Raw genomic sequence first — 71,678 nt, forward strand, 5'->3', positions numbered from 1 at the left:
TTCCTATAATAAAAATAATAAGAAGTAAATTAATTAAGTACTAACTCATTGTTTGATAAGTGGCGAGCTAATATTAAAATACATAGAACATTCAGTAGTTACTTTCAAGTTTTAAAAAATCTCATATAAATTATCGACTCGATCTTTTTAAAGTTAGACGTGCCATATTTTTTTAAAAAAAACTGGAGTTTGGAAAATCAATTAGTTTATAAATTTTAAAAGCCTCACATTAATATTTTAAAACTTTTATTATTATACCCATTTTTTCATCCCAACTAAATTATTTCTTAAAATATTAACAGTGCGATTTTTTAAAAAGTTATAAAATATATTCACTTATTATTCAAATTTTTTAATAGTTTAATTTGATTTGATGGAAAATAAGATAGAGTTTAATCAAAATATAAAATAGTTTTATATATTATATTCTAATAGAAATAACTAACCTATAGGATGACATAGGAATGTAAGATAATGGTGCAATGTTGTGTTAACATGTGAAATATTATTTATTTAATGAGGAATTTGTGTTTAATTGTTTTTAATCAATAACAATCATACATCACTAAGATTAATCTCAAATCGAATTTCAGAGACACTTGTAATGAAAAAAAATAAAAAATTACTGCTTAATATATTTTTTTAAATAATTATTATAAAAATAAATAAATTTATCATACTTGATAGTTTATGATTAAATAACATATAAAATTATTTTATTCTATCAATATATAATATGTTTGCTCAACAAGGTTATATTTCATAAAATTAATTAAAAAGTTAATTAAAAATTAACTTATTAAATTATAAATATAATGTAAAATTAGTTTTTTAAGTATACATACCTATTTTTTTTTCTCTTTTTACTAAATAATATAAGAAAATAATCTTACTTTTTTTTCTTTCCTTCACAATTTATTTCTTAAACCAAAATACCATAAAAATGATATATATTTACAATTAAAACCACTACTCGTGATACGCTTAATATCTTTCCATTTAATTACTTCGAAAAATTATACTTTCCCTTATCATAAGTTGTCATTCTAAAAAGTAAAATTAATAAACTTTTATTTTATATAAATTTAATAAAGAAATAAAAATTTAAAATAATCGTACCAGTGGCACTGGTACTGGTCACTATACTGTTAACGCCGGGTTTACCAAATTTTAAGTTTTAACCATAGCACACGGCAGTACAGCACACACGGTAAAATTGAACACCGGTTCGATCAATTTTCCCACGCACTGTTACTCGAAGGTAAGTTTCTAGTTCTACCAAATCCAAAAGAATTTTTAATTTTTTAATTTTTAAAAAATTGTTTCACCATGTTCATTACAACTGTTAACTTTCCCCTTTGAAATCCTTTCTCAGTTCTGCGCCAACTGAAACGCAGATCGAACTCCGCCGTAGCCATCATCACCGATCGAACTTCGCAAGACAGAGATCAAATTCTGATTCCGACACAGTAACAGTATGAGCGTCATCGACATTCTAACCCGAGTCGATTCCATTTGCAAGAAGTACGACAAATACGACGTCGATAAGCACCGCGATGCTAATGTCTCTGGCGACGATGCCTTTGCCAGACTCTACGCCTCCGTCGACGCCGACATCGAGGCCCTACTTCAGGTACGCCCCGGCAGAATTTTGCACAACTCAATTTGTGCCCTAATTGGTCAATTTCTCTTCAAAATCACGGAATTAGGGTATTCTCTCACGGTGTATGGAGGGCAGAAATCTGATATATGTTTTTTAATTTTTGTGTAGAAAGCAGAAAGTGCTTCCAAGGAGAAAGGTAAGGCATCAGCTGTAGCGATCAATGCAGAGATTCGTCGTACTAAGGCTCGGTTGCTGGAGGAGGTTCCCAAGTTGCAGAGATTAGCTGTGAAAAAGGTTTTATTTTATTGTTTAATGTTTAGGCTGTGAAAATGATTAATTGAATCTGTGAGATGTTTTAACTGTGAATTCTCATCAATCTTGTAGCTGGAGCTTTTCGGATGTAATGAAGAGTAATTTGGTTTGCTGAATTAATCTAACTAATAACTTGTTAGGAGCTTTAATAATTTATTTAATCTAATTGAAGAGTTCTGTTTTAAATTTTGAACACTGAGAAAGAGTAGAGAAATAAATCCAACTTCTCCATTGTTTGGTGTCTGCTATCTGCTTTTACTAGTGTAAGTGTAACTGTCCAGCTTAAGGGGTATTCTTGTTTCTGTCTGTAGTTCTGACTGTTTTAATCCTCTATTGAGTTATTCCATTTGGTGTACTTATTTCCATTGAAGCTTGATTTTTTATTTTTTTTAAGTTTATTTTGCACTTTGTAACTTATTAGAATGTGAAGTTTCAAAGTTAATGAATGATTCAGTTTATCCACAGGTAAAGGGGCTTTCATCACAAGAATTTGCTGCCCGTAATGATTTGGTTCTTGCATTGCCGGATAGAATCCAAGCAATACCAGATGGGGCTCCTCCTGTGCCAAAACAAACTGGAGGCTGGGCAGCTTCTGCTTCACGTCCTGAAATTAAGTTTGATTCAGGTAATCTAGTTATCCATGTCTCAGGCTGATGCAATTATCGTATTTCATCTGTGAGAGGCCTTTTAAATAACTGACTCTGTTCATGTATGTGAATCACTGAATCATCTCAAATATAGATGGGCGATTTGATGATGAATACTTCCAACAAAGTGAACAATCAAATCAATTTAGGCAGGAATATGAAATGCGTAGAATGAAACAGGCAAGTAACTTAAAGCAGTTGCGAGTGGTTTGCCGTTATCTTTTAGCTTAGGTTTTTGTTGATTATTGGATGTCTCTCCAGGAAATGGTTCACCTTTCAAATCTAACTTAACATAATTTTTTAGGATCAAGGTTTGGATGTGATTGCTGAAGGATTGGATACATTGAAAAACATGGCACATGATATGAATGAGGTCAGTTGCTTTATTTTTTTTTTTGTTAGAGTATAAATTTAATCCCTATATTCAAGATTGTTTTAGTCCCTTAATGTAAAAACTCAACATTTTGGTCCCTGCATGAAAAATTGTTTACAAATTAGTCCCTAGCCTGTACCATTTATTAAAGTTATATTGCTTTTTCCCCCACCTATTGGCACCAAAACTAAATAATGTGTAAGTGTAGGGACCGAATGTAGTTTTTTTTTTTAAAAAAAATTTATGTAGTGACTAGTGACCAAGATAGGGACTAAAATGAAAAAAATGATGTCTGGTGTCGGAACCAAATTTTTAATTTAACCTTGTTTTTATCTTCCCTTGTGCGTGTGTATGTTTTAATCCTTTCTAAGTTTATTATTTATGTGTTGAATACAGGAACTGGATAGACAAGTTCCACTGATGGATGAGATTGACACTAAGGTAAGAACTGAGAATTATCAATTTCTGCCTGTATCCTAAATAAAAATATGGAAATGTTGGCTTTTAGAACTTGAATTATGAAGTTGAAATTAGTATAACACAATTGTTTGTCATCTTTACAGGTGGACAAGGCATCCTCTGACCTTAAGAATACAAATGTTAGACTTAAAGACACAGTGAACCAGGTTAGCTGACTACAATTGTATCTGTATAGATTTCCATCAATTTAAAGTTGTATCTGTGATAGATTTCTTGCTGACTCTTATATGATTTTTTTCATCCAGCTTCGATCCAGTCGAAACTTCTGTATTGATATTGTTTTGTTGATTATAATTTTGGGAATTGCTGCCTACTTATACAAGTAAGGCTCCTATCACTTTTCATGAACTTGAAAACTCAGCACTGCTCTTCTGCTCTTGAATTTCAATCTGAAAGTATTCTTTATAGTCCTGCTCAATTTGCTTATTGATTTGAATACTGGAAATTTTGCTGTATCTACTAACATGATCTTGTGTGGGAAATTTGAGGTACATTTTTAATTTTGTAACCTTGGATCAAATATTTTAAAACTTATATTTCATATGGTAACTTTAAGCTGCATTTTAAGTCTGAAATTGGGCTTGTGGGTTGTTAGTAAAGCATTTGTCTCATTTCCTAGTATGCATATGTAGCCTTTGCTGCAGAACATAATCTTGTTTTGTTCCCTCTGTTGCCCATGTCTCATAGGCTTGGTTTCTGACATGTAATCTCATTATCTATTTTCTTCGTGATTCATATTGGCGTATCCTTTATTGCCTCTTTACAGTAATTAGAATATCTGTCACTAACTTCTGAAACCTGATCTAATTAGGGAAAGTTTAGGTGGAGTGTGATTGAGGCATTCATTTGAAATTTGACGAGAATATAATTATCTAGAAAAAACTTAAATGCTTGCCTAAAATGGTAGTTTGCAAACTGCTCTAGCCAAGTGAATTTCTTGGAAATTTGAAATGATACGGTCATATGAATGAAAGTTTAATAAACTCTGTAGAGACAACAATCATTTTAAGGATTATTATAATGATTTCTTACGATTGGGGGATTGTGCTTGTAATTTCTGTCCCTATTCCCAAATATGTTTTTCTTTGAAATTGAAACATATATAAACTACTTCATAAACCAAATTTCTAGTTCAATGATGTTGAAATAAATTATGCTCTATCTAAAAAATTTAATATTCTATTTGCTCATTAACTGAAGAATAGTAGATTCTTGTCACTTTCTGATGGCGCTGCTGGGATTTGATTTTCAATATATCATAGCATCAGCATGTGTTTTTTTATGAATCTTGCATACTTTATGTTTTTTGAGATACCTTTCTGACTTACCGTGCTCATTTTGCAGCGTACTAAAGAAATGATGTGTACAAAGGCTGATGGATGTTCGAATGGTTTGCCTTGTATTTTGAGGATATCTTCTGATTTTTTTATTTTATTTCTACCATTGTGAAAATTTCCTGCGACTTGAGAGGCGTGCCCTTGTGCTTTATAAGCAGTCCTGTGTAATGTGTATGCAGTCATGTCAGATACCATTAGTATGTGTATGTTAAATAGTTGCTGCTTATTTTATACACTTGTTTTGGTATATGTTATAGTATTATAAATTGACGCTGATGAATTAGGAAGGATGCTTTGATTGAAATTAGGAATTCTAGCTGGAGTTAGCTAGCTACAAGCACGACGAAAAGATAAGTATGGGGACCCGCTTAATAATTGAAAGAAAATTATATTCGACTAATTATTTTGTTGTTTCTTGACTTGCAAATCTGTTTTTAGTTTTAAACATCTCGTGATTTGTGACGAACTCCTTCATTCCTTTAATTATGCTATATGATTACATGTCACATCATTTGTTTATCTGAGTTTAGAGGCATCAACCAAATTTTGTTTGTGGTGGAAATGCGATGTATAAATCCCATTATCTGTAAATGGATTTGTCGTTCATTTGGTTAATCATGTTGTGGTTGTAGTGACGCTATGATTAAACCTACTTCCCTAAAACTAAAAGCACCTCTTGGGAGGCCAAAAAGGCAACGAGTGTGTGGGATTTAAAACCCAGAGAAAGTATCTTGTGATTAGGATTAAGTTGATACTACTATTTGGGAAGAAATTAGTTTCACACTAAAAGATATAGGATTTTTAAAAAAAAAACAAGCAATATCAGTTAATAATACTTTCGTTTATAAGTCTGGGCTCCCATGTTGAGCCTTCCGCTAGGGCCCAAGATGAGCCAAATTACCGGTTAACCTTCTTAGCTAGGGTGTGTAAAGTGGTTCCCGACTTATTAAAAATTCATTGTTTTGAAAACTAAACCAAATTGGCCGGTTAGACCAGAAAATTGATGAACTGGTTAGGTGACCTGTTTAAATAAGTTATAAAACCTGTTGGAAGAAAAACTGGTTAAACAGCTGAAAAAATTGGTTAGAACTTAGGAAAAAGCTGGTCTGAAACCGATTCACAGTGAATCAATAAAAACTATTTAATACAATATCATTTTGGTTTTCATAAAAGAATGAAAATCAATCTAAAATGTTATTTTCTTTTTTATTCTAAATGTAAACTTGTTATTATTGGTAAATGTTGATGTGTATTATTGAAACTTACACTTAAGTATTATAATATATTTAAACCGAATTTTTGTATGTACTTTGAATATTAAGAATTTATAAAATTATTTTTTAATTTTACTTTCAATATTAAGAATTTATATAATTATTTTTTAATTTTACTTTGAATATTAAGAATTTATATAATTTTATTCTTTCTAATTTAATTATGGTTTAATCACAGTTAAATTATTAAACTTTGAACATGCTGTGACTAGTTTAATAATAGGGTTGGTTTGAAAAATATTGATAAAAATAGCTAGATTAGATTCTACTAGTGGAACTACTTAATGAGTGTTAATGTTTTAATTATGTTAAGATTTACGTTAAGTGTAAGTGAATTTTAATTGTAATATTGAATCGAAGCTCAAGTCGTCTCCCAAGAGAATAGTGCAAAGATGGATATTCAAATTAAAACCTTTTAGATAAATATATTTTTTTTGTTTTTATATTTTAAACTACCTAAAACTAAAACCAATCAAAACAAAAAATAAAAGATATATTTTTCTAGAGAGATTAATGTACTGAAAATTTAATAAAAAAATTAAAAGAAAAGGTAAGAAGTTACTTGTTGACGTGATAATAATTATAGATGAAAATAATAACGTTAAGATGTTAAGATTGTACTTGAAATCCCCATATTTGCTGTAATTCCTCACACTTCTACGTCGTTATATTGTTCATCCCCGATTCACTAATGTATTCTATCCCTAATTCCTTAGATGATAGACCCTAAATCATTTGTCTTGATTCCCAATCTCTTGGCAAACACCAACACAAACAATCAACATTATCGTTTGAGAATTAACGAGTCTTAAATAATATTATTTTATTCTTAAAGATAATTCCAATTAAGTATTCGATTCAATTTGAATTTCAATGAGACTCGTCAAAGTACACGTCAAATTCCTAGAATCATCTATGAGGTGTGCAGGCTCACAAAACATTAAGTAAAGAAGACATGAACTCAAATAATATATTAATGTGAGAAAATTACATCAAATAGAGTTCAATCTTTTCCTCTCCTAGCTAAGAAAGAAACTAGCCATTCATGAAATACAAGAAGAGAGAAGAGAATAAGTTTTTTAGTGAAAAATGGTGTGTAGAGGTGTGCTTTTTTGTTGTTGCCTATGTCTCTTTATTTATAGAATCATAGATGAGTTTAATAGAGACAAATAATTTCCTTAATTTACAAAATAATATAATCTATACAAGAAAACTATCTCTTCTATTGATATAATCTATTTTATTTGTTATAATTATCTTCCAAGTGATTTTCTTCATTTATGTTCGAGCTATATCTTCATAATTATCTATGTTTTGAATTAATTTAGTTTTCAGATTTGGCACGCTCCTCATTTAAGCAAGATATTTTTTGTAAAATTTTATCTTCTCTATTTGAACAATGAGCTTCGCATCCGAAGGGTGGAATTCATATGCAGGAGAGTTGGATTTCTAAATTGGAACCTTTGTCCATGTAATGATAAGTTATAATATATGCCTACGAAGGAAGCTAGGGGAAGTATCAAATTGTGTATATCATCCACCAAAAATATTTTTAATCTTAAAACCACTGTGCATCAGTGCATGGGTTATATTTATATATTATATATTATATGCTGCTAGATCATGCAGAGAGTGGCAATTAATTATCAGGTAATATAGTATTAGGCAGATTATATTGTATTAGGCACGTTTTGAGGGAAAGATATATAAGAAAGCAATACCTATTTGTCCCATCTTCTTTTATAAAAGAAAAATGTTAAATGGGACGAAAGTTAAATTGCACGAAAGATACGAATGATTTTGATTGATTCATAATTATATTTATCCATAAATGTTTTTCGTCAAAACACCAACTTAAAATTGAGTTATTCCATGAAACAGCCACAACATGTTTTCGTGCAGTTCGTTCAAAATTACTTCGTACTATATAACAGTTCTCTTTATAAAAACATTGTTAGGGCATACCATATAATTTAATGAGTATGATTACGTTGAAATGTAGACAAAATATCGAATGCTATGGTGAGGTCATAGAGGGGTGTCTTTTTTTCCTTTTATACACAAGAAATCAACTCAGGTATTAAGAAGTTTATTATAACCTATGCACATTATTTAACCAATTAAATTAGATTCTTTTAATATGATAATGGATGTTGACTGATTAGTTTGTTTTTGTGTCATAAGAAAATAAAAACTAAATCAATCAAAATTTTAATTTGGTTTGATTTATTTGTGACAAATTTTTTATCAAATTAAATTCAAACAAATTAACAACATATTATTATTATTTTTATCGTAAGTCAATAATTATTAATGGTTTATATTAGCTAAGCCATTAATTCAGATAAAAAAACTAAACCATTAATTTTATTTATCAAAATTATAAGAAATTACAAGCCCCTCAAATAGCACAAGCAAACTTTTAGAAAGTACCAAGGTTTCTTGAGGATATTACAAATTGCGATCAGGATCTAATGTATGACTTTGTGCTGAAAGGGATTAGCCTCACACTCAAAAATGCAACAAAATCTTCGGAAACCAAATTACTTTTCTAGCTCAAGTTTTTCAACACTGAAATGTATACTATAGCTAGTAGCTAGTGCTTCAGAGCTCAGATAATTGTTAACTGATTCATAATATTAATTGGCTAGGGGAGTTACATAGTGGGATGCCACGAAGTTCATCATGTTGGCAGGATATCTAGGCCATGTAAAGAGGCTTTTATACAGTTCTAAATTTTTAAACAAGTTTTAGTTATTAACTTGTTAGCTACTAGTACAGTTTTATAATTAAGAAGAAACATCTTCCGATGAATTTTTTATAATCAGGTACTTGAATTTTAATATGAGAAAACCATTACAACCAGGGGAATAAAATCATTAATTAAGGAGATATATAAAGTTGACCTAGTGGTAAAGAAAGAAAGGAAGAAAGACAGGTGGTAAATTCAAGTAACATGTCACATTTTCAAATTTTTCTGCTAACAAAAATTAACAAACCAACAATTAACATTTGTTGATAAAATTAAAAAAGAAATACTAAATTAGGGAGCAACGTGTGAGAACCTGTTGCAGAAGGTCCTTGGAAGTAATGCTAACAATTTGAACTTATGGTGATTTTCACCAAAAGAAAATAACAGCTCCTGATTTCGTTTGTAATTTAACTAATTGCAGAAACTTGTATGCCTCTTATGAACCAGTACTAATAAGATAACATTATAAATGTGCATGATGAGCCTAATTCAAGTTTTCTATACAACATTTCATTAAATTGAAGGGCAATAACTGGAGTTTCTTCTAATTATGGGATGCACAATATTGATAGCTTATCACTCTGATATGCAATCTTAGTTTTCACTTTCAAAGAAGAAAAATAAGTAGCCATCTACTGGCTGGATGCATCTATTTTGAATTCAGTACCCAACAAATAAGTTTGTGCCCCACGGATTGTGTAAAAACAATTAGGTGGTACTGTTTTCATAAATTATTCACTTTTGTTTAATAGCTGGTTAAAAAAAATGTTTTAGAATAGATATGGAAACACAAATGTTGGGGTAAAGCAACTAGCTTTTCTCTGACAAGGAATCATGTTCAATTCAAATGTTGAATATTGTACATGGGTTACTTGGCAATTGTCTTTTAATGCATGCATGGATTTCAACAATTGAACTGATTGTACCTTTAAGATCAGAACTCTTTAGGGATTTATCCTAATCCAGGTTCTTTTATGACCAAATCCACCTATTCCAGCAATATTCATTATTATTCATTATTATGTGTGTGTACTTACCTAAATAAAGCCCAAGTTGGCTCAAACTTAAAACTGAATTAAATGTTTGTTTTCCCCAAATTTCTCCTCTTTTTTCTTTTATTAGACGAATTACAAGGTCAGATTTTGAGTTATTGTCATCCGCAAAATAAGACAAATATTGTGAACAAATTTATGAAGCTTGACACAGAATTATACTGGATCCCACCATGTTGATTATATTCTATTTCGGGTCCCAATGCGAACTTTAATTATTGAAAACCGGGTTACTTGTTCTTGGCCAGAGTGCACCACATTCTTCTGATTATCATTTTCACAGTTTACTACAGTATATGTGAGTAGTATTAGGTATGTATGATTAATAATTTGAAAAGAACCTAAAGCATTCCCTGTATTATATGACATTATAATGAAAAAATAGAATAGATTATGTGTGCAAAATAGTTTTATATTATTATTTAATATTAAATTATCATATATAATAAGTTTATTAATTTTTACATTAATTATTTTAAAAGTGAAATTAACGGTAATTTGTGATTTTTTCTAAGTGTACAAATATTTAAGTTTCAAACCCTTACATAATTGGTCTATTTGCATTGAAGTGGATCAGTTTCAAAACTAAAAAGATGTACTACTTTGCTTTCCCCATTTTTAAAGTATTTCTGCAGTGTCTACTGACGTGGAATGTTAACTAATTAATCAGCTGAGAGGTTACTTCATTTATGCAAACCTCGAAACATAAAACTTTAGTTTATACATATACCTCACCATATGTAATTACCAAACGGGAAATTCAGATAAAAATAAATAAATAATCTGGCGATTTGATTTGAAAAGAAAAATGGGCATGGGAGAAGCTTGTATTTGGCGTTATTCCTACCATACCAATACCTTAGTCCCATTGCACAAAACTCCAAGAAGCAGAACATGCATGGAAGCAAGCTGAAGAGACATAATAAGACCAACTTGATTCTGTTATTTGTTCTATTCTTCTTGGAACTATATAATCAGCTCTATAATCAATTTTCTTTATCCCCTTAATAGACAGGCTGTTTTGACATCACTGCCTTACAACTATATGCCTCTACATTTCAATCAGTGAATCATTGGTCAATGAACAAGCCCCACTTCCCACAGCTCTTTGCATCCTTTTTTTCCCTCACAAAATGTCAATTTATTAAAGTCAATACTCAAAGAGTGATGGATAATGAAATTAATTTAGAATTAGGACAATATTTTACCAACAAATATATCCTTTGAGTGTGTTTTCTTATTTGTAAGAATCAAAGATAATAAATCACGTATCATTCTCTCAATTAAATGAGTTAAACTTTCTTGGTATCATTTAAGTATGTGAATGAGTATTTAAAAACATTTCAATTGGAAATAAATAAATAAATTTATTTTGTTTTTCTTAGACTCTTAGCATCATATAAGTTCAAAACCGAGGCTTTGTCTTGTATATATACTTTAATGGTGTCTAATTCGAGGCCAAATTTTAAATTTGTCTTGGAAACAAATTAATGAAATAGTTATACAAATACCAACAAATTACGCAACTTGGTTGGTGTTGTGTATACGTATACCATTTTTTTTATCGGCAGATTGAAATTCGTCTATGATTTTGACATGCGTTTAGCCTTCAAGTCATTTCATGCGTAGTAGAACAGGCCTGAAGTTCAAATTCGTTCAAATGTGAACACATTGAAATTCATCTCAATTAATTTTCAAGCAAAAATGGTTATATACTTTTGTGAGTGGAGCCACACGGAATTATCTTATGATGGAATCGGTTTTTCTTTGCACGTTGAATGTTTTTGAGTATGCTTAAAACGCAACTTTTTTGAAATTGATTCGATTTATCGACGTAATCACGATTTACTCAAATCAATTCTGATTACAAGCTATACTATTATTTTAACCCATTACTTTGCAAAATGATTTGACATCACCATTCACCAATATAGAAACAGAGGTCAAACAAAAAAATGACCAATTTATACTAGTAGAACACAACTAAACGCTCACGGTGAGGCATGAATTGATACATATCTTATCCTTCTTATGTGGCTTGATATATATATAAAAAAAAAAATAGCAATGCAAAAACACACGAGGCCCCAATAGATCAGTCTATGTCGAGAGCACAATTTTTCTTCTTCTTCTCTTTCATGTCCTAACCAATTCAAGCATACAAGCATATTTAATCTTATCAAATTCAGCTGCTGTATCCCAATCATGGATACGAGTCAATTTTTATTCATTATTGTTGTGAAGTATAATGCTTCCATGTATAATCTTTGTCTCGACACTATTAGATTTTGTTAGTTGAACGGACTCTTAATGATTAATCAAACACCTTTAATTAACAACATATCAAACTATAATTTTTTTTCTTTTTTAATCGTCCTAATTAAGGTTTTTGATTCATCGGCGATACCCTTAAGTATCTCACAAAATTAAGTTTTTAAGTTAATTTGAAATTAATATCCTTAGTCGGATCGAGCCAGCCATATTAAAAACTTTTTGTTTCTCCTCAAAAATATTTTATGCAGGTTGAAAATTGATTTCAATTTTTTTTTCAGAAGCATGTGCTATCAATTGAGCCACACATGTTAAGTATACCAAATTACACGCAAGTGGTAGCTTAACTTGTCAAAATTAAACTCCTAATATATAATGACGACACTGATTAAACTGAAAAGCTAGTGAACTAAATGAAGAAATTCAGAATTCATTTAATAACTGAAAGATTAGTACAAGTTTGTTAAGAACATATCTATAACCGGACCATGCCTATTGTATGGTCAATCAAGTGAGAAGAGGGTGCAGCAAAGTGGAACAGGTACTAACAGTCATTCTTTGAATGGGACCGGTTGGTGAAGATTCCACATACTCCTATATGTTTGGTTCTGGAATAAATGTCTAATAATTAATAAAAAAAATCCTCACAAACACATAACACACACGATCATGTGTTTGTGTTTGGAGATTCACACCCCGCGCCCCCTTTTAATTTTTAATTGATTCGGAGATTGCTGAATCAGCATGCAGCTTTTATAATATATGTTTTTGTTGCAATAAGAAATTGTTGATCTGGGTGATATTTATTTTGATTTTTTAAAATAAGGTCTTGGATCTGAATTTTATAAATAAAAAAATTTAATTGAGAAAGAAAACCTCTACTAAAGATGATTAATAAGATTTTTTTAATAAAAATCAATGAATATTTTATACGAATAATATTATTAAAAAAAATGTTTTTGTTGCTGTGCCTATATAGTACGTCTTCCCAGTTATTAGATTGATATTTGAATAGTGCTAGTTTTTGGACTGGTATGCCATGGTTCCGCAGTTTGCGCCGCACACATGAAAATAAACTTATGCAAGAAACCAGTGATGAAAAAGAGATTAGACAGTGATTTGCTGCTGGGTTCAATTTTGGAAAATAATAGATAAAAAGTTTGTGAAAAAAGATGCTTGGATTTTACCAATGAGCAATGTTTTTGTTTCGTCCTATGCAAAATCAGAGTCAAATACACGGCCGAAAAAAGAAAAAGCTAATTGAAAACATTCAGTCTCAATGAATTACGATGAAGCAAAACTGTTGAAGTGATCAGTTAGTTTTTCAAACAAAGCATGCTTTGATGTCCTTTCCTTGCTCTCTCAGCTGGTAATTAAATTTATATTCTTATTATGCTGAATTCAAACTGTTGTGAAAAGTAATGAAAGTAGAAGAAAAATAATTAACACAGGTTAACTGGAAACTTAAAAAGATATTATTGGTTTGAGTAAAATAGTGGTGGTGAAAACGAAATACTTTTATCAATTTTTCATTTTTGGTTTAAAATTTTAATCCCTCTTAAGGGAGCTAAATTATCTTTAACTAATATAATATATAGTTCTATTTGATAATCTTGAATATATAATATAAAATTGTTTGTTAAGTTTATATTAAGTTTGATATAATGGCCCAGCTGGTGCTGTTAGCCTTTGGTTATCAATTATTTACATATCTTAATCTTATGTTAATACTTATGTAAACAGTGGCTCTCTTTTTGGATAATTTTCATATGATCTGTTTATGGTTTGGGCACCCATCTATGTCCTTTATTCAATATATTTAATACTTTGCCAATTAAAAAAATTATTAGTGTAAAATTTTATTTACACAGTCAAGTAAGCAAAATATTATTGAATTAGTTAAAGTTATAATCTTATTATATATATATATATATATATATATATATATATTATTGCATCATGATGTAATTTTTTTTTATACTCTCACTATATTTTCTTTATTTTACCACTCTTCGTCTTGTGAATCTCAAAAAGCAAGGTACCCGTTTCCGTTGGTTGAAATTCCTTTCCTTCTCTCCCTTCTTAATTTTAAAGGAAATTAACAATGCGTTGGTATTTATCAACTTAGTTTGGATGTGACCTTTATTAGGAAGAAATTATTGAAAAAGTTTCTATTAAAATGGTATTTGATAAGTATAGATGCAAAAGTTACTGGATTTACATATCAGTTTGATCTATATATAGATCAAGACGGGTGGCAGAACCAAAGAAAATTTGGAGGGATATATAAATTACGAGTGATCAAATATTTTATACTTTCATAATCTAATCAATTTAATTCATATTTAAATTTAATCAAATTCACTTATATATTTTAAAAAACATAAATAAATGAACTGAATGGATTAAATTTTGTGATTAATGGACGGATTATGGTTCATTTTTCTTCCCTTCAATCTATTAGATTAATTAAATTATTAAAAATTGATCTAGTGGTTCTTCTTTCTATTGCTATGAAAGTCCATTTCTTCATCTTTCTGTTCTCCATCATTACATGATTCACCAACAATAATGTTATAATTATTGAAAATAGATTTCAAAATGTAACATACTTTTAAAAGGAAGGGATGATAAAAAAAAATAAAAATTAACTAATGAGTTATAGCTTCAGTAAAAAAAAAAAAGAGTTATAGATGGTTTTAATTAAATGATGGATTATTTTTTATCCATTAATTATAATTTAACTCAAAATTTATCCTAGTCATTCAATTAACACCCCTAAAACAAACCGTTAAGATTACTTTAAAATAATTTGTTTACCTTTAAATATTTCCACTTATTTTTTTTCTTAATTTCTATTTTGATATAAAATTTCTTTGTTGCTTCACATTCTATTACTTAAGTATATAGAGGAAGAGTTCAATTTAACAAAAGTATGTCTCTTTAAAGTTTGATATTTGAAAGACTTATTCTATTTATTCTGTAGCAGAAAAGGAAGACAAAAATCTTTTCCTGCGCCATTGCTAACCATGAGGCCAATGCCTTGGATTATATAAAAGGGAAAAAACCGGGCCCTAATGAAGTTCTGCGACTGACGACTCATCAGATGCACGTAAAAGGGTTTTTTTTAATATTTATTTATAATTACTTAAACGGGTAATTTAAAAAAAATATAAACACCAAAGTAAAAAAATCGTCCGTGTAACTGTATAATCACTTCAAAAAAACAATCATACTATATATATACCAACATAAAATTATTAACTAGTCATTAAACTTACTCTTATGAATAAAACTTTTTGTCTAATAAATTGATCAACTGAGAGTTTTATATATGCTTCCCTAATTAAGTTAAGTAGTACAATATTGTAATAAATACAAATTGTACAGTTTCATGATAACATTTATCATGATAAACTCATATCAACAACAGTAACTCAGTTTATTATGTAACTAACATTATATATTAAGAATTAAGACATTCAAATAGTCACCATTCACAGCAACTATATTTATAAAAATGAACGAGTTTCTGAGTAATAATCAGGTTTTGTGACATCTAGATGAGTATCCCATCTTTAATCCATTTATACCTTGAAGGAAAAGAAATGGTTTTGTTCCACTTTTACACGTTGAAGCTATTGTGATATTTTACAAATCTTATATTTCTGCTCTTCACAAGTCAAAAGAGGTCCTGCCTATATAAAAAAAAAAAGTCAAAAGAGGTCCCCCCTTCAGTCCCTTGAGTATTCCCACTCTTGATATTGGAGTTTTCTCTCTACTATATAATTAGTTGTTTAAGTTAACCATATATTTTAGCTAAATATATACTTACAACTTTGTGATACGCTGTTTTGCTAGGTCAACTCAGCTTCAATAATTCAAGCTAACAAATTGAAGTACTAACATACTAAAATGTTATTAACTTATAATGTCTTTGGTATCAAATGAAGAGAAATTCTCCATATATAAAAAATAAATTAGCTTTGAAATATTTCATTATTTCTACACAAGAAAGTAGATCTCCACTCGCGAATATATTATTTCTTGTTTATCCATATATATACATTTTTCTACATATAATTAAGGATTTCCAGCAAATACTCGTACGAAATAGACCGAATCATTAGGGTCTTTGAAAATTCTAGCACTAAAACGCGTTTATGGATAACAAAAAATATATAGTATAATTTGGAAATGAACTTTCAGGAGAGCTGTTTAAAATTTGCAATCGAAGACCAAGCATAAACCGAAAGAAATTATAATTTAGAAGCAAGAATAACGGGACCTTCGATCTCTCTATACACTTGCGGGGAAGACGGGGAATCCATGGAATGGATGTATTTGAGGGATAATATATGTATTTTTTTATATAATAACTATGAGTTTCATTCCTTTACCCTGCCCTACCTGCAAATCAAATTAGAGATCTTGTCAATTCATAAAACTAATTAATTTTAAAAAATATTATCACATGAATAAAAACTAAATATTAAAAATAAGATCAACAAACTCATAGGATTGTCAAGGTGATCTTAAGACTCCATTATATTCATATAAAAGAATAATTTATTTAGTAAAAAACTGTTGGAAAAACTCAGACTTTCTCACTTCGTGAAGTTTAAGATAGACACTTAGTAATTAAATGTAATAAAGGAAACACACGATTATAATTCTTCTTCAATATGGAGATTCTTTCACTATACAAAAGAATAGTAGGGTTACAATGATGTGTTTATAAAATTAACTCACTCTACGGTGTCTCAAACTTGAGGATAGAGACTTATGAAGCTATTTATCTTCTCTCTCAAATAGGCTCCCTAACTTTCTCACGTAGATTCACTCTTGTCGTGGATGATTAGGAATGAAAGCTCCTACCCTTATACTACTTCACCTCCACAATGTGGTGAAGATTACTTGTATCTTAGGGTGGAGATTAATTCTTTAGAATGCTTCACAAATTCTAAAAATCTCTATACTCTTCTACTCCCTTTCATATCTTTCCATACTCTTCCATAAGATTTCAGAAGGTTCCACACATCTCCAGAATATTCTAGATTTTCACAAGTTTCTAAAGAGTTATACATTACTCTAGAGTTCTACATGACGTTCTATAGAAAATTTTATACTTTTCTAGAAAATTCTATAATTTTTTAGAACCTCTCCAATTAAAGAGCCTCTCCAACAAAAACAACTTATGTTTAATTATCTTTGGATGCAAAATTTTCTTAACCAATAATGATTACGCACCATGAGCCGATTAATTTTTTATCATTAAGATCAACAAGACGTTATACATTTTTTTTTCATTATGAATGTTTATTCTAAATGAGTAAAAATATTCACTGTGTCTCTCTAATATATTTTCTAATTATTAATTATCACATGGGGCTTTGCATGTCTGTCAGGGCTACTGAGAGGAATTGATCATAGGATACCGAAATGAGGACATCAGGAAACAAATAATATAGATTGGAAGGGAAGCTCCGAAAGCAAGAAGCCAAAAGCAGTTGAGTTGTCTGATATTTTTATAACACAACACATTACGTTTTCCCCAAATTATTATAATTCAATTATTTATATATATTTCCTTTGTTCCCCTCAATTTATTATGTGAAAAATTAATCAAAAGATGTAACCCCTGGGCGCCGATCCTGCTCGTTCAGTTCCTCAATACAATATTGTCAAAACCTTGGTCCCCACATCTTCTACTATAGTCTATTCTCTAATTAATCTATCTAATTCATTACTAATTCTCGGTTTGATTGATAGTCTTCACCTAATTCTGTTCCTTACCAATTCCACTAGCTTGCCCGGGTCTCAAATCTGATGATGCAATCTTAATCACTTTGTAAATCTTTAATACACCAAGTTGAAACTGTGAAAGCTAGCCTTTCTTTATTAACATACTCAATATATTATTCTAATTAAGTTTAGAATTAAAACTAGTGTCAGCTTCAATAATAATAGATACATGAGTCTCTTAAATAAGTTAAATAAGATTTATTTATTTTATTAGTAAGAAATATTTATCGACTTTGTCGATAATTAATCTTTATTAAAAAATTAGGTGAATCATTTTAGTGAAATTATATTTTTTTAATTATATTTTTTTTTCATCTACAGAATTCGAACTCGAGATCTTATTTAAAGGAATTAAATTTACCACTCGGATCAACCACATTTTTTTGCTATATATTTGTATGGAATTTTTTTATTAAGAAAAATATGTTAATTAAGGAATTAACTACTAGTTATATGTGCACACAAAAAGAAATTTTGGACGGAGGAGACGCAATATTGGAGTGCCCCATCTGTTTCTACACCATTAACCACCATATTTAAATGCTAAGACCAAATGAGGCAAGAGCTTAGAAATCTAATTAACGCTAGCTGTTGGATATATCATATATATCATGGCCCCAAAACGATTTTGCCAATCTAAGCACCATGCTTTTAACAGGCTACACCTATATATGTGATCTTATTCTTCCAATATGCTTATGGATTCAAAAAGGAGTATCAATAACGTAGGATGGTCCTCCTAGTAAGTGCATAATTAAATACATAGGAGACGTAAAGGTTCGCCCTCTCCCTCATATCTAACCCTTTTGAAGTGAAAGTCAATAGTCTATGCTTACATGGACCATTATGATGCGTGTGCATAGTCTCTAAACAACCATATACAAAAGAAAATGAACACACTCTCTGTGACAATCGGTGTCCTCTATATGGAATAGTTATCCCTCACATTAACCTCAGTGGTTGTGGTTTAGTTGAGGTGGAAATAAAAAAGGCTAACATTGTTACTTGTGATGGCAAAATTTGTTCCCACACGAGACATGTAGGGTTGTTGGAAATAGACAGAAGGAGTTATGACGAGGAATCAGAATATATATACATAATTTTCAAAGCTCAGTAATCTTTTTTAATAATCACGTGGACTACATATGGTATAGAGCAGGAAATGTTCTAATATTACACATATAACCTGCAGATAGTTATTGTTCATCTAAGATAGAAAAAAGAGTATAATAAATATAGGGATTGTGCAAACTGTGTATGCATGTGCATGCTTGTAATGCATGGTACGATAGTTTAATTCCAAGATGATTTTCTTTATTTTTTTTACCAGAAAAGTTGAAGGTGTAATAATTGTTAGATATAGTGTAATTAGAAATAGGGTATCTATTTATTTTGAGTTGGATCAATTATAAGAATTTTATCCAACAAAAGAAAGAGATTGTTAAATGATTGTCTTGGCTCGGTCATCATCAAGTAATTATCTCATTAATTGTGGTAGTGTGACTGTAAGGTGAGTTGTCTTTGTCACACAAGTAATCCTCAGATCTGTCCTTAAGTTCGCGTTGGGTTAGGAATATTACTTTGTTCAATATTTTCTTTGTTTTCCAATATAATTATATTCTTTAAGCCGTAATTATTAAGTATAGATTAGATCGCGTTTGGTTATATCTCTTGTTGTTATTAATCTGTGGCACACTTGTGCTAGATCAATTGGTTTACAAGTCAGTAATAAATTCTTTTAGCTTATGAAAAAACAACGCTGTGTTCAACCATTGACCCAAAGTTTGAAACGAAAAATAACAAGAAAAATAATTAATTACATAAAGAAATGGATATATTTCAAATTTATTTAATGAAACATTAGAAACTCAAATTTGACACAACTGGACATAATTAAATTTATTTAAATTATATAATGTAAATAATAATAATAATAATAATAATAATAATTAAGACCTTTGAAGTATATTAATTATTGAGTAGTGTTTTGTTTATTTTAACAAAATTTTTATAAAAATTAAATCATGATCAACATATTTAAAAAGATCTAATTATATTGGACTTGTGTCTTGTTAGTAGTTAACCTTGTTTCATTAAAAAAAAACCTTGTTCTATAATTAACATTTTTATTAGGTATTAAATCTTAATCCACTCCTAAAACACCAATTCACTAATTGTTGGGCGAATTTCCCGTGGGATCCTTTTCTCTACACACAACACACACAACAGTTGACATTTCTTCACAATAAAACATGATTTATTGTGAAAGAAACAACTCTAACAGCTTTTGAAATGAAGAAAAGAAAGAGTGAGTTCGTTCATCTCACCAAACTTTGGCGATCACATCAAGGATACTGCTGCGAGCAACAATCTAGCTAGGCAGGGGCCAGCCCAGCAAACCATATTATAAGCTTTATGAGGTAACATCGTCGTCGTCATGACCAAACCAATACGATCACATTTCCAGACATATATGTTTCGTGGTTGTGGTGGCATTCTAACGTAAATATGTACTCGTATACACGTACACATACCTACGTACGTCAACCACAACAACAACATCAACAACAATATCTACTAGTCTAGTCTTTAGCCATAAGCCCTTCTCATGAAACATAATGCACTAGTATTCATCACTCGCACTTTTTGGAATTGGACGGTGCATCAAGGGTCCCCCACGGTCCTCTCTCTGGGTCCCACACCGTGAACTCTGACAGAGACAGAGGTATCACGGACGGTCCTATCATCTTGCATTGGGTAAAGAGAACCCTCCCCCACATATCAATTTCATTCATCTCTCTAAAATTTACCCTATGCTCTCAAATTATTAAGTGTCCATCATCTTAGATCAGTCTTTATATCATATATACTTCATTTTTATAGTTTATGAAAAAAATAGTAATATTCATCTAACATATACTTTAATTGAATAAAGACTAATGTAATTTAAGATAATTTTGGGCTTCCTAATAATTTTTTATTGTCTCTTTCAAATAATACAATCTCACCCGTGTTTGTGTTATTCTTGTATCAATAAATATTAATTTGTTAATTTTTATTAAAAATATCAGTTAAAATATTTCAACATAATTTATTTCGTTTCTTTTATCTCTATTTTTTTTCCAATTTCTACATCGGTCATATATTTTTCTCGTCAGTGTCCGTATTGTCTATGTGAATGCCTCTCTGACCTGAACTCTGATCTGATATATTTAATCTCTCGCATGCTAAAAAAGGGTGGTCTTCAGTGCTGTAATTATGGCCTAATCATTCTACAACTGATAAAGCCTCTAATAAGGTAAACCACTTTTCTCGCTCTTTCTCAAGAACCGGGGCAGGCAGCGCCATTTTCTTTTTATTTTTTAATTTTAATTTTAAGCTTGATTTCCTATATCTACTGCATGCACAACAACACAAGCAGTCAACACACACAAAGCCTCCCAACTGTGTCTATTAGTCTACTGCTACTAGTAGTGGTTGTAGTTGTACTATTTACCTCTCGAGATGTTTCATCATCAGAATATATAGTATATTTTTTATTCACTTCAACGAAAAGCTAATAGTACTTACTTGGAAATGCTTTTTTTCAAATATATTTTTATTTTCGGCTTTTAAAGCAAACAATTGGAGTTTGTGCTCTAATATGTGTGTGCTAGCTCTACAAAAACACAACCCCCTCCTACTTTACTTCTTCATATATTCAAATTTCTGGTTTACTAGGCAAAAAGGCAAAAGAAAAAAACCTCCCTCAAAACACAAGACACACTATCCCACGATTGTGCGTGTGGTTTGTGTCTGTTTTTGTGTGTCTTTGTGTGTGTGACTGTGAGAGAGAGAGAGAGAGAGAAGAGTGTGGTGGCCCATCTTAACATATGGCTCACCGTCTTTGAGGATACAAGTAAATAAGATGAGAAAGAGACTAGTCTCCAGACCAAAGACAGCAAGAGAGAGAGAGAGAGAGAGAGAAAATAGAAGGTGAAGTGTTAGTGTTATCTACAACCATCTTATATGGTTTATACGGGCTTTTGGTTTTATCTTCAAAGAAATGAAATCAAACGAACGAGAAACCAGATCATCACCACCAGTTGGAAGCTCATGTGCTTTGCATTAGTATATTAGTTTCTTTTTCAGGCTTTAAATATATTTTTGGTTCGATTCAAGTTTTTCAATTTATGGCTTTTTCTTGTCTTTTGGCAGAACGATATATATAAAGCCATCCACTCTCTTTATAAAGAATTCGGGTACCCTCCAAAAGAATTTATGTTCGCTTCTTGGCTTTTGCTACCCCAAAACCATTGTTTTCTTCCTTGTACTGTCTGAAACCTTTGAAACTTAGCTGTTTTCTTCTGCTCACACTGCTTAGCCTTATATCCTTTCCAATATAGTAGCCTAAATCTCCACTTTCCCCCCCTTTTTTTTTTCTAATATGCAAATGATGCCCGCTGACCCCTTTTCCTTATCCACTTCCATCGGAGGCTTCACTCAAGATCAGCAAAACACAAACCCTAACCCTAAACCTAATGCTCCTCCCAAGAAGAAGAGAAACCTTCCGGGAACACCAGGTCATCATCATCATCATCATCACCTTCATCTTCATTCACAATTCAAATCAAAGCACTTCAAACCATAAGAAAATAATTTATTAGCGACTAAATTTATTGACAAATATTATATATTCGTCACTAATATAACTTTAATGACGAATTTTTTAATATTTACATATGAATTTATTCGTCGCTAAAGTTAACTTTTTAATTTTTTTTTAGAAATTAACAACACCATACTAGACTCTTTATGTTGTTATTTCGCTCTCTTTTCTTTTTCATATTACAGATCCAGATGCCGAGGTCATTGCTCTATCCCCGAAGACCCTCATGGCCACAAACCGATTCATATGCGAAATATGCAACAAAGGGTTCCAGAGAGACCAAAACCTTCAGCTTCATCGAAGGGGTCACAACCTTCCGTGGAAGCTAAGACAAAGGTCCAACAAAGAGGTGAGAAAGAAGGTTTATATCTGCCCTGAACAAACCTGCGTCCACCACGACCCTGCAAGAGCACTCGGCGACCTCACTGGCATCAAAAAGCATTTCAGCAGAAAGCACGGCGAGAAGAAGTGGAAGTGTGAAAAGTGCTCCAAGAAATACGCAGTCCAATCAGATTGGAAAGCTCACACCAAAACCTGTGGAACTAGAGAATACAAATGCGACTGTGGCACCCTCTTCTCCAGGTAAACTAATTAATATATACATATATCTTTTTCCGTTGTAAATGTGTCTAAATTCAATAAATGCATTCATTCTTATTATAATTATAATTATATAGTTGTATATATGTAACATGTCCGAGGTTTTTTCATTGGTGCGTGGCATTAAGTTTCGAATTTAATGCTTCCTGAATTTATGTACTACTAATTGTGAAGGATATTGATGAGATGAAGTAATTAATGGGATTTCATTGGATTTTGAACACTTAAACAGGAAGGATAGCTTCATTACTCATAGAGCGTTTTGCGATGCATTGGCTGAAGAGAGTGCGAGGCTCACAGCAGTTACAACAACAACTCTAAATTTCAAGAGTGAAGAGGGTGCTAATAATGTGATGAACTCGCAGCAGCATGGTTTGGGAGGACATGGACTAATTGGAGCACAACAAAGTCTTCAAAATGTTTCTGGCATTCCAAAATTCGGACCACATAGTTTTCGTTTGGATTTCAATGGAATGGAACAACAACAAAGGCCAAGTTTGTCACTATGGTTGAACCAGGGGAATCCCCAGATGAATCATAATAATAATAACATTAATAGCAGCAATAGTACTTCCAATGTGGGACCCAATTACATGTCAGCATGCTCTTCTTCAGGTTTGCCTGAGATTGTGCAAATGGCTCAGGCTAATGCTATGATGGGTTCTTCATCGATGGTGTCCAATTTTGGAGTTCATCATGCGGGTTCTAATAATTCAAGCAGTGCAAATCTTTCACTAGGGAAAAGAGGGGAAGCAGGTGGAAGTACTGTAGTGGACATGGCTTCTATTTATAACAACTCTGAGGGTCAAAACAAGAATTCAAAGCCTGCTTCACCTATGTCAGCAACTGCGCTTCTTCAGAAAGCAGCGCAAATGGGTTCCACCAGAAGCACCAACCCTTCCATTTTCAGTGGTAGTTTTGGAGTGATTAACTCACCTTCCTCCCAAACTACCAGTCTCAATAATAACAACAACAATGGTGATGCAGCCATGATGCTGGGAAGTAACACTACTACTACTACTACTGTTGCTGCAAATGCAAATGATCACTTTAGCTCATTGACGCATTCATCAAACAGTTTTGACCAACTTGTGATGCAAGTCAATGGGCAGTTGCAAAGTGAGCCAGTGAAGTTGAAGCTTCATTCTAATGCTGTGGAGAACAATTTGACAAGGGATTTTCTCGGTGTGAGTGGTGGAGGAGGTGGTGGTGGACCTCAGTACCTTTCCCAAGAGCTTGCAAAGTTTGCTTCCATAAATTCACCAATGGGGTTGATCCAATTCACTAGCAACCAATGAACGAACACGTTTCGTTTATGAGCTTGTAAGATAAAACATCAAACTTCAAAGGTTTGGTGGAGGGAGAATGAATGAATTGGAGGGTACACCACTGTGAGAGATTGCTCGATCATGTTGTGAGTGGGGGGCCCATACTTCTTGAACGAAAAGAGAATATCGAACACCACGAGTCGTGCATGTTCTCCCAAATTGTTGTTATTGTTGTTGTTTTTATCTTCTGTCTTAAACCATGTTATCGTTTTTGGCTTCTCTTTTCCTTGAGAGAAATGAAGGGAGGCATAAAATAATGAAAGGAATTCTTAGTAGATAACTACGAGTTACGTAGTACTGTTGTTGACCGTCAAAATACGGTTCCTCGGCTACCATGGATATATCCTTAACTATAAAATAAAATAAAAAAATGTAAGAAATTAAATACTACTAGTAATATTATTATTAGTTGCAATGCTAATATAATTCAATCGTTTTGTCACTTTTAAAATTGGTGCGAAATAATCATCAAATTAACAGAAAATTTTATTGTGCCAATTATTTTTTATACACAATACTTAAATTTAAGATGTTATTTAAAAATTATGAGTCTAATTTTACTTAGATAAAACATATATCGATTAAGATAACCAATTTGATACTTTGGATATGTTTCACAAGATAGTATTTAATTAATTTAATGATAATAATAAATAATATAACTGAGGGGACTCTCATGCTCATGCCCAACCTTTTGGTAGATATCACAAGTGTAGCCAGAACTGTACTTGTAACGTAGCGAGAATCTAGGTGCCAGACTAGCTTTTTCGGTAGACCCTGCAGATAACTATGACAAAGTGAAGACTCTCCAGCTACACAGGACTAAAAACTGAAATTTCCTTTGGTGCAAGTTGCTATGATTTTTTTATTAGAGCAGGGTTGTTTTTTCAATAAAGATAATTTTGTTTAAATTAAATAAAATTATTATAAATTATAAAATTTTAAATATTTAATATAGTTATATATTGAAGATTCAAATTTAATTCTTTTTATTAAATTAAAATAATTTCATATCAGATTATTTAAGTGTTTTATTGAATTTGACTAATACTAGAAAATATATATGTGCATGCTAGTGATTAGAATGAATGAAAAATGGTTATTGGGTAGTGGGTGGTGGTCAAATTAACTTGTGTTGACTCCCAATGTAAATGGAATGTGGATTGACATTTCATTGCTTGACAGTTCGTGGTTGCTGGTCACTCACTCTGCACAGTAACTGTAAAGTAGGTTCTTGACTGCTTCCAATTCGGATCTGTGTCCGAAAACGATGCAATCTTCGTGTAAAGCCAAGAATTTTTCATCTGAACAAATGTGTTACATATTAATACACCCCGGCATGACTAACGGAGTAATAAATTTTCCTGTCTTTGTCTGGTGGAAATCTCAAAGGCGTGCAATTGGATTGATTCATGGAATAGAATGGGACACTATCAATTCTTGGTGAGGGGGGTATAAATTGGTTAATTTTAATCAATAATATCACACACTTTATTTTAGGAATATATATAAAATTCAATATTTTAAGTAATGATTATTCAATAATATTATTAATTAATATATCATTAGTTTGAATTAAATTAAACTTGAATTTTTTTTTGTAGAATATCAAATTTGAATTTTATGGGTAGAAAAACATGGAGGAGTGAAAAATTTTCACTAATTAGTTAAATTTAATAATATTATGACAAATATTTTCCATGAATATCACGATAAAAAATGAATTATAGCGCTGGTAATTTAAATCCGTTGAGTTTAAGTTAAACACTCAGACCCTTCAACAATGTAGCTCATTAGTTTTAACAGTAATCACAAGCTGAATTTTAATTATTGCTCTTATTACGAACTTTATTCAACTCAAGTTCAATTGCTTTTTCTTTTTTTACGGAAAAGTTTAATTGGTTTCTGTACTTGCATCTTCCTTTGCTTCTTATTAGTAGCTTTCTAATCCATTGTAGTAGCCAGTACTACACTCGTGTAATTCTTTTGAACCAATCATAGGCCATTAATATTGACATCTTAATCTCCTGGTTGGTGTGTAGAGACAAAGAGTTGAATGAAAATAATTTGTGGGCCTTATATTTTTTACTCGATCGTCTCCTTTTTAGGGCCTTGTTTGGTGAGTCCTTTTAAGATTTAAAATGAAATGACAGGGTAGGATAAAGTGTATTCAGAGTAATGGTAATTATTTATAAATTTTTAAGGGATTTGTTAAGAAAATAATTATCAGTTACGGGGTGAGCTGAATTGGGTTAATCTAATTATAAGTAAGAAATTTATTATCAACTCAGATATTTGCTCATTGTAAATTAAACGGGCTAATTCATCGAGTCATCTTTTTTTATTTTAATCTTGATCTTGAATTTCTTACTGAAACTAATTTTGTTATACTAGCAAGCTTGTAGATCAAATGTCCAATTTCAAGGACAAAAAATCCAATCCTTTGTCCATTGTAAGATTTTGATAAATTCAAAGCTAAAGTCTAACCCAATAGATAAGTTTAAGGTTTTTTTTTTCACCATAATTTTGGTATGAAATATCTATCAAGATTTATTGATAACTAATTTCTATTAGAAAATCTGATTAATTACCTTTAATTGGATCTCCTTTTTTAACAATATTTTTTCCATCTACAAGAAGATTATAATTTGTGACCTTATTTAGGGAAACTGATTCCAGTTATACTTGGACACGACTAGAGCTATAGGATTGACCTAACAGTGAAAAGAGAAGAGAAGGAATAAGAGGTCATATAGTTGAATTCTTCCTGCTAATAAAAACTAACAAATGATAACAAATATTTGTCTAATAAAAAAAACTTTTAGTAGTTTTAGTTGAAACAATCATTTAAAAAAATAATAGATCAGCTAAATTTAAGGTTAGCCTATGTTTAGTCAAAATTAAATCAAATTCAATTTTTTCGAACCTAACTTATAGAATCAAACCACTATTGAAGTTAATATAAAGAGTTATAGGATGATTTGGAATTATTCATAACTAAAAGATTTATAAGATATATAAGAGTCCCTGTTACAACCACTACCGAAGAAAACTCAGTTTTTAAAGTCACACATTTATTGTATTTAAACTCATTTATGAACCTCAAAATTTCCAAGCCACACGTTAAAAACTTCGAAAAACTCAAGTGGCATTTAAAGGTAGGGAACGTAGTCTAGCCCTAGCTATTTGTTTTTCTGGGGTTTGACTTCTGCTTCTGTAGCTAGTCCTCGTTTTGCAAAAGTAGTTCTAGTATAAATTGCTTTGTTTCCCCCACTTTGTTCCGTAATCTTTGAAAATATAACCAAACAGGATATATAAGATGTTTGGGATGCTAAGGAACGTAACAAGCAACACAAAATCCCAGCCAGCTGAACGATGTTTCCTCAGCCAATGCCTCAAGTAAAGGAAACCTAGGAAAGAGTAATGCCTTTGTTTTTTTATTGGACAATATGTCTTTGGGGATATTGATCCTCAATATTTGTAAGTAAATGAAGAGATTCATTCCATGCATGATGCACCCCCTCCCCCGTCGCTCCCAATGTAACGGGTTTAAATTTGATGTTCTTTATTAACTAAGTAGCTACACGTTCCTGTCGCCCGACAATATCTTATATCTTCATTAAAGAAAAAAAAAAGAACAAAATGTCAAAAGTAAAATAAAAAATAAAAAATCTTAACAACTATCTTAACAATGTTATTAAATTTTTTTGATATATTCTATTAAAATTTTAACCATTTAAAAACTTTTACCAACAAAAGTTTTAACAGTGTATGGTAATTGAAAATATTCAATTCTATATTTTTTTTATGGAACTCAATACATTATATAATAATTTATTAAATAGATAAAAATAATCATGCACCGAAAGTATAAAATAATTTTATACAATCATTTAATTATAATTTATTATTATATATATATATATATATATATATATATATATATATGAAATTTTTTTTTGACTTTTATTATAATAATATTAAAAGTTGTATAAATAATAATTTATGATTGAATCATACAAAATTATTTTATATTATTAATGTATAAATATTTAACTCTATTAAATATTTTTATATATTAATTTTCTTAATCAATGAGTCTGTTAGTAATATTTTTTTTAAAAAAGGAGTGTAGAGTATAAGTTTAGAAAACAAGCTGTTTGCATTGAGAGATTGTCCCACAGCCAATTGGTGATGCTAATATACTAAGTGTAGGCCATAGCTAGCTAGGGCGCAGCAAAAGGATTCTTGAAAATGTACAAAAAGAGAGTTCATGAGCCTAAATAAAAGGCAATTGCCTAATAAGATTTTCACTTTTTATTGGTATTTGTCATGACAGCTTTTTGAGACCTGAGTCGGCCTATCAATCTCTTTGAAGTTTGAACAACTTTATGTTACCTAACTAACAATAATTCTCCCATGCCTTTTTTCTTCTTTGTTTTATAAAGTCTAAGGAGTATTGACTTTATAGTTTATATTATACACTGTACAACATTTGATTTTATATACTCTGTGGTTTGCTTTTCAAAACCCTTCTTTATCCCTTGGTTAATATTGTTTATTGGCACTGCCTTAGTCAATATTACTTGATAAAAAAAATTGTAGCCTAACTAAAAAATAAAGATGAAAAGAGGCACAATTGACTTTATATTGGCTGCTTGTATTTTATGGGAGTCTTATAACAAAAAGGAAAAAAAAAGGAGGTTGTTGTTTCCTCTACTTCCCAAGTTGTTTCTTCATGCACTCTTTCTGTAATATTTTTTTACCTTCTGAATTGTTCACTCTAGAAGCCAAAAAAGAGAGTGTAATTCGAAATGTAAAAATTACATTCTGGATGGACCATTCTAGAATGTAAAAAGGGAGTGCAGGAAACAGCTGGGAAGTGTAGGAAGCTATAGCCCAAAGAGGATGCACTCTCCTATTTCTCGACCTAAAACAAAAACCCATGCTTTCCCAAGAGCCAATTAAATACTCCAGTGGGCTTTGTTCAATTGTAATCAAATATTAATCACGAAGTTCAATCTACACATACAATAAGTCATGTTCTTCGTTGTTAAGAAAATAATCATAAAAAATGTATACGAATATATGTGTATTAAGTAATTTTTTTTGTGTTTGCTTAAAAAAAAGTAAATTTTTGTGGGCGATACATATGTACTATTGGGGATATATTTGTAGTGAAGAATTCTTTGTGGTATAATAATAGTATTTTTTTATTAGTGGTATAATAAGAATATGAGATGGATAAGATTAAAACTAAAATATAAGATCACTCAGCCGTTACTTGCGGGATAGAGAAAAAATTAAAAGTATTGTCATCACACCATATAATCTTTAAATTGAAATTTATAAATTTAATATTTACTGACTCGTGTAGTTTAACCAATTACTCGTTAGTTCAATCAATAATCCCCTGACTAATATCTTGATTGGATTGATTTTATTCCACCATGAATTGAAACTTTGATCATCAATGATATGATATAATTCTCTTTGCTTCAAAATAAAAATATCTTGATTGGATTAATTATCAGTCTAGTTCTCTCATAAGACTAGTCTAACACATAAATTAACAATAAAAAAAATTGTCCCTGCATCATCATCTATTGTACACCCTAACACACCTTATCACAATGCAACTTATTTCTATTACCCACAATAGCCTTCAAGGCAGGTGTAGGCTTGCATACCGGGTCCAAAAGAGGGGCAACAAACTCCCGAATAAAATTATAAATGGACCCATCGTCCACCAACAGTGGTAAGGTTATTAATAATGTATATCTTTCATTTAGCTTATTCCAAATTTTAAGATGACATATGTGATGTGTGTCATATTTAGATGTGCCACATGATTATAAAAAAAAAAAAATAAAAAATTTTTGTTTTTATTTTTTAAAAAAATTTATGAAAAGTAAAACCGATAAAGTAATTTCTAAAAGATTATCAATAAATTTAAGTATATACAATATATATATATATATATATATATAGGAGTTCATAACACCATATTCTTGGGCGGTGAATTGTGTTGACTTGGGCCATTTTTTCTTTAAATTCAATATTGTCCTTACATATAAGGCCATATAGGTGTTGAACTTATAATTTTCGTGTCATTAGCACGATGCTTTGATTGATTAAATTAATAAATTAATTATGTTAAAAAAATAATTAATGTCATTATATATAACATTAAAATTTCTAATATATATTTAATACACATGAATTTTATTAAATCTATGATTTTAACATAATTGACTTATTAGTTCAGTTGGTTAAAACATTATATAAATAATATGAAAGTCACATATCTGAGACTTGTATGAGTCATTAATTTAAATTATTTTATAAAATATATTTTTAACAATCGTATACACTTTCTCGGATACGAAATAAGCCACTTCAAAAAGGTTCATTGCTCCGGCCCAGAATACTATTAATCCAGCATAAGGGTCCCAGAATACTATTAATCCAGCATAAGGGTATTTTTGATTTTTCTCTTTTCTAGGTGCAGAAAGAAAAACCCTTTTCACAATGGACCTGCCATGATGCCATATGAGCTTTTATCCGGTGCCAGAAAGCCCACCATAACCGAAGAGTATTCTTCATTTCTACGCACTCATACACTCGTTGAGTCGTTTCCACCAGCTTCGAAGATAACGGTTTTGCCGGTACACTATTTTTGCTGACTTTACATTTGCAAATTACAAAATTAGCCGCAAAGTATCGTATATATTAAATTAGAATACAATTTTAAAAAATAAATAAATTATGAGGAGTATTAAAAAAGATACAAACTTTTATTAAAAATTCAAATTATAAAAATATACTATAAACATCAAATTTAAAAGTTTAAATTTTAAAATATTTTTTTTAAAAAATGATATGTAGCCGTAGCAGTATTTAAAGATAAATAAGATTAAATTGTTCTTGATATAACACATACTACTTTAATGCATAAGAGTTCCATTTCCCATGAGCCCGAAAGAAAATTGTATAAGAGTGATAAAATTAAATTTTGGGAGGAAAAATAACAAATTTTATTTTTTTAGAAGTACAAATTCTAATGTTAGAAAATTTAAAAATTAAGAATATATGTAGTTTGGCTAACATCTACAGTTAGTTAATAATGCTTTTATTCATAACTTTTTCTTATTCGTAATTAGTTAATAATGTTTGATAGGGATGGAACTTTGACTATTTTGAAAATGCAACAAAGAAAAATAGACATTTTAAAGGCCAGAGAGAAAAATTAAAGATTATTATTTTTTCCTTACCAAATACCTTTGATAAAATATTTAAAGGTTTAAAATAATCAATATAACAATATCATTAATATAATAATTTATAATATAAGGTTTTAAAAATATAAAAAGTATAAAAATAAGTTAGCTACCTTAAAAATGTATAATAAAATACTATTCTATTATTAAAATAATAATTTTATTTCGTTATACTATTAATTTGCGATAAAGGAAAAAAATACGAAAGAGAGAGAAATGTAGCCAATTTTGAAAAGATTAAAAATCATGACCGTCTATTCGGTTGACCTAGGGGCGTTAACGTCAAATCGAATCACGCCGCAAAACATCTGATGCAAACCACCCCTTTCTTCTTCCTCCTCCTTCTCTTTTGATCTGCAACTGCAACTGCAACTGCAACAACAAGCACAACAACTCAAACAAAGTCATTCTAATTCGTAACAAAGAGAAGGAAACTTTGAAGTCAAATTTGAAACTCCAAAGCACTGAACGAACTCAATTGAAACCCTAGCACATAGTCGTAGATAGTAGAGTGGATAACAGTGTGTGATGTGGTGATCCTAATCGCAAGCATGATGAACAACTCGAACGGCATGATTTCGAAGACGTCGTCTTCGTCGAATACGGCACAATCGCAACAATCACAATCCACTGGCCTCAAGATGCATTTCAAGACTCCCGAGGGCCGATACAAGCTTCACTGCGATAAGACTTATCCTTCCACTCTTCTTCACTACGCTCATGGCAAAACCGTCTCTCAGGTCTCTCTCCTTTTTTTTTTTTCCTTCACTCTTTCTTATTCTGCCTTCGCAATACTCTTTTTTTATTTTTATTTTATTGCTATTATGTCTCCACATCGTGCTTCGTGGATTTTGTATTCATTTCTAGGGTTTCTCAATTGTATTGACCACTTTAAGCGATTTATAGGTTTATTTCTTGAAAGTGTGTTATTCAGTTCCTCTGGTTAGTTTATTGTTATCTAAGTAGCTATTTTGTAGAATCAATTTCAATGAAGGCATGACAGGTACATTTATTTATTAATTTTAGTGTGTGATGCCTCTGGTTACTGTTTGTGAAATTAGGATGTGATCAGTTTTAGGCCTTGATTGTTTACAGCTTTTTTCAAAAACAGGCTTCTGATATCTAAATTTTGTTTGTGTCGTGAGTATATTTGAAAGTGTTTGTCTCTTGGCCATGTTTTTTGTTTTATAAACGTTTCTTTCCTTAGAACTTGAAGAAACTGATGAGAAAACGTCTCTCAGCTGTTTCTGTTTTGGAAACAATTTTCAAAACATAATAGATTTTGGATAAGAAATTTATTGCTGGGCAATGTAAAAAATGTGAAAAAGGAATCAAACATGCCCTTAATCTCTTGTTGGTCGGGTTGAATGATCAGGTAACTCTGGCACATCTCAAGGACAAGCCAGTGCCTTTGACTCCGACTGGGCAGTCTTCGACTTTCAGTGCCACCAGTGGGGTACGGTCGGCAGCAGCGAGATTGTGGGGAGGAAGCAATGGAGGCCGGTCTCTTAGTTTTGTTGGAGGCAATGGTACCAGCAAGAACCTTGGGGGGAACTCTAGGATTGGTTCAATTGGTGCTTCTAGTTCAAGTAATTCAACCACTAATTCAAATTTTGACGGGAACGGAACGTACTTGATCTTCAATGTAGGGGATGCAATTTTCATAAGTGATTTGAATTCACAAGACAAGGTATATTGGTTGGGTTAGGTGGATGGATTGTATTTATTTTGATTTTATTCACGAGAGGTTTCTTGTTCAATGTAGGATCCTGTAAAGTCTATCCACTTCAGTAATTCAAATCCTACGTGCCATGCATTTGATCAGGATTCTAAGGACGGGCATGATTTGATCATTGGCTTGAATACTGGCGACGGTAACTGAAAATGCTTTCACTAGAATTTAAATTTCTATTTTGGTAGGAAAATTTAAAATTTATCAATTTATTCCTATGTGTATTATTGTAGTTTACTCAGTGTCACTGAGACAACAATTACAGGATGTTGGTAAAAAGCTTGTTGGGGCCCAGCATTACAACAAAGATGGTTCTGTCAATAACAGGCAACATTTGATCCCTCGTGATGTTTTTTGCTTCTAGTGTCAGTTTTTCTTAAAATTGTTGCATGACGTAACTATTTTGCTAGCTTTTGTATATTATTATTACTGAGAGATATACTATGTCTTAGTCATTGACAATGGTGGCTAGTGCATTGTCACCCTGCACCCCGCCCCCCAAATTTAGTAGTAGTAATATTTTAATGATTTACTGATAGTAATACAGAGTTGTTATGCTGTTGGCTTTAAATTGCTTTTGAGCTATGCTAATGCTCATTTAACTTGTCTATTCTAATTTTAATGCTTCACAATCAAGCCTTGTGCATTTCAATTTGTTAAACACTTAAGCGATCATTCAGTCCTAATTCAGAATTGGCATCAATATAGGTTATATGTGACAGATATGAGTAGACCACAATATGGAGTTGTTCAGATAGAACATCAGATATACAGGGGGGCTACGAGTATCATTTGCTTAGGCTTTCTTTTATCTTGATAAACTTTTCATTATTTTTTACTTTATGGTGGTTATCTGCTAAGTTTGAGCATATTTTATCTTCCTATTCAGTATTCACATCTTAGGATTATTCTTACCATATTGCTGTTTTCCTTCTGTTTCTGCCTTCATATGTTTATGCTGCACTTCTATAGTAATGTGTCTATGTGCTAGTCATTCATACTGGTGTGAACTGTGAACCAATCTCTGTCTGAAGAAGATTTTTGATAGATGGAAAAAGTAATTTAATTGTGTGCTGCTGGTTTATTCTAAGTGTGTATTATTTGTACTAGGTAAAGTTTGCGAATGTTGGTTCACAATGAAATTCAATGGTCTTAAATGGCATTGAGTAGTAGAGAAGCTAGAGATCATTTATTGTTATAAAAATGTCCAAATTATGTTAAAGATCTTTATGCATTCCATTATTGTGTCAAGGACACTGCATGGAAACTAGCTCTGATTCATGCTTTTTTGCTTTTAGCAGTCGTTGTACTTGTATTGCTTGGGTGCCTGGAGGTGATGCTGCCTTTGTTGTAGCTCATGCTGATGGGAATTTGTATGTATATGAAAAGGCAAGACTCAATAATCAAGAGATGTGCTTATTTGGTTCAATTACTACTATGGTGACTTGAGCATATATTATATTTCCTTTCCACTTTCAGAACAAAGATAGTGCTGGTGATTCTTCATTTGCGGTTGTCAAAGATCAAACACAATTTTCTGTTTCCCATGCACGTAACAGTAAGGTATCGAGTTTGGCATTTGGTTTCTTAACAAAATATGAATATTTGTGTTATAAATTTCCACTTTTGAATATTTTTCAAAATTAATGACAATTTGCTTTGTTTGGTTCATGTGTATTTGTTTGTTTGCTTGTGTGTATCAATGTTAAAAACTAGGATTAAATGCAATTCTGGGGCCCCTATTTTTTAAAATCGGTAATTTTGGTCCCTCTATTTTAAAATAGAGACATTTTCCCATATTTTTCAAAATCCTGAATTTTGGCTCCCCTATTTTAAAATAGAGACATTTAGTTCCCCGGTTTTGTAAAATATGTGATTTTGGTCATTCCATCCAACTGAAAGTCTTGCTTGTTTATGACATGGATTAAACAAATAATCTCATGCCAATCGCTAAAATTGGGTCACATCAGGTTAATCTCTTACCAGTCAATGCTTCGAATTTGATGGAAGTATCAAAATTGCGGATTTTACAAAACGGGAGGACTAAATGTTTCTATTTTACAATAGGAGGACTAAAATTGCGGATTTTGAAAAATATGGGGACTAAATGTCTCTATTTTAAAATAGGGGACCAAAATTACGGATTTTAAAAAATAGAGGGACTAAAATTGGATTTAAGCCTAAAAACTATGTACTTTACCATTTACAGTGTTCTTTAATATATGTGGTGTCGCAGCTCAAACTATGAAAGGAGTTGACAATATGCAACTATTTTACATTTATTAGTATTATTTTTTAGCCTTGTGAAATTATGAATACTTAGTTCTCCTAGAATGTTGTAAATTGCAATTTGATTGCTTAACATTTGATTAGCCATGCGCTTATTTAATACATTTATGGCTTAATTTGTATAGGATGGTCCCAGGTTTTTCTGTTTTGGAGAATTTCTTGTGTTCTCTCTTCATCTTTGTTCCCCTTTTAATATTGGCTTTTGCAGAGTAATCCAATAGCCAGATGGCATATATGCCAGGGTTCAATCAACAGTATTTCTTTCTCAACCGATGGGACTTACATAGCAACTGTTGGACGGGATGGTATATTTTTTTTATCCAACTGCATCACATTGTTGTAGTTCTTTTTTTATTTAATTTTCGTTACAAAATTATCTTCATGAATTTATTTTACTTCATTCAGGTTATTTACGAGTGTTTGATTACTTAAAAGAACAACTTATATGTGGTGGGAAAAGTTATTATGGTGCTTTGTTATGTTGTGCTTGGAGGTGAGGCATATTTGGTTTTAAGTCAACCAATTAATGGATTGCCATCTTTCGATTAATCTCCTATTTCCTCAGTTCATTCCTTTCACTAGACTCTAGAGCTTCTAAAATAATAGTGCTTGACTTACTCTATTGTTACTATGGTTCTTTGTCTTTTCTTTAATTCATACTTAAAAAATTCAATGCCATAATGAAAAGTCTGCTGTACCAGCATGGATGGAAAATATATTTTGACGGGAGGAGAGGATGATTTAGTTCAAGTTTGGAGTATGGAAGATCGCAAGGTTGTGGCATGGGGTGAGGGACACAACTCATGGGTAAGTTGCATGGTAATCTTGACTAGACAAAAATTTTAATTTTTTATACCATAAGTAATAAATTAGTATGAGGTGAGATTTGGCACAACAGTAAGGTTTTGGTGTCTTGTGATTTGGTGGCCATGGATTCTAGACTTGTAGTCATAGAAGCCTCTTCTGAACTTGTGTTCATAAAGGTTGTCTACAACCAACCTTCCCCATACCATGCACTAGACTGTTGTTAATACTTAATTTTGATGCTTTGATGTTTGATCAGGTCAGCGGAGTGGCTTTTGATTCATATTGGTCATCACCTAATTCAAATGATGATGAAGAGACCATTAGATATCGATTTGGTTCTGTTGGTCAGGTACCCAGACAAACAGATGTTTTCATTATACATTTTTCTGTTTCCTATTGTAGCTTTGGCTCTACTTCCTGTATGCCTACTTAAATTAAAGCTAACTTGAATTTTCCTTACCAAAAAAAAAGAAAGAAAAAAGCTATCTTGAAAGGCAAAAAACAATTAATGAGGAAGGCCTTATATACATAGTTTATGTAGATATATCTTTTCTAGTGTAGTGATTTGAGTACTGGGATTTAGCAGATTTCATGTTTCTTCATACGATGCTCTGACATGTGAAGAGAGTGTAAAGACATTAAATGTGGAAACCTTTCAAAATTTGTGACACTCTATTTTAGGTCTCTATATCTCTCTTTACATAACATGCTTGTCGTGTGAAAATTTCACAAGAGGATCCATTATGTATATATGTAAAGTATGTCATGTTCGGTGTATGATGTTAGACTTTTAAAAAAAATGGCCTTTGATCCTTATGATCATTAGCTGAGGATCAGAGTATATTCATTCCTGAAATTTCCCAACCTTTTGTTTATGTGCGTTGCATTTTTTAAATTGTTACATATAATACAAATGCACTAAAGATATTTGGTGGTTAGGACACACAATTGCTTCTATGGGACCTGGAAATGGATGAGATTGTGGTACCCTTGCGACGTCCTTCTGGTGGATCCCCAACTTACAGTGCTGGAAGCCAGTCATCCCAATGGGACAGTGTTGTCCCGTTGGGTACCTTGCAACCTGCTCCTAGCATGCTGGATGTTCCGAAAATCTCTCCACTCGTTACCCACCGTGTTCATACCGAACCACTCTCAGGCTTGATATTTACCCAGGAATCTGTACTTACTGCTTGTCGGGAGGGGCACATAAAAATCTGGATTAGACCTGCAGCTGCTGAGAGCCAATCAAGCAACTCTGAAACTCTGTTATCCACCGGCCTTAAGGAGAAGCCTTTAATTTTGAGTAAGATTGGCAATTCTAGCCACAGACAATGACTAAAATCTTGCTAATACTTGAAATATATGACAGGGTTTTCACTTTGAAAACCCTTTTAATAATTTCTTCAATGTCCTTCTTAGTCTCCCTCTATTCCTTCCTTTTCACAGGACTAAAAGCCATGCGATTTACTTCTCATTGGTGCCTTGAGTGGCCTCTGGTTTTTAATCGAGCCCAACGGCACCGTGTGATCAATGTAGTTGATCTCACCTAGTGGGTTAAAAGCTATTATTATTGTTCTTAATATGGTTTATCTTTTTATCCGGTTGATTACCTGGTTAATTTTTTTTATTCTAGTAAAGGTAAACCAAACTGGTTCTATTCTATATACTGGGATGAGCGAGTACTTTTTCGGGCCTCCAACTGTAAGTAAAAAACGGCTGTCATTACTCATTAGTATATGCCTCATAACAGGAATAATTGTGTGCACATCGATACATAGTTGGGGTGGGGAGGGAGCGATTTGTGTAATGGGAACATTCTTAAAAATGTCTCGGAGAATTCAAGGGTGGATGTTACTGGAAACGATGTTTGGTTTCACATCATGTCTCCCCTGAATCCTGATAACGTTATTTTACGTGTATCCATCCAAATATCAACTGGCAATTGATAACGATAAGGCTAAGCACCCAACATTTTAATTTGAGGCACTTGTGAAGCCCCCCTGGCTTATTAATTAATCCTTTTATTTTTCTTGCCTTAAATTGTAAGGATAATATTGATTGACATTATGGGTTAATACAATTTAAAGTAGTTTAAACAAATAGTTATTTTTTAAAGAAAAAACAGTTTAAAGAAACTAAAAAACAGAAAAATTACTTATTTTATTTTAAAAAAAAGAGAGTATTTCTTGGCCAAAAGTCGAGAACTAAATACTAATGTCTCAAAGTATTAAGATTTATTTAAGGGATGGATTCATCTCGAAAATATATTTTTTTATATGCACATATTAAGAAGTGAATAATTGATCATATGCTTAAGAAATAAAATTATCTAACAATTATGTCACATTGTGTTGGTAAAAAAAAAAAGTACTTTTGATTATAAGATTCAAAATTAATGTTTTTGGAAGGGTTAAAATTAAAATTCATTAAATTTGCATAAACTGTAACATATGTGAAACTTAATTTTTTCATACAAATAGATCCTTTTTTTAAAGCTATACAAATACAAATAGATCCTATGACTTTGTTTAGATACTTGATGCTAAAGCAAAAAATGTGGATCATATAATAGCCAACAACTTTAGACGTCCGTTAAGAAAAAAAAAATGACATACATAAGTTAGTTTACTTATTTAAATCATTTTTATCATAAGAGATATAAGATTGGTTGAATCCTTAAAAAGGAGAAAAAATAGAGAAGCATCATGGATTCGACTCTTTCTGTTAAACAAAAATTAAGAAACTAGATAAAAAAAAAAACTTTACTTATTTTGCTTAATAGTTGGCTTTCAGACTTTGACAGTATTGGCATATTTAGTTGCACTTGCTGTGGCTGATTGACAAGATTTTTTTTCCATTTTCGAACCTGGAAGTTGAAGGTTGACATGCGCTGTGGCAACAAGTCACTCGGGAAACCGTGATGACATATTAGCTATGTTCAACTATATTGTAATTGTATTTACACTATAATTATTGCAAGTGAGTTCAACCCTATTGTAATTGTTTTCACACCCATGTTCAACTATACATTTTAATCACTCATAAAAAATCTATATTATTTTAATTATATTCACACTCCTTAAAATTATCACAAGTGGTTTTAACTATATTGTAATTATATTCACACCAGTGTTTAACTATGTCGTAATTTATTCACACTCCTTAAAATTACCGTAAGTGAACGTTTAGCAATGTTTTTTATCCAAAAATATTAGTTGTTAATTGTTAATTTTTTTATTAGCCAAAAAAAATTGAACTCACGATCTTTTCATCGTTTTCTTCTCCTTTTATCATCAAACTCATCATCATGAACATTTACCAATGTAAAATTGTTTAATGCAAAAGTAGATAATTATTTTTGGATCAGCCAAAACGATATCATTAATAGGAAATGGTACAAGAAATACCACTCCAAATATACATGGAATAGAAATGCATGAATAAATTAAGATCATAGACCTGTATGGTTATTTAGATGATACTACGCAACCTAAATATACTATAACCAGAAAGTAAGAATCCCTTAATATTAATAACCCAAAGTAGATTGTAAACATGTACCCCATCTACATATACACTGCTGCAAGTATCAACATCATCAAGAATAACCGAAGACCTGGTTTTTATATTCCATAACCAGCCTAATCCAAGTCGTGCGTAAAACTAGATAAATTATTAAGCAATGAAATAATAGTGTAAGCTGAATGATTTTTTATTTCCCCCCTTCTTTTATCATGAAATCTATCATGGCTGATGTTGCCGAAACACGGCTTTCCCGTGGTTTTTAATAAAATTTTCTCTCTTAGGGTTCCCTAGCACCGTGTTTGCCACAAAAAAAAAAAATAAGTTGAATGATTTTGCAACGAAGCTTAAATGAATACGGTCATCATTGCCTTGGCAAAAACCATCTTAGGAAAACAAAATGATTTAGATCATAAAGCATCACTTTAAATTCTCATAAATCACTTGGCGCACCGATTAGACTTTGACGATTTCCTCCTTATCTGAATACATTTTTTTACAAGTAAAAAAATTCATTCACAATTGCGTAGCGAATTTAGGTCCCTGCAAAGAGACATTATATCATTCGTCACATAATATGATATCAAATAACGAATAGACATTATATTAAATTATATGTCAAACCAACGAATCCAACTCATCATTATGTATATTATATGTGAAACCAACAAAACCTAGTTCATCGAATAGACATTATGTTATATTAATATGTAAATTCAGCGAAACCCAGCTCATCGAATAGAAAAATTATTTCATATTATATGTGAAACTAGGGCAATACCAACCCGTCAAATGGACATTATATTATATGAACCCATCGACTCCCTTTCAAAAAAATGTAGACATTATATTATATGTACAAATAGCACATCTCAACTAACTACCTACTCTTTTTTTTTTTTTTCTTTTTCTTTTTACAAACAGATTACCTACTCACTCCTGGACCTGGCAAATATTTTCTTGTGAACAATTTAGCCAACGATAGTAAAAACTAACTGCGTTAGTTTGTAGAGTTTCAAATTTTGAAAAATATTTTGGAATTAATACTATTATAATTTAGTTTACAACACATTAAATTTATTTGTTTGTGAAGAAAATTTGAATTTGATTCATTCATACTAAATACACTCTTAAGAAAGTACACAAGAAGTTAAGTGTGACTGAATTCCATATTGAGAGGATTAATTAGTCTTATAATTAACCCAAATAATCAAAGCTTGTGAAGATAACTCAAATACAATCGAAAAAGGTCCTAATTATATAGTGATTGAAAAAATCCTATATAGTTCTTCGACTCTTGGTTGACTTAGACTTTGTATAAATACCATAATGATATACCGAAATGATTCACAGAAATCAAAACCATACTATTCCAACGAGTTCTCATTGCATTTCTTTCCCCAAAAATCATGGCTGAGTCACTTCTTTTCAGCTTTGCAGAATCATATTAATAGGGAAGCTCGCTTCTCCTGCTGTTGAAGAAGCTTCTCTAGCGTGGGGTGTGTATGATGATCTACAACAGATGAAAGATACTATGGCACTGATCGAAGCTGTGCTATTAGATGCTGAGCAAAAAAGATCGCAGAACAATGCGTTGAAGGAATGGCTGAGATATACAAAGCATGTGTTCAGCGATGCCGAAGACATAGTCGACGATTTTGAGTGTGAAGCATTGCAGAAGCGCGTTGTCGACACTCACGGTAGCATTTCAGAGAAGGTGCCGTTTCTTGACTAATAACACTATCATTTATCGCCTTAGAATGACGCGTGAGATAAAAGACATCAACATGAGGTTGAGGAAGGTTGCATATGATAGATTCGCATTTGTTGGCCTTGAAATCATTGGTGGGGATACACGTGTGGTGCATGCGATCAGGGAAACGACTCATTCCCATGTTATTGAGACAAGATGATAAAGAGAAAATAATAGAGTTTTTGCTACAAGATGATTGTGACAAAAGTCTCTCTGTTATTCCCATTGGGAAAGACCACACTTGCAAAGTTGGTGTTCAATGACACCAAAATTGTCAAATCTTTCCCATTGAAGACGTAGGTGTGTCTCTAATGATTTTGATCTTAAGAATGTGCTTATTAAAATCCTCATTTCTGCTTGCAGCTCGACCACAAATTTTTTTGGAATGGTTGAGACTGAGCAACTTCAAAATCGTTTGAGAAATATCTGTCCTCCCTATACAAGAATGATCCCATCTTGGAGTGCTATGCTTCTTTAGAATTTAGTATCAACCCTCAAATTCTATTCTTCCGTACTTTATTTATATCTGAAGTGATTTTTTTATTTATTAGAATGCAGATGCAAATAATGATTTTAATCACCTACGAGGCAAGTCATTTCCTTATTGGAAGTGATTTTAGTAATGCTCCTGTAGACGTTCGAGGTTTTCATAATGAATTTGGAACTAGCAGAATCCTACTGCTCCTCGAAGTTTTTACAATAATCAGACTATTTAAATACTTTTTGTCATTGTAATTTAATATTTTTTTATTTTTATTCTCGTAAAAAAATCATTTTAATCCTTATAACATATATGTTTTTATTTTTTGTTTTTAAAATATGATAAATAATATTTTAAACAGTAAAAAATTGTGTTTTAAACAGTAAAACAAATATTATTTAAAATATTTTAAGGACGAAAAAAAACATATTTGACAAAAACTAAAACTAACAAACAAAGAATTTTTATCAGAACCAAAAAAAAAAAAAACTAAAACTGAGGGGGAACAAGTATTTAATCACAAGATTTTCAAATTTAAGATTTGTAGACAGTTTAACAACTTTAGACTATAAGGGAAATGGAGTAGTCTTTTTCCATGAACGTGAGTGACAGGAACCGGTAAAACATTTATCAATTCTTTTATGCTTAAATATATTTTAAGGTCTTTAAATGATCGAATTTTGTTATATATTTTTAATAAATTTTTACATTGTTTAGACACCTTTAACATATTTAAGTCATTCTTTTAATGTGAATTGATATATTTAAGTCATTCTTTTATTTTAGGTCCCTAATAATTTTATTTTCTAGTTCTAGTAGCATCTCCTAAAATCAAGGAGATCTTGCAATTCTAAAATACATTCTTATATTGTCTTTTCTACTACTTTCTTATTTTACATTTTCTTTCTCCTAAAACAAAAACCAACAATTGGTATCTAGAACCTTTTTCTTATGGAATCTATAGAATGGAAGGTGGATATCAAGTTTCTCCCAATTTGCCCTTCGAGTCTTTGATGGTGAAGGTTATGACCTATGGCCAGTAAGAATGGAATCTTACATAGAAGGATTGGATTTATGGGAAGCTGTAGAAGAGGATTATAAATATTGTTCATTCCTTGCTTGAAAATCTCACCTTAGCCTAAATTAAAAATCATAAGGAAAGAAAAATGAAGAAGACATAGGTGATGTCATGTTTGTTTGCTAGTGTTTTGCAAGTGACTCTCACTAGAATCATGACTCTCAAGACATCCAAAGAAATTTGGGACTATTTGAAGGAAGGATATGAAGGAGACGAGAGGATTTGAGGCATGCAAGTGCTAAACTTGATGATGGAATTTGAGCAGCAAAAAATGATAGAGTTTGAGACAATTAAGGGTTACTCAAACAAATTGTTTGACATCGCTAACAAGGTTAGATTGTTGAACACTACATTTGCAAATTCCAGAATTGTTGAAAAAATTGTGTTTACAATGCCTAAGAGATATGAAACATCAATAATCATTTTGGAGAATACAAAGGATCTATCAAAGATCTCTTGGCGGAGGTGATACAGGCCTTGCAAGGCCAAGAACAAAGAAGATTGATGAGGGAGGAATCAACAGTCAAAGGAGCTTTAGTAGCCAAGTAGAAAAATGTGACCAAATACAAGAACTTTGATGGATCAAGATGAAGTTCAAAATCAACCAATGCAAAAAGAAATTAAAAGAAATCTTATTCGCCTTGCCAACATTGCGAAAAGAAAGGTCATCCTCCATTTAGATGCTGGAAAAAACCTGATGCTAAGTGCAATGAGTGCAATCAAATGGGATATGAAGCTATTATTTGTGGAAACAAGAATCAACCACATGGTGAAGTTACAAGGACTACTGATCAAGAGGAAGAGGAGTACTTGTTTTCTGCTATGTTTCTCTAGCATTGAATCAAGTTAGAATTGACTTATTGACAATGGTTGTACTAACCACATGACAAAAAATAAGGATCTATTCAAGGAACTAAGCAATTCATGCACATTGAAGGTTCGAGTTGAAGATGGCAAGTACATAACTGTGAATGGAAAATGAATTGTAGCAATATCAACCGATAGAGGTACAAAGTTAATTTCTAACGTGTTGTATGTTCTTGAAATTGATCAAAATTTGTTTAGTGTTGGACAACTAGTTAAAAAAGGTTATACTTCGAGAACAAAAGCTGTTTGATTAAAGACACTGGTGACAAAGATATTCTCAAAGTAAAAACGAAAGGAAATATATAACTTTGCTTTAAATCAATTGGAGGAGGAGAAAATTGCTATTCTAGTAAAAGAGAATAACACTAAATTATGGCACAAAAAACAAAAGGTTGATGAAGATCAAGCTAGTTCTAAAATTACAGCTCTCACATCTTGTAATGGTGTTGTTGACAGCAACAAAGGGACAAGAAAAATCTACTTTGGAGATAGCAGGAGCATACAAACAAGAAGATACAATTGAGAGAGAAAAATGCAAAAATTGAACACAACGAGAAATATTTAAAGTTTCCGACTAAAAACTTGAAAAGACTCAGTCACATGAGAAGGAAGCAATTTCAGCACTATAATTCAGCATGCTGATGCTACCAAAGTATTTTTAATTTGAATAAGTCAAATTTGTTATTTTATTGTTATGGACAAGTTAATTTATGGTTTTATTTTCTAGTTATCAATAACATCTCCTAAAATCAAGGAACATTATCTTTTATTTAATTATCTCAATATATTTAAATATGAGTTTCATTAAATAAAAATATAAGCTCCTTTAATTCTAAAATATACTCTTACCTTACGCTGTCTCTTCTACTACTTTCTCCTCCAACAAAAACCAATGGTAACTATTCCCACTTGATAAGCAATTCTTCTCAAAATCCAAATAGATCCTTTAGTGTCTAAGAGTTAGTTGAGTAGTCACAACTAAGGTAAAATTAATGTGGGAGAGTGTCTTTTCATCCTGTCACTTTTACTAATAAAAATATCACAAACTACATTGTAACAGAAGAATAGCTTTGAATGCAGCAAAAGAAGTGAGTATCTTTTCCGTTTTATGAAAAATCTAAAATATATACTAAATAAGTAAATATATATGGAACGAAAAGGACAACTAACAGAATTGCATTACCAACAAAAGATTATCAATCACATGACTGGAATAAATTGGAATGTGAAGATTCATCACTTCAACCATTATTGTAGTATAAAAAAACCTTTCTTAAACTATACACCAAGCAACAGAGCCAAAGCAATTCTCTACAAGTATTGGTGTCTTTTTTTCTAATGAGAGTGAACAATGGATGCCATACATGATACATGTCTATTCCTTTATGTATCATGGCATCAAAAAGGAGAACAAGAGTCTAATGTGCCCAAACCTGTCTATACAATATTTACATTATGTACAGCCAGATAACTTTATGATGCCAGCATTCACTCAATAGCTTAAATATATTTTTATCCCTAAAAATACAACTTTTTTTGTTTCAAAATTAATCTCTATTTTATTTTCTTAAGAATCATATTTTTTTTTATACTTGATGTGAGGGACTTAAAGAAGTATGATTTTTTTTTATTAAATATAGGAACTAAAACTGATTAAAATTAAAAAAGAGGAAAAAAGTCATATTTTAGAGATCAAAACATATTTGAGTATCACATTCTGTCAACTCCTCTGTGCATGAGACTCTCCCAAATTACTTTCAGTTTGTTCAGAACCAATCTGAGCTTGATGAGGGATTGTAGATGATTGATCAGGTGGCGGTACTGCTTCTTGGGAACCTTGTTGTTGATTCGACTGAGCCAGTGATCTTCCCCTCCACTTCAAAATCTCCGTAAGAATAAAATTTCCACACATTACAACTGCCATCCCAGTACATGTAACAGCATCGATATTTGACCTATGAAACTTGCCATCCCAAATAAATGTATAAAAATACATGATTTAAGAAATATTTTGAATATGTAAATTTTGGCTAGTGCTCTATGATTAGAACTGAAGGCAAAGTGGCAAAGTGATCAGCATTTTGCTCACTGAGCATGGCTCTACACGCCTGTAACAAAATTTTGCTAACTACAATTCTTTTTTATAATCTGATTTTAGTTTGAATGCAAATAGGCCTGGATAATTTTCCCAGAGGCGTGGAGTTGAGAAAGGAATGGTGTGAAATAGGGTACTTAGCTGCATGTTATGACTTGCTTACATAAGAAAGCCTTGTGACATAAGTAATGTTGTACATTAACACTAAAAGACTAGTCTATTTGGGGAGATAATCTTCTTATGGTTTAAGAACTATATTGAGCTTTCTATTCTACTCAACATGGGACTCATAAAACTTGTCCTCGGAGTGATCAGTTTCTTATTTCCCAAAAATTAACAAAAAGCACAAAATGTCCTGTAACTATGGTTGCAAAAATAATTTCTTACCAGTGAGAAGAAAAGATGTTCAATGAGAAACACTAGACAAAACTGAACAGTTGCATAAATCCATACATGATTTCTCCTCACTAAGAAAATTTTGGAGGAATTAGTTATATATTGCAGAATAACAAAGGACGAATTCAAGTACACAGAGTTATCTAAAAGTAGAAAAAAGCCTTACCCATTACTGTAGCTGTAAAGCTTGCAAGAGAACCCAATACACATGAAAATGCGAGACAATGGACTATAGTACCAGATCCCATATTAGACACCTGTCCATCGATAACAACAGGAATTCACATGGGCTAAAGGAAATATTATCTAAGTAGTTAAACTTACATGAAACCAAAAGTAAGCCAGCATGTTGATAACAACAAGAATGGCAAAATCCGGCCAAAACCTGCAAAAAAATTGCAAATGTTCTGTTGTACCATGTTGGAAATAATACTGAAAGATATTCAGGTCAGAGAAAGGGCTAAAAAAAGTTAGGCTTCCTTAAAATCCCAAAAGGATTCTGATACCACTAAAATTGACATGAAGTTATACGTGTCACTTGCAAGTCAAGGCAAACTAGAGACCTTTTCTCAAATCAAATTGATGTATAGTCTATCAGTGTAACTAAAAATCACTGATTGAAGCTTGTCAATAAAACAAGGCCTACATTGCTGAGCCATCAAATCAATATTAAAAGTCTAGAAAGTTACATGCCCCCTCTCCACTCCCTCAAAAAAATAAAAACAATCCAAAAACATTCAAGCACAGCAATTTAGTTTGGCCTTACCTGTATCGAGAAGCATCAGCCCCTAGCATGTTATGTGCCAGACCATTTTGTGCCAGACCATTTTGTGCCAGACCATTTTGAACTCGTAAAAGAGTGACAGTTAGATTCTGAACTTCTTGCTTGCACACATCGCATGTTCTATTACCTTTAATGGTAAACCATTTGACTGCACATCCTCTGTGTGCCAATGAAAGGTCACCTTTGCAGCCACACTCCAATTTGAAAGTATTACCACCTTCTCCAAGTTCAACCATACAAATTCTACAGACAGCTTCTTCTTCAGGAATATCTTCACCACCATCCTCATTTTTAACTGAACCAAAATACTTAGATGCATAAATTAGTTATTGAAGTAACTTAATCTAGAGGTCCAAGCTAATAACCGATATCTTAAGATTTGTAAAATAGCAATACTATCAAAGCCACTAGTTAACCCTGAAAAATAAGTTTGCATAGCCAAAGAGAATATATTTCAACTCAAATATGAGATAGAACCCAATATATTTTACTTCTAGTCCTGTACACAGATTAAATATAATAATTGAAAAGGTTAACAGCTGAAGCCGGACATTGAATAGAAGGAGAAAGGAAAAGAATGATAATAAAAAAAAATTAATAAAGAAGGAAAGGATATGATAAATGAGCAGGAGAGAAATGAACATGGTGAAGATGAATCAGGCTTAGTTGGATTCACTGAAATTTTAGGCAAGTAAACACATAACAGTTGAGCCAGTAAAATAACTTCAGTTTAGGAATCTATTTTGTAGAATAATCAAACATAAAAAATTGTTATTAGTGTTATATTTTAATCAGTGATACAAGCATACTAAAATCCTTAAAGAGCAATGCTAGCAATAGACTCAATTATTGGGGGAATTTTCTGAGTCCCACTGAACACATAGGCCCACTCACTTTTTAGCACACGAAATTCACCCAATTATATAGTTTGTAAATGATGTGTTATTGTTAGCCTTTCTCCTCTTTGAATTAATTGGAATGAGCATTACAGTCATTTGAAGTTATCAGTTGATAGTCATAATGAATATAAACAACAAAATTAAGTCCATCTCCGCGTAGCATATAGTTTAGTTTAGTCAAGATAAATAAGACATTTTTGAAGATTCTGAGGTTAACGTATCTTCATAGAACAATTCTGAAAAAGAAATATTACCAGTATCATGAATTGGAGATGTCATAGGTGGTGTTGTGGCAATTTTCTCATCTAATCGTAGTGTGGTCGGAACTATACGAAACATGCCACGTACAGGCGAGTTACCTTCTTTGTTAAGCATAGGTGCTGAACGGGACCGACGAATTGGAAAATTCAGTTCTTTCTTCTGTAAAAATGAGGTATAAATTAGACATAATCATATAAATCAGTACCAAATTATCTTAGAGATAACAAATGTCTAATGATGATTTGGAGCATAATAATGTGAAAATTTTATTTTATAGCTTTAACATATCAAACTGAAATGTTGCAGACTTCAGAATAACTTGAAGAAAGGGATACGTAGTAATGATAAAGCAGAAACTGAAGAGATGCATCTTTTGAAGAAAGCCACTTAGTGCATTGGACTATATGAACTTGGTGTATGTAAAACCCATACTAATATTGAATGTGTTGATACCATGCTTACTCAATCATGGTTTCTTCACTAGATGACTAGAGGAAGAAAAACAAATCAGCTGAATCAACTCCACCACATGCAAAATGAAAATATCATTGAAAATGTTAATTAAAAGGGAAGCAGGTGTTACTGCTCATTGCTATGTGCGTGAAATCTGTGAAGTGTACAAGTAGGTTTTAATGAATACTAAAGAATAATTTTTTATGATGATGCCAAGATATAACTGACAGATTCAAACATAAGGGTCAATTGCATAAATCTGAAATACCATGTGAGGAAAATTTTAAAATTGATAATGTGAATTAAAACCATTACTGAAAGAACAATCTCTTGAATGATGCCATGCCACACTACATCTGTTTGGCGTTTTCAAGTTTAGTCTATTCAACAACCAAAAAGAGAACTGACAGTTTTAGAGAACAACACACCAATACAATCACATCAGAAAACCTGGTTTCATGAATATAAAGCATCACCAGAAACATTCCAAGGAAGAAACAGTTTTTTTCCACAATGATTTTAACCATTTCTATTGTCAAAAAATGTTAAATAACTAAATATAATAATTATAATTTAACATATTGCATTAGTTGTCAAGCTACTCACAGCTGTTTCTGCAAAAGCCAAGTTCCCTCCATGTACAGACCCTGGATTTGAATAAGCAATTGCGGTTACCGGTAAGGATGATGTTTTCTTCCCTCTGGGTGTGACAAGTAGCACTATGCAAAAAAATCCAAATATATAACACCAATCTTTATCCAATCCAATCTAATACACTTTAAATCCATTTAAATGGTGTAATTTTATATCCAAATCCAATTTTTCGGATTTTAAATACAATCCAATTAATTGGATATGGATTGGATATTTGCTTGGATTTTTAAATCCAGTATAATTTTTTGGACGATGACGGCTAGGTTTTTTTGGCAAACTTCGGCAGGAGTTATTTTTTAGTTGATGCCATCTACAGTTGTTTTGGCCAACTGATGATATTTTTAAGCTGTCATCAGTTGAGACTGTTTTTTGGTTAATGTTGGTAAGAGTTTTTTTTTACCAAAGTTGGTCAGGACAATTTTTTGATTGCTGTCATCTAAAGTTTTTTTGGCCGACATTAGTCGAGGTTATTTTTTTATTGATGTCACCTACGGTTTTTTTTCAATATCTATCGAAATTATTTTTTGGTCGACGTCAGGTAGGTTTTCCAGTCGATATTACTAGGGATTTTTTGGTTAACGTCAGATAATTTTTTTGGCCAATGTCAGGTAGGATTTTTTGGTCGACGTCAGTCGAAACTATTTTTTTGCTGATGTCGGTTGGGATTTTTTTGTCAACATCGGTCGAAAACATCATCAACCGGCATTGAACAAAAAAACTAACTAACATCGACCAAAATATTCCCCCATTTGACGTCGATAAAAAAAACCCTAGTTGATGTCAACAAAAAAATCCCTAGCCGACACCGATCAAAAGAAATAGTCATGGCTGATGTTAGCCAACAAACCCTAGCTGACACCAACAAAAAAAAATAGTTTCAACCAGAGTCAACAAAAAAACCTAGTCAATGTCAACCAAACAATAGTCTCAACTGATGTAGGCCAAAAAATATCAACGATCGACATCGGCAAAAAAAAACTTTTCGTTGTCGGTCGCAAAAATCCTAACCAACGTCAGCCGAAAAATAGTCATGGTTGACGCTGATCGAAAAACCCTTAGTCGATGTCGACAAAAAAATATCACTGACCGACATTAACTAAAAATCCTAGCCAACCTCTACAAAAAAAAAAAAAAACTCTACCTAAGATTGACCAAAAACATCCTTGACCGATGTCGACCGAAAATATACTGACCTATATTAGTAAAAAAAAATAGTCCTGGTTGATATTGGTTTAAAAATACAGGCCAATATTAGTCGAAATTGCCCTGATTGAGGTAGGCTAAAAATACCCTAACCAAGATCGATTGAAAATATTTTTGACCAAAGTCTGTTGAAAATAACCCTTTAATGGACAAGTGCTACGTTTTCATTTTTTAGTGTTTAATTACTAAAATTTGTAAAAAAAAAAATAAAAATCCTTATATCATTTAAGTGGATATAGATTGGATATGCCAAATTCATATCCACTTAAATGGATTGGATCTTGAATCCAAATTATTTTTAAAAAAATGTGAATATAAATATAAGATTCAATTTATTTAAGTAGATATGGATTGAATTCTTAAAAATCCAATCCATGTCCACCCCTGGTGACGAGATAATGTCCCTTAAGAAGGCTTTTCAAGATCCAATCCATTTAAGTAGATATGAATTTGGTTAGAATTGTTGATCCTTCAAGTGCTAGGAAGGTAGCCTTTTCAATCTCCAAACTTGTGTTGCGAAATTTCAAACTGAGTTTGGGAAGAAAGGTTTTAATTTTTTATCTACTTTTTGATGAGGAGGGACCTGGGTATTTTTTGCTTCTTGGGAAAACAGGACTTAGACCGGGAGGAAAAATCAGTCTTCTTGGAGGAGAAGTTAGAGGCATGTTTATCCTCGCATAATCTTTTCTTGCTTCCTCCTGAGATATTGCAGGAATATCCAAGATAAGGTTTTGCCTTGTCCCATGTTGTTCTCTTGGGAATTCCTCGGTTATTTCAGATGATGCTGGACCCTATGTATAAAGAAGCAGAAGAAAACTTTCTTAAGAGTAGAAAAGGAAAATATTTACTCATTGAGCTGCAAAGTAATAAATCCTATAGTTAATACACAAATATATCAGAAACGTGTAGATAGTTGGAGGGTACTAAAGTAAAGGTTGATTTTCAATTGAACTAATTTTCAAGGAATATCTAAATTGTTGATAGTTTTCCCCTTCATAGAAGAAAGTGCTTATAAATATGGTGCATTTGCCAGCATAGGGGAGACACAGAGTAGGATGGCATGAAAGTAATCTGAATTCTGATAATCTTTAATACTTGTGTAATCTCAAAAGAGGGCTGTGTATGTAAGGCAGAACCATACAATTCATCAAACAATTGGTATCATTAAAAATGTAGAAGCTTTCGCAAATGGAATGGGAACAAATCATAGTAGTCACATCTCACAAGCACTATACTATTTGAAAATCCTTAGAAGATATTCGGTACGCTCTGCTGATAAGCGTGATTGAAGATTTGATTCTTGACAACTACTATACCTTGGTGAGAACCACCAATTTTTCTAAACATGCTTTCAGAACAAATGAAACTCAATAATACATAAATTCGAAGAGAAAGGACTCATGGAATGATAATTCGAGGATCATACAACTTTTAGTGTCAAATATATTTCCCAAATTTGTAAGAAGTATCTAATTTTGATATGGAAAATACAATTTACACAATTGAGAGCTAGAAACATCTGAGCATGGTAAAACAAATTATGAACCAGGGCAACATAGCTTACACCATCTTCTTGTCTGCTTGTTCAAATTCAAAACTCAGAAATTTAAACCTCTACAATTTAAATTTCTGCTTGGGAAATTTGCAAAACCAAATTCCCAACCTTTACCAGAACCCAAATTCCTATCTCTTCTATAAATTCAATTCAAGTGACCAATATTTCATGTTTATGCATATAACACATACAAGATGAAAAGACCAATTAGTCATGCATGAACACCTGACACAGAAAGGTTATGACCAATGACAGATTAAAAAGAAAAAGGGAAAGAAAATAAAGGCAGAAACAGAACACCTACAACCACAGCCTTCAAGTCATGAAAACAAAAACACAGAAAACTGTTTGTACAAAGCAAGAGAAAAATAGAGACAGCAATTGAAAGACCTTTTGAATTGGGGTATCAGCCCTATTTTCAGTAGTGCCATGGCCTTGGTTAATGTTGTCCTTGGAAGATCCTGCAGCTTCAGTTGCCATGTTCAGTGGGGGACCCACCAAACCAAAGAGAAAAAACAACTGACGTTTGAGCTGAACAATGGAAACAAATGTTTATTCTGCAAGAAAGATAGATGAAACCTTCCTAGGATCATGCAAGATGGAAATTGCCTGAAAAGAAGCGCAGAGAGAATAATATAGTAAGAGGGAGAGGAGAAGCACCATGGAGACAAGTTGTGGTGTAAGCTTGAAGCAGACATGTTTCATATTTTTCCCAATTTAATACAAAATACATTTCATACATGTATTATCATACACAAATTATAATCTTCCTCGTTCATCATCTTTTCATCTTTTTTTATTTTTAAGGTAAATGACCATGTTGATTAATGAGTAAATTCTTAACAATTTAGTTCCTAAAAATTAAAAACTTGAATACTTAAATAATGTATAAAAAGTATGATAATTATATCTTATGATATGATTTAATGTCAAATTAATTGGTAAATTTTATGAAATAAATTGTTTCCTTCAATAATTCATTAAGCACTATTCGTTTATATACAAGATTACAAGCTAAAGATATATAAGCAAAAGATATGACTAAAGATAAATCTAATAGAATGACTAAAGATAAATTCAATAGATATAACAACTATAAAACTGAAGATAAGCCTAATAGTTAAAAATATAATTAAAGATAAATCTAATAAATATAACAACTATATAAAATCATAATATATTATCATATCTTCTAACACACCCCCGCAGTTGAAGCGGGAGGTCGATGGACACTGAGACTGTCTTGGAAATCCTCAAATAACACCAAATGAAGTCCTTTGGTAAATATGTCTGTAATCTGATAACGAGACGGGACATGTAAAACTCGAATTTGACCACGAGCAACCTTTTCACGAACAAAATGTATATCCATCTCAATGTGTTTAGTGTGTTGATGTTGAACCGGATTGCCCGCAAGATATATCACACTCACATTATCACAATAAACCAATGTAGCCTTCTGGATCGGACAATGAAGCTCCAAAAGCAGATTTCGCAACCAACATGACTCTGAAACTACATTGACAACCCCTTGGTATTCCGCCTCTGCACTAGATCTGGACGAAGTAGCCTGTCGTTTAGCTGACCAAGAGATCAAATTATCACCAAGAAATACACAATGCCCAGAAGTAGACCGTCTCGTATCCGGGCATCCACCCCAATCAGCATCCGTATAAGAAACAAGAGTGGATGTAGATGATGGATAAAGATGAAGACCATGGTCTATAGTACCCTAAATGTAGTGCAATATGCACTTGAGAGCGTGTATGTGCTCATCCTTTGGGTCATGCATGAATAAGCACACATGTTGCACTGCATATGTAATGTCAGGTCTGGTAAAAGTAAGGTATTGTAGAGTCCCGGCAAGGCTCCTGTATAGAGTCGGATCCTCAAATGGAGTGCTTGATGTATCACTAAGCTTTGGTTTAGTATCAACAGGGGTAGGTGATGACTTACAAGAAGATATGCCAGCACGATCAATAATCTCCATGGCATATTTCTTTTGAGATAAAAACAAACCACCTGCATGATGAGTTACAACAATGCCCAAAAAATAGCTCAACTATCCCAAGTCCTTCTTAGCAAATTCTGAGCTAAGAAGGGTAATAATGAACTTACGAAGCTCATCAGAGGAAGCAGTCAAAATAATGCCATCCACATATAACAAAATATAAACCATAGAAGTACCTTGTTGATAAATGAAAAGAGAATGATCCGAAGTGCTATGAGAGAACCCGAGTGTATGAACAAAATCAGCAAATCTCTTATACCAAGCCCACGATGCCTGTTTAAGCCCGTATAAAGACTTCTTTAACAGACAAACATGATTAGGTTTTCGCGGGTCCCTAAAACCCATAGGCTGATGCATGTAGACAGTCTCATTAAGTTCACCATGAAAGAAAACATTTTTGACATCAAGTTGATGAATGGGTCATGCCTTAGACAAAGCCAGACTCAGAACTGTGCGAATAGTTGCTGGTTTGACCATCGGACTAAATATGTCACTATAATCTACGTCAACCTGTTGAGTTTTGCCATCGCCTACAAGACGGGCTTTATGTCTCTCAAAAGAACCATCAGATTTTTCTTTATGGGCAAAAATCCATAATGACCGAATTACATTAACATCAGGTGGACGGGGCACCAACTCCCACGTCTTATTTTTAATAAGAGCATCAAATTCATCATCCATAGCCTTTTTCCAATTTGGGTCCTGAAGGGCCGACACGGGGTTACGTGGCAGATGGGATTTAGCAACAGTGGTATGAAGATTAAAGATCTTCTTTGGCTTAACTATCCCATGTTGGTTGTGTGTAACAGCCCGAGGAGGTGGGCTGGGACGTGAAGAAGGGGCTGGACTAGGAGGAAGGGAAGCAGTCGCTGGACAATTTGTACAATTAACAATATTCTTCTTTGGCTGAATGGTTGGGCTAGTTGCAATATTAGGGGAGTTGGGACCAAATGGAAATAGACCAGGAGTTTGAGCATTAGGAGTAGTGGATTAAGACACTAAATGGTGGACCACGTATGGGTTTGGGCCATCATCTAAGAAATCATAAGTATGAATATGAGGAGTATGTAATTTAGCAAATGGAAATTGTGTCTCATCGAAAATGACATGACGACTTATAATTATTTTCCCACAAGATAAGTCATAGCATTTATAACCACGGTGATTCGAAGGATATCCCAAAAAAAACACATGGAGTAGAGCAGGGTTGAAATTTATTTATGGTAGTGGAAGGAAATAGAGGATAACATAAACACCCAAAAACCCAAAGATGAGAATAGGTCGGATCCTTATGATAAAGAACCCTAAGAGGAGATTTATAGTTTAATAACTTATGAGGAAGAATATTGAAAAGGTAAGTTACCATTTGCAAGGCATGATGCCAAAAGGAAGGAGGTAATGACACGTGGGCAAGTGAAGTATGAACAATATTGTTAATTGTATGAATTGTCCTTTCGGCTTTCCCATTTTGAGGAGAAGTATGAGGACAAGACAATCGAAAAGAAATGCCATTCACTTTACAAAAATCCCAAAAAGGCTTATTATCAAACTCTTTACCATTATCACATTGTATATTCTTTACTTCCCGTTCGGATGAAAGTTCTAAAATTTATGAATGTGGAATAAGCATTTGATTTGTTTGACAAAGGAAAAGTCCACAAAAATTTAGAATAATCATCTAACAACAAGATATAATATCGGTGCCCTGAGGAACTCAAAACAGGTGATGTCCAAAGATCAATGTGAACAATATCAAATGGCATAAGAGTATGAGAATGTGATAAAACAAAAGGTAACTTAATATGTTTTCCAAGAGAACATGAATGACAAATACAAGAATCTCTAATTTGATTACATTCAATAAATTTATTCTTCCTAAGAGAATGCAAGATAGATACTCCCGGGTGTCCCAACCGCTCATGCCAAAGAGAAGGAGCTAAGGCAACAAAAGTAGAGGAAGAAGTGGCTGGAGTGGAGGACTCGGTGATAGGATAAAGCGCGCCCCGACTCTCACACCTTATTAGAGGCATCTCTGTCTGAAAATCCTTCATAGAAAACCCAAAGGGATCAAATTCAACAGTCACAAAGTTATCAATGGTAAATTTTCTAACCGACACTAAGTTTTTGATTAGTTTAGGAGCATGAAGGACATTTTTCAAGGCTAAAGGATGATGTGGGGAAGGCAAGTTAGTTTGACCATAACCACGAATAGGAATTGATTGACCATTACCAACAGTGATACCACGATGATTGCTCATATTAAAATAAGACGTGAGATTACCTGAGGTGGATGTCATATGAGAGGTGGCACCGGTGTCCATATACCAATTCGGATCCGGAGAAGTAATATCGAGGGTGTGCATTGCAGCCTCGATGTTTGTTGGAGTAGGAGTTGTGATTGTGTATGCCTGTTGAGGTCTAGACCCAAGAATACCAGGTTGTTGGTGCGGAGGTTGTTGATAATTGGGTCTTGCCCATGGAGCAGCTGAGTACGGACAAGAAGGAATGGCCCACTGCATCCATGGCCAAGGCCATTGCTGACTTGCAGGCCAGGGGTTGTTCTGGGGCTACTGTTGTCCACCCCCGCGATTGCTGCCACCGCCACCTATACCCCCGCCATCAAAGCCTCCCTTGCCAGCGCCTGAGTTATCACGACCACCAGTGTTGTTGCGATTCTTTCTAGAATTGCCACGGTTTGGATACCGTTTTCCACCATTATTTGTGCAGCGTGCTGATGAATGATCAGACATCTCTTGAGATTCATCCGAGTCACGAACCACCATGGCGGAGGAAGAGGTCTGAGCCGCCTTCTTGATGTCGGATTCTTCAAGAACAAGCATCAACCGTGCTTGATAAAATTGAGGCAAGGGATCACTTTGACGGATGAGTGTGGTCACTCCCTTGTAGGGTTCAGTGAGACTAGACACCAATTGCAGAACCAACCTACTGTTATCGATTGGAAAGCCGACGTTCTTGAGTTGATCCGACAATGACTTAAGATGTTGACAGTAAGCAGAGACACTTGAAAAGGCCTCCATGGTTGTGTGGGTGAAATCATACTCAAGTGTAACGACACAAGAGTGTTTGTTATCTTGGAATATATCATGTAACCTATTCCAAGCCTCCATTGCCGTGGTGCCGGTTCAAGAATAGTATGTAAAAGATCATGAGAAATGGTGGCATAAATCCATTGTAGAAAAGTGACGTCTAGTGTCAACCAGAGTTTTGTTTCCTCCTCCATTGGTGGTGCCTTCTGCTTGCCATCCTGCAGAGAAATTATATGATCAATTACCCTATGGGTTCGTGCGTGAATTTTAAAAAGTTCAGCCCATGTCGCGTATTGGACATTTTCCATCTCAAGAATGATTGGGACATGATTCTTGATGTTGGATATAGAGCAGAATGAAAGGTAGATTTTGAGTCAGGCATAGTGATGGAGAAGAAGGGGAGAAGAAGAAGAAAGGGGCTGAACGGCGCTAGGGCCTGTGTGCGGAAGGCTGAGGAAGGTTCAAAAATCTTTTCCTAAGCAATCTGATACCATGAAAGGAATTTTTTCCTTCAATGATTCATTAAACACCATTCGCTTATATACAAGATTACAAGCAAAAGATATATAGGATAAAGATATGACTAAAGATAAATCTAATAGAATGGTTAAAGATAAATCTAATAGATATAACAACTATATAAAATCAGAATATATTATCATATCTTCTAATATTTTATAATTTTTTATCATTAAATATCACATCTTAATTGTTATATTTTTTACACATTTATCATTTAGTTATTAAATTAAAAAAATTGTCTTTCAAACATTAAATTATTGATAATTTATATATTTGGAGACTAAAATAATTATTTATTTTTTATTTGTCTCTTTCTTTTTTGTCACGTTACTTATTACATTTATTATTTTTTTATTTTTATCTTTTTTTTTTCTTTTCATCCAATATAATGAATCTATCCTATATTAAGGTATACGTTTATCATCCGTCATTATCAAAAATATCTGTTGGCAGGCTAAAACATTATTCTCATTGTTTCCGATATTTGGAGTTCGAAGTCATGCAAGTAGGTAATAATATGATATTTTGTTAGAACAAATAGGTAATAGATTAATACTAATTAGAGTGTACTCGCTTATTATGTAATTATTAATTAACATTAAATATTTATTAAATTTAACAAACAAGCCTACCTCAACAAAAAAATTTCATTTGTTGGTCACTGTCTCTTTTATTTTGTCTTTATTTATATTTATCCAACTATGCTCCAATGATACGCTAACCTCCCAACCTTCTTTTAAAAAAATGGAGACTAATGACAATGGCATGATAAAGATTTTTTTATCATTCAGAAAAATGGCATGATATAGATTTGTATATATCTGAAGAGTTACTAAAACATTTTTTATTCTCTTTTTCAAGATATGTTTTATTATTATGGGAATTATGTGTAAGTTTTTTTAAATAACCTTCATCCATATTTTGTATAATAAACCTCGCATATAATTTATCCAATAATTTAAGAGTGGTGTTAAGAAAATTGATACTAATAATTGTGTGCCACGAAATTTAAATTATTAATTTCTATAGGCTGTATTTAGATTTTAAAAGTGAATTTTTGGTGTGTTTTTTTCCCTTACTTTAACAACCGTAGGAAATCAAATTCTAATAATAATAATTAATGTCCTTGAGAGGTTTTAAATTATCATATCTTCGACATTCTCGTTTTTAATAAGTGTGTTTCGAGTGCAAAGTGGAAAATCTAAAGTCAATGTGTTCATTGTGCTCTGTATTATCTGTGGACGAAGACAGACATTCATCTATCCTTTAAGATTTTTACATAAAAATTAGAAATGCTTTAATCTCATTTTTTTATGCTCTTATTTTTTTTTCTTTCATTTTTTTAAAATTATTCTTGTAACCTAAGTTACTTATCATTTTAATATATACATTTAAATTAATTAAACACGTTTTCTTATAATTTCAATTTTTTTTATAAAAAACTTACTTATATTTTCAATTTTTTTAGTTTTAATTATACTTGTAGAATACACGAAATATTTATTAAATACATATCGAAATTAATTTCATTTCTTATAACTTTAGTATTATACTATTTTTATTAAAAAAACACTTTTATTTCATTATCTGATAGGTATTATCTCGGCAATTCAATTTAGAACATGTAAAAGTTAGCATGTGTTTCATAAATAAACAAAATGTAAAAACTTATATATTTGCCCACAGATTTTGTCCCCCAGATTTTGCGTGAGTCTACATCAAATATGCCATGAATATACGCATTTAATAACTTTTTCACCCTTTTATGGTCAACCATAAAAGTTATTTTTTATAAAATTTAGGGATAAAATTAAACTTTGATGTTTATTTTATTTTTTGTGTGTAGGGATAAACTGAACTCTCATGTCATTTTTTTTTTAGAAAACTCTCGTGTCATTTTGTGAACATAAATATTGAGATTTTTTTCCCCCAAAAGAATCCTCTTAGTACATGAAAGGCTAACTTTCTAATACGGTTAGAAAATGTTTCTAACATATATTTTCTACCCACGTTATCTTTTTTTTTTAATTGTAATTTTAGTTTCTTAGTTTCTCAAATTTATAATTTTAGTCACTTAAATTTTAATTATAACAATTGATCCCTCTAGTCTTATGAATCGATAATTTTGATTCTCTTAATAAATTATTAACAAATAATTCTAATTAATTAAATTATTAAGTTAATTATAAATTAATCAAAAATTAATAATTATTAAGAATTCAAATAAAAAAATTATTAATTCTAATTTTTCATTACATTCTATTTTTTTTTTCAACAAACACCTCTTTTATCTCTATTTAATTTTTGCATGCACTCTATCAACAATAACATCATATTAGGATTAATAGTCTTTTATTAAAAAAAATTTAATGATTAATAATATTTATTTAATTTTTAATATTTCTAATAATCACATTTATTAGTAAATAATCTATGATTAAAATCATAAAATTATAAAACTAAAAGAATTAAATGTTACAATTAAAAAAGGATGAAAATCATAAATTTAAAAAATTAAGATATCTAAATTACAATTAAAATTTTTTTTTGGACGTAACTCAATATCACTTCACATGTTTGATTAACTTCAATCTCCCGCTCAAATCAACACGAAGTAAACATTTATTAGAATCTATCATGTTTGGGCAAGTGGTAAAAGCTGAAGTAATGTGCCTGAAAGGCTGAAATCACAAATTTTAACCTAAGGGCGATTATTGTGCACAATAAAAAAATATTTATTATTATTTTCCTTTATAAAAATATACTTCATGTATTTTAAAATAATTTTCACTTAAGATGTTGCCAAAAAAAAAATGTCATTAAGTTTCCAAACCAAACCTCAGTGCTGGAAAGCTAAACATAACTAAACTCTATTACCAAAAGCCAAAAAAAAATGACTAATTACTTTTTCGCTCTATTGGTGTTTTCTCTTATTTTACTTGTTAAAAACATTAAGAGATGATGATTAAATTAAAAAGATCATCAATATTTTTAATTTTATATAAACAATTAATTTTTTAAAATAACAATTATTTTAAATACAAGTATATCTTTAAACAAAACGATTAAATAAATACTTTTTAACTAATGGTGACGAAACACTAATTAACAAGACCAAAATTTTATAGAAAAATAAATTAAGAATTCAAAAATAAATAAATAAAGTATTAAATCAGAATAAAAACTTTCAAGATTTTAATATATGAAATACTTGATAATAAAAACTTTCAAGATTCTTTTATCATAATAAAACCAAAGCAGTTGAGGGCATTATGGGTTTGCTAATGGGTTCAATCATGCAATTAAGCAATAAACACCTCATTTATTAAATTAGTCCAATGGTCAATTTTTCATTATCAGCCGTTTGAGTTTGGAATAAAGATCCTTGAAGAGCATATTGCATCGGGTGTAGTGGTCCTTTATTTTCTCCCTTTCTTTAATCCTATAAACTACTCCAGTGTACAGGGTGTCCTTGCATTTCTCCCCAATAATATAGTTTGCCAAATTTCATATTACATTTACTGCATACGGTGTTAATCAATCATGAAGTAATTAGGTGTTGTATATATGACTGGTTTTTTGTTGTTTTTGGGCTATATATGACTGAATTACTTCCTCTAACTCGGTATTATATTTTAACGCATCGTATGATATTAAGTTGCATTAATAAAACCAGTTTAATAAGTAACAGTTTAAAGATCACGGTACACAAAAATAAAGGTTTAAAGATCAAAATTTCATCATAGAATTATATTTGGAATTTCTTATACAGATTCAACTATATATGTGTGTAAAGGCGATCGATTTAACATTGATACTGAATTTTATACTAGAAATTACATAGCATATATGTGCAATTAGCATCAATTAGTGTGTGCGCCCGCTGAGCCAAATAATCTGATACTAATAGGACCACAATAAATATAGAATCATTTGTGTTTGAAGAAACCAAACAATGTTGTGCTTTAAAACAGACTTAAAACATTTCCAATTGATCAGTCGATACTTAATTACGGTAATCTTCTTAAAGTTACAATAATTCTATTTTCTTAAAAGTAAATCTCTTAAAGAATCTTTAAGCCGCATCTTTTAAAAAAAAAGTCATTATTAAAACAAAAATTGTTAATGTATCTTAAAGCAAAAGTTAAAGGATAAAAGAATCATTTATTATGATATAGAATAATTATTAAAATTTCAAAATAGTAAATGTTTATGTTTTTTATTTATCATCTTCCATGCCGCAACACAATAAAACTCTTAACAATATTTTTTTAGTGGACTTAAATTTGTTAAGATTTTGTAATTTTTTTTAATAGAGAAAATGTGACTAAAAAAAGATCTTTTATCAATTGATAAAAATTAATCATTAATAAAAGGAGTAAATACTTTAGGTAAAGTAGAAAAGAAAAAAAGACCCATCACATATTTTTAGAGAAGTAAAATGAAATTTAAATATAATTAAATTTTAAATTAAAGATTAATCTCATAATCAATTTAAAGAATAAAAAATTTATACGAATATGAATATTTCATAATCTAAGTCTGGGAGTTAAAAAAAAATCTTAATTGCAATAATTATAAATAATTTGACAATTAAATCAATTTGGATACAAATCAAAAATATTTTAAAGAATTAGTTTACTTGAAAATATAAAACTTTTTGGGTAAAGAAGTCACAAAAAGTTGTGAAAATAGGGCCAAATAAGGGAGTTGTATATGTGTGATATGATGCCACGTAAACCTAGGATAGAAGGATTCCCCACATCACATTACACAAGATCCCACTGCGCTTCCCAAAGTGTGAGTGCCACTTTTGTGTCCTACCTTATATGTTCCCCACCCTAGGTCCCCTCTTCACCACACTTCACAACCCCACAAGGTTCCTTAAAATCCTTCTTCATATTCTTACCCCCCTCAAAATCCTTATTTCAATCATCTCCTTCAGATATAGCAATGACTTTTCAGAAGCAGCAAAAAGTTCCTTGATTCATTACCAGGTTCAAGCTCTCATTTTCCTGAGATGAACTTATCTCCTCTCACAAACGAAGGGATTCACTCCACCCAACATGAGTGGTGGGGGCTGCTACAAACCGACACCAAACAAGAAGGTTCCAACAACACTCTTGCCATGCCTCAAAACCTCAACCAATCAGAATCACCCTTTCTTCAAGGTTTACACTTTCTCTTCCCTTCTCTCACAACCTAGTTTCTCATCAAACACTCTTTCACTTTCTTAAACTCCATATCTCTAGCTCAGTTGGTTGAGATTGGTGAGTTATTAAAAAGAAAAAACCCCTCTCTTCTCACACTTAGTTCTTCCTTAAACAAGAACACTTTCCATGGATTCTAAGAGCTCCAAACTCCACGGGCTGAGCGGCTCCATAGCTCAACGCGTTTTCTTCCGCGCGTTATTCCTCGCCTCCGCTGTTTCCCTCATTGCCCTGATTCGCTTCCTCCCCGCCGTCGATTTGGAATCTTTGACTCCCAAGACCTACGTTGACTGCGTCATTGACGACTCAGATTCGCTCTCCGAAAACACCACCTTAACCGCCGGCTCCTACTTGTTCCAGAGCCGCATCCTCAACACCTTCTGGGGCTCCTTCGACTCCATGAACTGCAAAAACGACACGAGTTTAGCTTCCACCATCATCACCATTCTAAAGGGTAAACGACTCTTGAACTTCGGAGCTAAAAGCCTCTGCGTTGGAGAAGGGTCTAATGTAATTGTCTCCGCAATGCAAAGGTTGGGATTCTCCAGTGTTATTGGTCTCCACAAGCACCCTTTTTTCTCCCTCAACAAAAAGAAAATCGCGTGCCGCTTTGAGTACGATGATTCCACATTCGACTTCGTGTTCTCCAAGGATGTTGTTGACAAGGTTTCTGTTCCTGCGTTGCTGGTTCTTGAGGTCGAGCGTATTCTCAAGCCTGGTGGAATCGGTGCCTTGCTTGTTGGCTCTTCTTCTTCTTCTTCTTCCTCAGTGTCTTCATTGTTGAGATCTTCCAACGTGGTGCATGTTGGTCATGTCAATGAGCTTAGCCTTGTGGTTTTCAAGAAAAGATCTATTTTTTATAACCATGTGCTTCCAGAAGATTGTGCAAGTGTTCAATTCACCAAGCCTTTGGTGAAACTAATGGAGCCTCTTGTGGAGGAAAGAGTAAGAAAAGATGTCAAGTATGAGAAAAAAAGTGTCTCCTATTTGCCTAAGTTTGTGGATGTTTCTAATAAGAAGAGGTTGGTGTATATTGATATTGGGGTGAAAGAGTTGGTGAATGCAAATGTTAACGTTAACGTTACTGATTGGTTCCCACCATCTTATCCCATTGATCAGAAGGCTTTCAGTGTTTATTTTGTTCATTACAACGCTTCTGTGTTGTTGTCCTATGTGAAACGGCCTCGTGTCACGTTTATTTATCATCCGGGTTTGGCTGGGAATATTGCACACAAGAGTGGTGTGGATGGAGGAATGGAACCTTTTTTGGGTGAGGAAGAGTTTGATTTCCTAGTGTGGTTCATGGAAACTGTGCAGCATGCTGATTTTGTGGTTCTGAAGATGAATGCTGGGGAAGCTGAAATAAAATTCCTATCGGATATATTTGAGAATGGAGCTATATGCTCTGTTGATGAGTTGTTTCTTAGTTGCTCGGAGAGTGGAAATGGTGAAAGCGAAACTATGAGCAGCAGGGAACGATGCATGGATATTTACAAAGGTCTCAGAAGCAATGGTGTGTATGTTCATCAATGGTGGAATGCAAAATTGCATCAAGGGGCTTAAGTGTCATATGTACAGTGAGTGTTGCTTGAGAAATTATATCTGTTTTGTGTGTTTGATGTCTTGCTGTCTTGAATTACAGAACAACTATCTAGTGGTATTGTTTTTGTTGTCTATCAAGGAAAGAGGATGCTAATGCTAATGCTAATGCTAATGTTAATGTTAATGCTAAGGCTATGAACATCCGCATGCTTTATAAATTAATAAGCTCCCTTTGTCATTCTCCTCTGCAAATAAAATCAGTGTGCTCATTGGTTTTTCTTTTCTTTTTCTTTCTTTATAATGTTTTGGGGGTTTAATAATAAGTTAAAATTGTCTGGACCAAAAACTATAACCAAGATTTTGGAGATGAATGAACCAAATTTAATGATGGAACCTGAACCATTGTCATACTTGATCCATCAGACATTGTGAACATCCTGGGTATCGGTATTTAATGATGGAACTTGAACCAATTTTAATTTGTAATTCTTTTGTTTTATTTGGCTTTTAGTGTCTACCTTATCGGTATCGGTATTTAACAAAATAATGTTATATTATATCCTCTTCCAGATTCGCTTTAATATTTTATAAAGAAAAAATAGTGCATAAAAATAGATATATTTAATGTATTAAAAACATAAAATATAGTATTATTTTCTATTTAACAAATAAGATCAGTAAGAAAAAGTTACAGCAAGATTTAAAATGATTAATCTAACATGTGATGTGCATATGCTTATGGTCTAGTCGTACATGGTGGAGTAATTTTTATTTGAGAACCGTGGATCCTCTGCGTGCTTTGAAGATCAATTATTGGACAGAGGGCAACGCATGCGAAGTAGTAATTTAAGAAATGCTTAACCAATTGTTAACGAAACATGTGCAGGCTTACCCTCATATATCCTTTAAAGAACTTAAAAAATTGGTGTCCAAACGTGTTATCCAACAATACTTTGCATAAAATGTATGTGAGGTGGGTGGTGGGTTTCTGAAGATAAAAGCTACTTACTATTCAATAATCATTTCCCTAACCAAGGGTATTGACATAAAATGGTTCATAAAACCTTTATCCGAAACTAAAAAAACCCCACCAGAAAGAAAGAAAGTGGTTGAGAAAGTTAAATAAAGTTTCCAATATTATGTCAACCTAAATGCATTCACGTAGTCACAAATCTGAACCGTTAAATGAAGATAGGATGGTTCATATTTTAGTTTTTATTTTAAGTTTGACCTATGAGTTAAAATATGATCCGTCTGATCATCATCAGACCGTCACCATTAGCTGACTGTGAAACTGTGAATGCATCAAAATTTTGCCTGCAGGGACCGAAACTGAAATGAACCACCACCCTTCAATTATTGGCCAAATGGTAAATTGCACAAATGCAGTATTCAAAATACAGCAACTCACTTGATAAGATTAAATTGACACTAATTGATAAATTTAGGAATTGTGAACTATAAGAAATTTTCTGCAACTGGCCTAAAGTTGGATTGAGTTACGTGCAATTTACTGATTTAGACCAAAAAAAAAGATGTCATCTGAAGAGAAGGTGACAAGTGAGAAACATATAAATATGATTCAGAAGGGAAAGCCACTTAAAAATTAGAAGTAAAACCAAACAAGCATGGCGGAGGCATTGGCTTATACAATAATACAAGTCAGGTGCAATGCCAGCCTGCTGTACATGTCAAACATAATGTCATACATAAATTCCAATTTCTATTTTTTGGGATTATTGGAAAAACCTGATAAAGTAAGTGAATAGTATTAGCTATAACAGTTGGATTGTACAGGAAGCTTGTGTCACTAACAATGTATCTTCACTCCTCAAGCTCGGGTCCAACTTTGATCTCCAAAAGCCTCTCGACTGGTTGTCTGCAGATTGGACATCTATTTGTCTGGAACCTCAAAACCTTCGCACAACCGCTACACATACACTACAAGAAGGAAACAAATCCAGCCAAAGTATATCAACAATTTAATGTTGAGAAAAAATAATAATCAGTTTGCTAAGACGAATTACGGATTAGTGACAGAGTAACTTGAGTGTTAAACATGTTTGGTATGTTTGGTATAAACTATTTTTGAGGAAATAATCACTTATTTTTTGGAAGCTCTTTCATGAAGTTGACTAAAATAAGTGATTGTTCCTCAACAAATTAAGTGGAAGCAAACACACATGAAATAAAAAATAAAAAATAAATAATGACAACAAATTCTGATTGTTGATGAAATTCTGATTTAACACTCTTTCTGGTAAACTAATACTCATAGTATTAATGACTACCATCAGAGCATCATTCAGTCAACCAATTAAAAGAAATTAATGTAAGAAAAAAAGGAAACCAGTAATTAAATACCATGTGGCGACATGGAAGGACAGTTGTGTCCCGAGGCTCTGACAAGCATATAACACACTCTTTTCCCGGGTCATTCCCATCCACATCACTCTCCACTGAATTTCCAATACCATATATCTCCTGAAGTTCATACCTCATTCCATTTACCCATAAGATCTGCTTAACAACCTTCACCTGGAACTCTCCTTTCTCCTTCTCAAACACTGCTTGAGTTATCTGAGAGTTTGAGCTACCGGATGCAGGAGTTTCATTTGATTTTGATTCATCATGGTCGCCGGAGGATGCGTCTGCTTTAATTGCAACAGGATAGACATCCATGTCCCCTGCTTTCAATAACTCAGACTCCTCAAATGTTGAAAAATCAATACCGGTTCCAGCTGGCTGTTTAAACTTCTGGCCAAGACCTTGCTGGAAATTTACAGTCACGGGTGGAAGAACATTTTCCTTCATTGGGGTTAGGGTGCAACCTTCCCCTTCTTTTGCAAAGAAAAGTATGGTGATGCTGTTATGGAGATAAAAGGAAACAAAAACCTTTAGATCAAACAATTTAAAGAACCATCTTACAAAATATCCATATTCATAGTTTTTAACATCCACACACACACACTATTGCCGATCAAAAAAAAAAAAAATCCATACACACACAAATGGCAACTTAACCTTTAATATTGAATGCATAATTAAACATTTAAACTGGAAGTGCATTAAGTCAACTCAAGGTAGTTGAAGGTGAGAGGCATACTTTAGGTGCTAGTGGGTTTTAATGCCTTGAGACAAGAAACACCAAAAAGCACAAGTCTGACCAAAGAAAGGCATTGGTTTTTCATGTGAATACTAGAAAAAGAAAAAAGAAAAATATTTGACTATACTGAGTCAACCACATCTCGTGTATTGGTACCACTTACATAATGATCCTTAATATAGGAACTAGGAAAGTAACAAGTACTTATAATACTGAGTACTGTAGTTTATTTCCTTCAAATGTGCTAAAATTTGCATTTTGTCATTTTGTTATGCAGCTTTGGCAAAAATTGAAATTGGTCAAGTAAAACATGCATTGAACCAACCATTCAAACCCTTGGCATTGGCAGTGAAAAAGTAGGAATTGTATCCATGTATCTTGCTATAGAAATAATTTTCATTTCTTTTAATTGCTACTAACTTGACCATGATGTAGGCAGAAATAGCAACAAATTCCAGTTTCAACTATTCTATTTCCCAATATGGCATCTAAAAATAATATTAGGAGCATATAAGGTTGGTTATCTTTTAATCAGAGTAGATAATAATAATATAGATTAATTCTACTTAAAAGGCGTTGACTTTCCTACATGAGAAGGTCAAGCACATAAGGATAATAACTAGTGATGATGCAGAAAATGGCTTTGGATAATATATGTGAACATGTGAAGTTCTTCAAAGTTATATGTCATTTTGCTAGTAATTTAACCGCCCCCCACAAACACACAATAAAATAAATACATAAATAAAGGGACCACAAGGTCCAACAATTTAATTGAAATAGCAACCTCAGAGTGTCCTATCACTACACATATAACCAACAAAAAAACCCGAAACAGTCAAACTACTACAAAGTTATCACTTTCTCCTCTAATATGGCCTCCTTCCATTCTTAGCCAATCAATTACTGTAAATAAAACTACAGTTAAACTGACACAAATAAAAGTCACTCCAAGAATGGTGATTTGACAGTAATAACAGCTATTAGCACAAGTATATCAGGAAACTAAATGATCTATAAGCGATTGTTCAGGCACAAATAACCTCATCTTTCAAACCGACTAATGTGTACTGAGCTAACCAGTAACGACCTCATTTGCCATTAAAGTGCACTGATCAACTTCACTTTCAATCTCTAAAAGGTAACAAAACCCCATGCAAAATAGAATAAGCAATTTCTTCACCTCCCTAAAAAAGGAATATTCAATAAAAACAACACTCTTGAAAACCTCAATAGATATTCCCAACCAAATAGATGCAAACTTAGTGTGTGATCAGATCAAAATCTAGAACATGTCAAATGGGGAAAAAGTAGATAAATGTTTATAAGCAATCTTTAGCAGTAATTGACTTTGCTTCTCACTCAGGCTCTCCAGATTGTCAAATATTTTTGTATAATACTAATGGATAGGGCCTCATTGGTAAGTGCTACAAGATCTCACATTTGAACCCATTGTTGTGGACCCGAATCCATTAGTATGGGACATTTTCTTCTCTAAGTGAAATCCCCTAGTATATGAAAGAGTGAAAAAGTGTTTTCGTTGTGTGAAATAAGAAATTCAACCCTAGCAACACATAGATATGCCTATTCAGAAGTAAACAAAATGCACACAAAACAAAAACGATAGCTACTCTGGCACCAGTAAAGCCAAGGAGATATCTAAGCGATAAATGATCAACTCAAGGGGTCTAGGAGGGTGAGTGACCCTAACACTGTCTTCAATTCCCACATATAAAAAAGAAACTTATTTCACACATACACCTGCTTATACCTATACTTCTCATTTGCAAAATATTATTTACTTGCAGCTTTGCACACCCCTTTACTTATCAGAATCCAAATAAGCAAATTGAGCAAAGCAATTAAATCCTGCATGCACTCAAAAACAAGCTTAGTAACACTAACAGCACCCCATCAAGTAAAGCCAGCACAGGATCACAACAACAACATCTCCAAAACATTGCATCTGACAAATAATACCATTCACACCACAGAACACATTAATTTTTTTTTCTGACCATGAAATAGTTCCTGCCGAAAGCAGTAACTAATTAATTTTCGTCCAAGACCGCGAGTACACCTAAGGAAAACATAATTACCTTGTTACACCATCATTACAAAAAAGGAAAATACCTTCCCGAAACGGTGGCATCAAACGTAAACGACACGAGAAAACAGCCAGGATTCTCGTCATCAGGCTCAATCCTAAGCGTCTCCTTCTTGATGTTGACATCGTTCTTAATCGTAACCGCCTTCTGGTGCTCCACGTACGGCGCCGGTGCCGGCGGTGCCGCCGGCGGATACCTCACCCACATCGGGTCCACCGCCGGACGGTGGTGGTGGTCGTATGGCGCCGGCAACGGCGCCGGCATGGTGGTCGGCGGCGGGTAGTACCCGGGGTAGTTGTGATACGGCGTGGCGGCCGGAGGGTACACGAATCGGTTCGCCGTTACCTCCGGCGGCGACATCACCGGCGGAGGCGGCGGGTGAATCCGCCTCCCGCTGCCACCGCCTCCGCCGTGTCTCCAGCGGCTGTTGGAGCCGCTGCTTCCTATGTTACCCATGAAAAAAACCAAATTACCAAATTAACCCAGAAAAGGCTTTCTTCTATTTTTATCTGGGGTGTTGATCTTTTTCCGAAAAGATGAGAAAATTCGAAACTTGGAAGCTTTGGCTAGAAGAAAAGTGGGGTTGTTATTTTAGTTGCGGTGGTTCAAAGAGTGTTATGAGACAGTGACAGAGACAAACGGGGATGAAGGGGTAGATAATAGAATAGAGATTAGAGAATGCAATGAAAAAAATTAAAAATAAAATAGGAAATAGTATAAATATAATAATAGAGAATAAAAGGAGATTGAGAGAAAGAGAGTGTAATGGGATTGCGTAAAGCTCCACCCAGCAATTGGAACACTATTGATGAGAGATGGGATGTGAAGGTTCTGTTGCTAAAATGACCCACTTTATTTTTTTTTATGCTTTTGTTTGGTTTGTCATTTTTCCAATATAATAATATTAATGGAATATGGTGTAGGAGTTTTGAGGATTTTCTTCTAGATTTGGAAATTGATGATTATGTTGGCTTTAACAGAAATCATGTTCAAGATTCCAGAATGGCATTGCCATTTTCGACACGCTATTAATCTATTACTAGTAGTTTTAGGGCCTAACTAAATCATTGTATAGAATATGAAGGTTTTCTCAAATTTGAACTGAGTAGGTCCACAAAAAAATTCAAACAAGTTTATGTTTAGTTTTTCAAAAGAATATTGTTTATTTTCAAATTTTATTTGTGAGAATATGTTATATATAGTTCTTATTTCTAAATAAAGCATCAAAAGAAAATGATTTGTTTGTAAAAGACAAATACAATGTTGGATAATTTTTATAAGATATAATATGTTATTCGTCTTTTTAAAATATAGTTTTAATCTTTAAAAAAAGTGTTCTATTTTTGTCAATTTCATTTTAAAATACTCCATTTAAAGTCTTTAAAATAGTTCTAATAAATAGTCAAAAGCTATATGTTGAGGATCGAAAGTAGAGTATCTTTAAATTAGAAGATTGAAAATAAGACAATTCTTTTTTAAAATATTAAAATTGAATTTGAAAAATTTTAGAAGACGAAAAACATATTTAATTTTCAATAAAC

At 32.3% G+C, this 71,678-nt stretch overlaps 7 protein-coding genes across 17 annotated transcripts; 4 read left to right on the plus strand and 3 right to left on the minus strand.

Moving 5' to 3' along the window:
- Nucleotides 1-1,151: 1,151 nt before the first annotated feature.
- LOC100819272 (syntaxin-71) lies at nt 1,152-4,983 on the plus strand. 2 transcript variants are annotated; one of them, XM_003537234.5, is made up of 10 exons: nt 1,152-1,261; nt 1,376-1,633; nt 1,772-1,897; nt 2,381-2,540; nt 2,657-2,742; nt 2,867-2,935; nt 3,332-3,376; nt 3,499-3,561; nt 3,661-3,737; nt 4,760-4,983. In XM_003537234.5, exons 2-10 carry the CDS (start codon nt 1,478-1,480, stop codon nt 4,773-4,775), a joined length of 798 nt encoding a protein of 265 aa, XP_003537282.1. In that variant the 5' UTR covers nt 1,152-1,261; nt 1,376-1,477; the 3' UTR covers nt 4,776-4,983. The 2 variants fall into 2 exon arrangements, with proteins under 2 accessions (XP_003537282.1, XP_040862278.1); XM_041006344.1 differs by lacking the exon at nt 1,152-1,261 and having other exon boundaries at nt 1,330-1,633.
- A 16,460-nt stretch (nt 4,984-21,443) lies between these two features.
- LOC100811274 (zinc finger protein JACKDAW) lies at nt 21,444-24,762 on the plus strand. 3 transcript variants are annotated; one of them, XM_006588713.4, is made up of 4 exons: nt 21,444-22,016; nt 22,104-22,468; nt 22,740-23,136; nt 23,387-24,762. In XM_006588713.4, the coding sequence occupies exons 2-4, from the start codon at nt 22,333-22,335 to the stop codon at nt 24,450-24,452; spliced, it is 1,599 nt and encodes a 532-aa protein (XP_006588776.1). In that variant the 5' UTR covers nt 21,444-22,016; nt 22,104-22,332; the 3' UTR covers nt 24,453-24,762. The 3 variants fall into 3 exon arrangements, with proteins under 3 accessions (XP_006588776.1, XP_014618477.1, XP_003536984.1); XM_014762991.3 differs by having other exon boundaries at nt 21,444-21,881; XM_003536936.5 differs by having other exon boundaries at nt 21,449-22,003.
- A 7,241-nt stretch (nt 24,763-32,003) lies between these two features.
- Nucleotides 32,004-38,187, plus strand: LOC100777042 (dystrophia myotonica WD repeat-containing protein). Of its 2 annotated transcripts, none has more exons than XM_041006345.1 (12): nt 32,004-32,502; nt 33,138-33,452; nt 33,528-33,636; nt 33,728-33,821; nt 34,796-34,883; nt 34,974-35,057; nt 35,983-36,088; nt 36,189-36,276; nt 36,485-36,590; nt 36,847-36,939; nt 37,530-37,893; nt 38,037-38,187. In XM_041006345.1, exons 1-12 carry the CDS (start codon nt 32,314-32,316, stop codon nt 38,138-38,140), a joined length of 1,740 nt encoding a protein of 579 aa, XP_040862279.1. In that variant the 5' UTR covers nt 32,004-32,313; the 3' UTR covers nt 38,141-38,187. The 2 variants fall into 2 exon arrangements, with proteins under 2 accessions (XP_040862279.1, XP_006588777.1); XM_006588714.4 differs by having other exon boundaries at nt 32,006-32,502; nt 35,992-36,088.
- A 7,322-nt stretch (nt 38,188-45,509) lies between these two features.
- LOC100811800 (uncharacterized) lies at nt 45,510-53,403 on the minus strand. Of its 7 annotated transcripts, none has more exons than XM_006588716.4 (10): nt 53,252-53,403; nt 52,982-53,122; nt 51,620-51,827; nt 49,786-49,826; nt 48,720-48,885; nt 47,549-47,861; nt 47,107-47,167; nt 46,949-47,039; nt 46,774-46,853; nt 45,510-46,254 (listed from the first exon to the last, which is right to left on the minus strand). In XM_006588716.4, the coding sequence occupies exons 1-10, from the start codon at nt 53,294-53,296 to the stop codon at nt 46,012-46,014; spliced, it is 1,389 nt and encodes a 462-aa protein (XP_006588779.2). In that variant the 5' UTR covers nt 53,297-53,403; the 3' UTR covers nt 45,510-46,011. The 7 variants fall into 7 exon arrangements, with proteins under 7 accessions (XP_006588779.2, XP_006588778.2, XP_014618480.1 ...); XM_006588715.4 differs by having other exon boundaries at nt 49,786-49,898; XM_014762994.3 differs by having other exon boundaries at nt 52,982-53,300.
- Nucleotides 53,404-57,169: 3,766 nt separating this feature from the next.
- On the minus strand, nt 57,170-57,730 carry LOC102660434 (uncharacterized). The gene has a single exon (XM_006589763.1). The coding sequence runs from the start codon at nt 57,728-57,730 to the stop codon at nt 57,170-57,172; it is 561 nt and encodes a 186-aa protein (XP_006589826.1).
- A 5,205-nt stretch (nt 57,731-62,935) lies between these two features.
- Nucleotides 62,936-65,145, plus strand: LOC100782226 (uncharacterized). The gene has a single exon (XM_003537239.5). The coding sequence runs from the start codon at nt 63,511-63,513 to the stop codon at nt 64,942-64,944; it is 1,434 nt and encodes a 477-aa protein (XP_003537287.1). The 5' UTR covers nt 62,936-63,510; the 3' UTR covers nt 64,945-65,145.
- Nucleotides 65,146-66,501: 1,356 nt separating this feature from the next.
- LOC100783831 (probable E3 ubiquitin-protein ligase LOG2) lies at nt 66,502-70,968 on the minus strand. The gene is made up of 3 exons (XM_003537241.4): nt 70,163-70,968; nt 67,288-67,789; nt 66,502-66,864 (listed from the first exon to the last, which is right to left on the minus strand). The coding sequence occupies exons 1-3, from the start codon at nt 70,591-70,593 to the stop codon at nt 66,748-66,750; spliced, it is 1,050 nt and encodes a 349-aa protein (XP_003537289.1). The 5' UTR covers nt 70,594-70,968; the 3' UTR covers nt 66,502-66,747.
- Between the last annotated feature and the right edge of the window lie 710 nt (nt 70,969-71,678).

Source organism: Glycine max, chromosome 10 (genome assembly GCF_000004515.6).
Source record: "Glycine max cultivar Williams 82 chromosome 10, Glycine_max_v4.0, whole genome shotgun sequence".
In the NCBI taxonomy this organism is placed as follows: Eukaryota; Viridiplantae; Streptophyta; class Magnoliopsida; order Fabales; family Fabaceae; genus Glycine; species Glycine max.

Coding starts and splice junctions, on each gene's coding strand:
- LOC100819272 (XM_003537234.5), top strand. CDS start 1,478: ATGAGCGTCATCGACATTCTAACCCGAGTCGATTCCATTTGCAAGAAG. Junction 1,634..1,771: donor ACATCGAGGCCCTACTTCAG/GTACGCCCCGGC, acceptor ATTTTTGTGTAG/AAAGCAGAAAGTGCTTCCAA. Junction 1,898..2,380: donor AGAGATTAGCTGTGAAAAAG/GTTTTATTTTAT, acceptor GTTTATCCACAG/GTAAAGGGGCTTTCATCACA.
- LOC100811274 (XM_006588713.4), top strand. CDS start 22,333: ATGCAAATGATGCCCGCTGACCCCTTTTCCTTATCCACTTCCATCGGA. Junction 22,469..22,739: donor AAACCTTCCGGGAACACCAG/GTCATCATCATC, acceptor TTCATATTACAG/ATCCAGATGCCGAGGTCATT. Junction 23,137..23,386: donor TGTGGCACCCTCTTCTCCAG/GTAAACTAATTA, acceptor ACACTTAAACAG/GAAGGATAGCTTCATTACTC.
- LOC100777042 (XM_041006345.1), top strand. CDS start 32,314: ATGATGAACAACTCGAACGGCATGATTTCGAAGACGTCGTCTTCGTCG. Junction 36,089..36,188: donor AGCAACTGTTGGACGGGATG/GTATATTTTTTT, acceptor TACTTCATTCAG/GTTATTTACGAGTGTTTGAT. Junction 36,591..36,846: donor GTGAGGGACACAACTCATGG/GTAAGTTGCATG, acceptor ATGTTTGATCAG/GTCAGCGGAGTGGCTTTTGA.
- LOC100811800 (XM_006588715.4), bottom strand. CDS start 53,296: ATGAAACATGTCTGCTTCAAGCTTACACCACAACTTGTCTCCATG. Junction 53,123..53,251: donor CACCACAACTTGTCTCCATG/GTGCTTCTCCTC, acceptor TCCATTGTTCAG/CTCAAACGTCAGTTGTTTTT. Junction 47,862..48,719: donor ATCTCCAATTCATGATACTG/GTAATATTTCTT, acceptor ATTTTGGTTCAG/TTAAAAATGAGGATGGTGGT.
- LOC102660434 (XM_006589763.1), bottom strand. CDS start 57,730: ATGGAGGCTTGGAATAGGTTACATGATATATTCCAAGATAACAAACAC.
- LOC100782226 (XM_003537239.5), top strand. CDS start 63,511: ATGGATTCTAAGAGCTCCAAACTCCACGGGCTGAGCGGCTCCATAGCT.
- LOC100783831 (XM_003537241.4), bottom strand. CDS start 70,593: ATGGGTAACATAGGAAGCAGCGGCTCCAACAGCCGCTGGAGACACGGC. Junction 67,790..70,162: donor GATGCCACCGTTTCGGGAAG/GTATTTTCCTTT, acceptor TCTCCATAACAG/CATCACCATACTTTTCTTTG. Junction 66,865..67,287: donor TCCTTCCATGTCGCCACATG/GTATTTAATTAC, acceptor TCCTTCTTGTAG/TGTATGTGTAGCGGTTGTGC.